At 40.7% G+C, this 72,089-nt stretch overlaps 1 protein-coding gene across 1 annotated transcript; it reads right to left on the minus strand.

The window, feature by feature from the left end:
• Positions 1-12,655: 12,655 nt before the first annotated feature.
• On the minus strand, positions 12,656-47,021 carry Rab18 (RAB18, member RAS oncogene family). Its single transcript, XM_028873058.2, has 7 exons — positions 46,864-47,021; positions 40,805-40,860; positions 24,180-24,241; positions 19,966-20,038; positions 18,414-18,532; positions 17,713-17,779; positions 12,656-14,358 (listed from the first exon to the last, which is right to left on the minus strand). Exons 1-7 carry the CDS (start codon positions 46,929-46,931, stop codon positions 14,183-14,185), a joined length of 621 nt encoding a protein of 206 aa, XP_028728891.1. The 5' UTR covers positions 46,932-47,021; the 3' UTR covers positions 12,656-14,182.
• Between the last annotated feature and the right edge of the window lie 25,068 nt (positions 47,022-72,089).

The following is a 72,089-nucleotide window of genomic DNA, read 5'->3' on the forward strand; positions in this document are numbered from 1 at the left end:
TATTACGGATGTTTTTCCTTTAAGTCTTTGAGTATATTCACAACAGCCACTTTTGAGGTCTTGTCTGCTAACACCAGTGTCCTCTCAGGGTAGGGTTCTCTTGACTGTAGATATATGTTCTTGAGTATTCACTTTCCTCGTATATTTTCATTGTATAAAAGAAGTGTTGGGAGGTGAGACCTTCAAAGGGTGTTTAGCTCACGTGGGCTCAGCACTAAGGAGTGACACAGGCCATCATCACAGAAGAGACATTGTTCCTACAGGCATGGGTTCCTTAGAAAATGATGATCTGGGGTGCTGCTTGAGAGTCACTTCCTCTCTGTCTCCCCCCTCCCACCCCTCACCCCCTACCCCATGTTATGATGCAACAAGAAGGTTTTGTCAGACAACTGGACCTCCCAGCCTCCAGAACCATGAGCTAATAAATTTCTATTCACTACAAATTATCCAAACTGTGGCATTCTATTATAAATTAGATATCATTACCAAGTAGAATTTATCCAAGTTGTATAGGTAGGTTCAACATAAAGGTGTATTCAAAACTAAATAAATGTAACTTAACAGGTGAGGAGGCTAAAGAAGAAAATCGCATGATCACATTAACAGTTACAGAAAAACATTTTATAAAATCCAACATTCATTCATAATGAACTTTTCTGCAACTAGGAATATAAAGAAAATACCTTAACTTAATAAAAACTATATCCAAAAATATACAACCAATATGATCCTCAATGACAAGAAAATAGCCTTCCCCAGAGACCAGGAAAAATACAAAGACATAGTTTCAAAACACTCAACATCAGACTGGAAGTCCTAGCAAACTCAGTAAGAGCAAAAAGAGACATTAGATGGTGATAGATAGATAGATAGATAGATAGATAGATAGATAGATAGATGTATATAGGTAGATGACATGGTCATCTATGTGGAAAATCTGAAAGAACTGATGAATAAAAACCAAGATACAAAATTTATATAGAAATGTCAATCACTTCCCTCCATGCCAGCAATGAAGTCATTAAAATTTAAGTTAATATGTCACCATTTATACCATGGCCCTCTAAAGAACCTTAGACATAAATCTAAAAAATATGTAATATCCATATGAGGAAAGCTACAAAGCTATGATGAAAGAAAAGAACTAAATCAAGCAAGAGATACTTCATTTTTGTGAACATAAAACCCTCTGCATCACTCAGTTCATCCCAGTTTAGAGATTCAATATCATCCTAAACCATGGCTTAGAAAATTATTTTCTCGACACTTTTCAACTGTAAAGTTGGCGTGGCATCTGGCAGCACCAGAGATGTTCTTTCACAGGTAAGCAGATACATAAAATGTGGTACAACCAAAGGTTGAGAAAGAGTCAGAGAACTTAAAGACAGGTTACCTGGCAAAAGCGGCCAATAGGAAAACACAACACTATCTCAGGATATAGTAACAATACCCGTGATTGCCAGGTGTGGAGGCAGAGAGCAGAATGGAGGATGTTCAGGACAGTGCATCTGTTCTGCATGATGTTACAGTGACAGATAGACAACATTAAACACTTCTCAAAGCCTAATGCAAACTGTGGGATTTGATGGGTAGGGATGTGTCAGTGTGGGGATAGAAACTGCTCTTGCAGCCTAATTTTTCTGTGACCAAAAAAACACAAAGTGGGGAGTGGGGGTTGTAACTAGTCATTGCTGAAGAAAAATTAAAGAAGTAGGAGTATCAGTAATACAATGTAAACTTTATCAACAAAACCAAGATTTTTTTCCTATTTTTAAAATTAATTTTTCATATGAGATATTTTAATCATATTCTTTGGCAAGTGTGATAAAGAATGCTAGTGGAGGGCCAGATGTGGTGGTGCGTGCCTTTAATCACTGCAGAGACAGGCTTATCTGTACTATCTGGATTAGCCTGCTCTAAATAGAGAGTTCCAGGCTAGCCAGAGCTATATATGAGACCCTGTCTCAATAAAAGAAAAAAGAAGGGTGGTTGTGAATGTCAGCTGACAAGACTTCTGGGCTTCCTAAACAGATTCTAACATTGAAACATGCTCACACCAAGGCTGCCTGTCACGGCCCAGGAACAGTCATTAGTAAAGGAAGGGGAAGGGGAAGGGGTATGCTGCCAAACTCTGATGAGGTGTACAAGGACAGAACTGCCTCATCGTCTGAAACATTTGGAGAAGGAAGCTTGTTAGAATGAAATATGTTCAATATACTGGAGTCAAAAATCACCCAGCAATTCACTTTAAAAATCTGCTAGAATATGAAACACGGTTTTTAAAATGCACTAAGTGTTTCCAGAAAAGTTCTCTCCTCTCACAAAAAGACGCCTGGTATAATCTCATTTTTAATCTTTAAAAAATGGATTTCATGGACAAGTGAAATAATTTCAACTCCTAAAGTGATTCAGTTTTACAAAACACGGATGGAGCCCTCCTTTACCTGGGGACGCCTCTATCGAGTCCTCCAAAACTCTCTAAGTTGCCCATGCTTCTGTAAGCAATCCTAAATAAACTCAGTGGTTCACCAAACCCGAACCCCAAGCACTCCACAGACAGACAGACCGACACTAATCACACACCACAGAGAGCCAGCCATCCCCTCCTCCAAAATGCAAGGTTAACCGTGCTTCCTTTAAGTTAAGTCCCTCTCTTGAGACGCCTGTCACTGACTTCAGCATCAACAAGCCGCTGCGGAACAGAGAGGCCTGGCGCTAACAACAAGGTGATTCATAGACGGGCTTCACCAAGAAGAAAAACAACAGAGCCACAGAAGAGATCTGGCAACAACAAGCACGCACTTGTAAAAATTCTCAGTTGGACAGTGTCTTGGGCTGCTTTGAACTTGGCCTTCACCCGGGGCTCACCCGGGTTATGAACAGCTGCCGCCACCTCCTGGACGGCGGGAAGATCTTTAGAAAGCGTTCTGCCTCATGTTTGCCCTTCCTCTTTTTCCTTCTTTGAGCATATGTGGGTGCGCGGTGGTACTTGTTCCTGAACACGTGTGTACATGTGGAGGCCAGAGGTCAACCACCCCTGCTTTTGAGACAGGGTCTCTCACCAGCACAGAACCTGGCAATGAGGCTGGCCAGCTGGCCAGTGAGCTGCAGGACTGTGAGCACGAGCCACCATGCCCAGCTTTTTTCATGTGGGCTCTGGGTCCCAAAGTCAGGAGGTCTTCATGCTTCTACGGAAAGCCCTTTACCTACTGAGTGGCATCCCCCACCCCTGCTCTTTCTCTTTTATTGGGAAAATAAAGAGTTCATGACCATGGTATGGATTTCTTTAGAAAAGGCCAACTCTTCCTGGATTTCCCTTTGAAGCAACAAAGTCAAGCTTTGCATGCCACTTCATCAATAGCAGTAATCCAGTTTCTTCGTATAGCTACATAAGTTTAAATATTCATTCTACTCTCACGGCCACATGCACAGGAAAGGAATAAAACAGTTTCTTCTTGTGTAACTGATCATTACAGGGATTTAGACATAGCATCAGCCAAATCCTGCTCCTGACTGTACAGAAAAATATCCTGACGGGACATGCTGAAGTTTGCCCTTAACATATACTTTACAAAGCTCATAGGTAAACTTCACTGTGGAGAACAGCAAACTAAAATTGACTCTGAGACTTCCTGACCATCTTCTCTGCAACATCTCGACAGCAAAAATACTGTCTTTCTCTGCAGAAGCGCCACAGTGTAGGGTGGGATCCAGAGCAACATCAATGGTTAAGATGTGCTTTTCACCAAGGACATTGTTAGTGGAGATTCCAGTTGAGTTTTAAACAGCTGTTCTATGTCTTCTCTTTGAATACTGCAACCAGTCTACTCCCTTGTCAAGTCCATTATAAATTTGAGTTGTAATTTTCTTTCCTGCCTTTACTTCTACTTAACACAAGAAACTCAGTAGAGCTTGAAAGCAAATCTAAATGCCTGGATTCATATTTTGCTTCTCCTCCAAAAATGTCTCAAAAGGTGGGAGAGAAAAATCAACATTTATTTTAAATTTTATTATCAGGACTAATTTATACAGAAATTTAAGAAGCCTTCAATAGGGAGTCATGCCATACACATGTGTATTACACCTTCAATAGGGAGTCATGCCATACACATGTGTATTAAACCTTCAATGGGGAGTCATGCCATACACATGTGTATTACACCTTCAATGGGGAGTCATGCCATACACATGTGTATTACACCTTCAATGGGGAGTCATGCCATACACATGTGTATTACACCTTCAATGGGGAGTCATGCCATACACATGTGTATTATACCTTCAATAGGGAGTCATGCCATACACATGTGTATTACACATGTGCACAAGTCCACTCTCCAAGTAGGACTTCAACAGTTGGTCTTCATATTGCACTTTATATTTATACTAGTTACACATTTTACAAGATGAAAATTATACTAAAAAGGTAATAAAACAGCAGAACAGTTTCGGTATTACCACTAGATTACACACGTAGAAGCCCTGAGTAACTAAACTAGACAATGATAAACGACAGAAACAATGAAGACTAGATCTGGTATATTTTTCCATTCCTTTAGTAACACAAAGCTATCAATCAGCTATAAGCTGAAATAAACTCTTTCCTAAGTTGCTTTTGGTCATGGTCTCTTATCACAGCAACAGAAACCATAATTAAGACACATATACACAAGCAAGGGGGATGAACTGCTCTTGACCTTGGCTGCTCTATGCAAAATAATGACAAAAAATTAGCCAAAACAGAAACCAAATCAAATTCCTAGCCAAGAAATCCTTAATAGTTACCAAAAAGTATCAAGGTTTCATGTTTCATATTCTATAACTATAACAATTATAAACTAAATTTACAGTATGAAAAACAACTCTAGGGGAAGTAAGTTTATACAACATGAAATTAGATTGACTCTTGAAAACAGTTCCCACTCATAATTAAAGCTGATATTATGATTAAAAAACTACTAGACACTAAAATGTCTAGAACTGGGTGCAGAGAGGTGTGCCTGTAACCCCAGCTCCTTGGGGGACTTAAGCACAAGAGTTCAAGTACAGTCTGGACCATTACAAGAGCTGTCTCATAGGTAAACTATACACTAAGGAAAATATTGTTTAAACACTTCTACTATTTAAAAGGTATGTTAAAATGAGTTATATATGCAACTGAAGAACTTGAAATAAATACGATGTCAAAAGGAAGTCATGGAGAATCCAGGTGATGGCTCAAAAACCACACTTATTATACAAAAATGCTCACAGTAGATTTATTTCTACTAACAAGTCACTGACCAGAAACAAACATGTCTTACAATAAATGAATGACCGAACCTAACTCTGGTACTGCACTACCATAAAATACTGCTTCTGGGCAGTGACACAATACTGCTGATACACACATCTTGGCTGGTTCTCAAGGGCTTGTGCTAAGTGATAAGGACTTATCTTAAAATGCCAGTGTTCGTTACCTTTCTTGTCACTGCAACAAAGTACCATGAGAGAAGCAATGTAAAGGAAGCAGGATGAACTTTGACCAGTGGTGGAGGGTAGAGAACATACCTCAGGGAAAGTGTGGTGACAGGAACAACCCTGTGGATGAGTGGATGACAGCAGGTTTCCACCTCTTGAAGAACAGGTCCCAGAGAACCAGATTGAAGCTGTGCTGGCCTGTAACCCAGCTTCACCAGGCAGGCCCTACCTAACCCAAGAGGATTCCATAACCTGCACCAACTGCTAAGGACCAACCACGTATGCAAATACATGAGCTTGTGGGAGGCATTTCATATCAGGCCTCAACAACCATATGCCCTGTGATTCCATGTATCCAATCTTTCAGTACTGGTGACTGAACCTAGTTCTTAGCACAGGCTACCTGCTGTAGCACTCAGCAATATCTTCAGCCTGCTAAAGATTTAGAAAGCTTTCTAAAGATTTATTCATTACAGGCCCTCAGCACTGCAGCCAGCAGCCAGCAATCTTTGCTTCTACACACCTGTCTTCTCAGCTTTTTTCACTCTACCAGATGCTTCTCATCAACACACATTCTGTAATACTAGCCATCTTAATTATCTTTCTAGACACAATTACCCTTCCATCTACAGCTCCCAAACTGTCTTCCACTAATGCTTCAATATTCCCAAATCCAAACCCACATTTTCTGTTCTTGTGTCTCCCTCTCAGCAGCCAGGGACAAGAAGGCTCTGGAGCCACAATGCTGGCTGTGAGTCACCTGTGAAGACATGGGTGAGTTACTGACTTCTTGGTGCCAGGGTTTCTACTTTTTTTTTTTTTTTAACAAGGAGGATAAGAACACTATTGTGATGGAACGAGAAAGGGTTCTGATAGGATTCCATGGGTTCTTGTGGGCAGCACTTTGGAAGTATCCGCAAAGAGTCAAGGCTCCTCTACTGTTAGTCACTGTCATTGCTGGTTGCCCTTCAAGCGTTCTCTTCTACTGGCCTGCAGGAACAACTCCTCAGTCACCCCGGAGAAATGTTCAGGTCTTTGTCTCTACTCTGTGTCCACACATAGGTCAGGTAGTTTTTGAAACAAGTACCAGCTCACATTCTTTCTATGACACATTTGGTTAACAATCTTCCCAGCCACCTATTCTTACCGAACATCTTTATATTCAGTGTGTGTGTGTGTGTGTGTGTGTGTGTGTGTGTGTGTGTGTGTAAACACATCACGCCCATAGAGAAGTCAGGACAACTTGTAGGAGTCAATTCTTTCTTTCTACCATGTGAGTCCTAGACACTGAACTCAGGTCACCAGGCCTGGCAGCAAGTGACTTTCTTTACCCACTGAGCTACCTCATTGGTCTCTTACAGAACTTGTATGTCACTGGAGAAAGCAATGTGCCCAACCTAGAGTTCCTAGCTTCCTTTATAATTAGGTGTGGCTAGGTGGCTACCTTCCAAGGAGTGATATGCATGGGAAGTTTCATTTCTCTAAAAGGAGTGAGTCCTGTAAGGCAGTATGCTGGCCTCCTCTTCCTGCAGGATATTTCTCATATCCTGCAGAATACAAATATGAGAAATAGAGCTCCGTTTTCCTGCAGCGATATGAGACACGGAGTCTTCTTGAGGATGAAAACCTAAGGATGAAGATGGCCGATGGGCATCACCAAATCACCATTTTGGCCTTCTCTTATAGGATAAACTTTCACATGTTCAATTGATCATCTTTAATTTTGTTATACAAAAGAACCAAGTGACAAAACCCTTCTGTATAAAAACCAAACTCTACCTGGTTTACAAAGTCCGTGTGGTCTAATTCCTACTCACTCCCATGCTCCAAAAACATAGTGTCAGGCTGGGTCTGCCTTGACCTTATCTTAATTCAGTCCCTCTTCCTGAATGCTCTTCTCCCAGATTTATGCATAGTAGGCCTTTCCTCTGCCATCATAGTCTCAGTTGAAATGCCATTTCCTCAGAGAAGACTTGCTTGAGACTATCCATGTGGTATTTTCTCCTACCTATCACTGTTGTTTCCAGATAATACAATTTGTTTACCCTAAGCCAGGCAAACAGGAAGAATGAAATAAGCCTTTGCTGAGCAAGTCAATGCATTATGGCATTTGAAGATAATATATTTTGTGGCATGCTTTGTTATCAGCTTGGAAGAAAACAAAAACAACACAAATTCTAGGTTCGTTACATACCTTGAAATACCCACAAAAACCAGTAAACAACTATGAAACAATAGGAGCAAATTTGTATGTATTTGTATACTCTTGGGATGAGATTGCCCTTTTAAAAATTTATTTATGTGTGGGTATTTAAGCATGTGCATGCCATAGTGCTTGTACAGAGGTCAGAGGGTAAGCTGGGGGAGTTGGTTCTCTCCCGCTATGTAGGACCTAGGAATTGAACTCAGGTTGCATGCTTAGGGGCAGGCACCTTTATTCGCTGAGCCATCTCTCCAGGACAGAGTTACCTTAAGAGAAATCCAGAAACTGTAAGATGTACACACACACACACAAAGGAATTTAAGAAGAAAATTATTGCTCTATAATAGAAGGCATAGCCAAGTTCAAGATGGCTCTTAGACCTTCCCAAGTACATGTCAAACATATATTAAAGGGTACTGCACTAATTCTTCAGTTGGTAAAATACTTTGCAAGCATGAGGACTGAGTTCATTTCTCCAGAACCCATGCAAAAAGCTGGGCACACTTGTAATCTCAATGCTGTGGAGACAGAATCTACTTGTCAGAGTTCTACGTCAATGAAACTCTGTCTCAAACAAAGAGGAGGAAGGCACCTGAAGACTGACAGTGAAGGCTGTCCTCTGAATTCCACAAGCACATGCACACATGAGCAACACATACACGAACAGGCATGTGTAGCTGGAGTTTTCTCTCAGGGTCCCGCCAAGCCCCGGCACTCTCTTAACCACTTATAAAATAAACATACATAGCCGGGCGGTGGTGGCGCACGCCTTTAATCCCAGCACTCAGGAGGCAGAGCCAGGCGGATCTCTGTGAGTTCGAGGCCAGCCTGGGCTACCAAGTGAGTTCCAGGAAAGGCGCAAAGCTACACAGAGAAACCCTGTCTCGAAAAACCAAAAAAAAAAAAAAATAAAATAAAAAAATAAAAAAATAAACATACAGACACTTACATTATTTAAACTGCTTGGCCATTAGCTCAGGCCTATCATTGTCTAGCTCTTACTCTAATATTTAGCCCATTTCTGTAAATCTATACTTTGCCACGTGGCTCGTGGCTTACTGGTACCTTACATCTTCCTTGTCCTGGCAGTGGCTCCAGGCAGTCTCTCTCTCTGCCTTCCTATTTCCTTAATTCTCCTGTTAGTCCTGCCTATACTACCTGTCTGGCTACTGGCCAATCAGTGTTTTATTTATATAGAGCGATATCCACAGCAGGCGTGCACATGCACCAAAAAAAAAAAAAAAAAAAAAAAGTCAAAGAACAAATTATACTAGTGAAGCCCATGAAGAACATAAATGGAAAAAAGAAATGAAAGAGAAGAAAAAGGAAGCTGAAAATACATAGGTGAAAAATGCAGAAAGTGGCTGGGTAAAGTGGAACATTGCTGAAATCTCAGCACACTGAAGACTTGAGGCAGGAGGATCACTGTCTCAAAAAAAAAAACAAAAAAAAAACACCACACCACAGCTCCATAAAGACAAACCCAAAAAGCTCTGGTCACATCAGGTATAGTGAAGGCAGGAGGAAAGAGAAACCAAATGTACAAGCAATGTTTGATACTAGGAATGTCATATACCTTGATTTTGAGAACACTCAGAAGTACACATCATGTGTTGAAACACATCCAAGTGTCTTTAAAATGTATCTCAATAGTTTTTTTTTTAATTACCTTAGAAACTTATCCGCTGCAGACACAAAATACTCTCCACCTCTTTATTTACCACTGAAAATAGTGGTAATATTCATGGTTAAGTAGCTCGATAAACTAGACACTTCGCAATTTTATGTGGAATCCAGAGTTTGTACAACACACACACACACACACACACACACACACACACACACACACACACACACACTCACTCACTCACTCACTCACAGAATGCAGAACTCGCTTGATGATGGTTTTTCTCAGGAATGGGAAGATGGCTCCACTGGTAAAGTGCCGGCCATCCAAGTATGAGAACCTGAGTGCAGTTCCAGAGGTAAAATGCCAAGACAGTTCACAATCATCTATAACACAAGTGTTTAGGGGAGAGGTGTCAGAGAGAGGCAGACACTTGCAGCTCTTTAGCCAGCCAGCCTAACTGAATTAATGACCGTGAGGTTCAATGAGAGATGCTGCCTCAAAAAATAAGGTGGAAAGCAATTGAGAAAGACGTCTGTTTTCAACCTCTGGTCTCTATACGCACACGCATGCACATATGAACACACATATATACACACACACACACACATCATAAACAAAAATAAAGTCCCCTCATCAGTATGGGAGTACAAATTCCAATTTGAATTCATCTTTAGAAATGTATTAAAATTACCACATTTTTGGCTTAAAATTTTTATGCAGTATTCAGTAGGGGGTGGTACATACCTTTAACCCTTGCACTAGGGAGGTGGAGGCAGACATAGGTACATTTTTGATTTTCAGGTCAACCTGGTCTACATATCTCCTCCTCCTCGGCAGTCTTAGAGGGTTGAAATCCATCCCATGTTATTTACTACTGAAGACAATGTTTAAGAGTAACAGGGCCAATACAGATGGCCAAGGGTATAGGGATGCCTCCCAAACACAGGCATGACTATTTGCAAGGTGAGCCACAGAAAAGGTAGGTGGTGGTAGTGTGCATTGGAAAAAGAAATATGCTGATTAGTAACCACAACGAACATGAATAAGAGCTTAAAAAGAAGTACCCAACTAGAGCATATTCAATCTCCCTTGTAATCAAAGAAATACATATAAAATGCCATCATTCATCAAGCTGAGTAAGAAAGAAAAAAAAAAAAAACGGTGGTGGTCTGAATGAGAATGGCCTCCATAGGCTCATTAATGCTTAGTCCCTAGATGTGGAACCGTCTTTGGGAAGGATTAAGTGTGGCCTTCTTGGAGGAGATGTGTCACTTGGGGTGAGCTTTGAGGTTTCAAAAGCCCACACCAAGCCAAGTGTCACTTTCTCTGCCTGCTGCCTGTAAATCAGGATGTAAAGCTCTCAGCTACTGCTCCAGAGCCATGCCTGACTGCTTTCTGCCATGATAATTGCAGACTAACTCTCTAAAACTGTACGCAACAATTAAATGCTCTCTTTTGTTAAGAGCTGCCCTGGTCATGGAACCTCATCACGGCAATGGAACAGCAGGGCAATAGGAGAACTGGGTGGACAACAAACAATAAAAAACTTGCTAAGTATTTCTAGTAGACTCAAGAAATAATAATAGAAGCCTAATGCCTGAATACTAAGAAGACTTCTAAACCATAATACCTACTTTTTCTTATGACCCTTAGAAAATACTCAGAAAAAAACATGCACCCAAACCATACTCCAAACATATTGTGGATCTGAATGAGTCTGTGCTAGCAACAGATAGACAACAGACACTGGTGCACAGAACACTTCAGTCCCACACTGAGGAGACAACTACTACTCCTGAGTATGCAGTCCACAATCATGTTTAACTCGGCTGCATTTAACTAGAATGAATCTTTGCACAGCAACTCAATTCTTGAAATATCCTCACCCACCCCAGTTTTGGTTTTAAGCAAAAGACCATTTCCAAACTGAATTTATGCCCAATAACAAATAGAGAGCGCTGGTGCCATAAGCCTTTATATCTTTCCTAAGTCTTGGACCTTTATTTCACCTGCTTTGCTGCCTGGACCTTTAGATCAATGACTCCAGGGAGAGCTTTCTATCTATGGGATTCATTCTACAAATAACAAGTCTGAGATACTTCTACTATATGCAGCAATGGAATGTGAAGAAAAATGGGCAAACTCAGCTCAGGTATGTTAAGCTGCTATAACTAACCAGTGAGGAGATCAAAAGTTCAGGTGCAATAGTGAAACCTCCTTGACAGGAACCCAGCTGCATCACTGAGCATCATGGGACCTTAGAAAACTGCATCACATACCTGTTTGATCACCTTCCTCATTAAAATGGCCATGGCCTGACATGGTAGACACACACAATCCAAACCTTTAAAGGATGCGGCAACGGGACTGAGAGTTTGAGGCCTGTCTGGGACACACAGTGAGACGATCTCAAAAAAAAAAAAAAAAAAAAAAAAAAAAAAAAACCAAAAAACCCTACAACAAAACAAACTTAAAAAAAAAAAAAAGATAGAATGGGCACAATAGACAAATACCATGAAGTTAGACAAGGCCTTAAAGACAGTTCAGTTTGTAGTACAGGAAGCTTCAATAAATGCTTACTATTACTCACTAACTAAAAGACAATTCAGTAGTTTAAGTCTATGCTGGTTCTCCTAAAACTCAAAATACCATGGCCTAATAGCATCTGCAAAGAGCTCAAGATTACTTAAGTGTCTGATTTTAGGTATTAAAGTGGTCACTTACAAAACCTTCACTATGAAACACTAATCTTTCAACCACACAGTGAAATGAAAGCCACATTAATGTATTTGAGTCCTATATTCACATGTCCTCTTGCTGAGGATAGTAAAGGGAAATGTAGTTCCTGTACAAGTCCATCTAGAGATAGCAAACAATACAAGGTTATACAATAAACCTATCAACATTAATTTATTTGAGTGTATGGGCTTGTACATGTGTACCCACATGTATATAGAGACCTGAGATTGATGCTGAGGCTTCCTCAATTGCTCTCCACTTTATTCTTTGAAGCAAAGTCTCTCTCAATTGAACCCAAAGCTTGCCCACATGAGTACTCTAGCTCACCAGTTTGATTCTGGAGGCTCTGTCTCCGGCTTCTGAGTGTTGGAGCTATAGTTGCTGCTATTCACCTGGCATTTTAGGTGAGTTCTGGGGATGCAAACAACAGTCCTCAAGCTTGTGCAGCAAGTACTTTGTCCAATGAACCACCTCTCCATACACCACAATTAATTTTTAAAAGTTACATTCAAGTGACTCATATTTAAGTTCTGATCAAATCAAAACGACAATCTAATGGTAATAAAGATGACGTAACTCATGGAACAAGAATAAGCAGAAGCCTTGTCAAGACAGACTCAAAATGTACATAAATCTAAAATTTAATGCAACATGACCAAATTATAAGTGTATTGTGAGCTACCTTCCTCTAACATTATAGAAGCAAAAGTCTTATATTTAATAAAAATATACAGAATGTATAAAAGCTCTAATCACATGTAAACTACCAAGTATAAATGAAGTAAAATGTAAGGTTTCCATACATGAAGACACCCTGTTCAGAAAAAAGCCAAGCTGAAGTAAACCCACTAACACACATATTGCAAAGGTACACAAAAATGTTTATCATTTACCATTGTACATAGAGATAACTGCAAAAATTAATATTAGAATCTTAATGAGGGGTAATACAGTGACTAGCCTAAGTACATATTACTTATGGAGCATAAATAGCATAGGTCAATGTAAATTAAATAATGGATGAGTGAAAAAACATACAATGTATTATAACAAGGAGTTAGAAAACTGAATACTGTGGAAAAGGTTTATTATTCTGTACAGGTTGGTTTTTAATAAACTATTGGCTACTTGTTACAGTAAATTATCAACAATCTCATTGTAATAGCATTTCCCCACCATTCAGAATCTGGAAGCAATACGCCCTTCTCAAATTATCATTTAGTGTTTTCTCCCCCACCTTCAAAACACAGAAAGAGGTTTTTGAATGGCAATTAGCCATTTATGGAAGCCATAAGCTACAGATAGTCATTACACAAGCCACAGTGAGGCATCTGACAAACACGACCAACACTTGTGAAAAAAGATGTTGGGTTTTAAAAGTGGAAGTATTTGAAGGAGTTATACTGTTCATGTCCTTCTGAATCCCAAATGAGGGAAAGTCTTACTGCCATCCTGCCAGATGCCATGTAACTAAAACATTGCACCAAGGATCAAGAACCCAATGTGTGCAATGGATTAAAGTTCCAGGTAACTGAGCTAATCACTGGAGTAAATTAAAATACCAAACTGCTTTAACTTATCAATACTATTTTGGAAGCATCATCAGAACAAATAGAGATTTAATTATGAATTAGCCTGGGCTACATTCTGAACTGAGAATTTTACTTAGTACTAAGACTCTCAAACATCCTAGAAAAGCTGTGAATCATGCTTTGTTATTCCTCAAGGGAAACTGGATAGGCTTGATGATACCTGCATACCTTCCCATGGTTCTAGTTCTACATACCAAGTAATTCAGTAATTGATCAGAGTATTTAAGCAAAAAGGAGAACAAAAGCAGACTTGCAGCAACATATACTAGACAGATGATATTTTTAAAAAATGACATGATAAATGTAAATCATAAAATCAAATGTACTCATGAAGGTACACCTATTTTACGTTACATAAAAAACTATAGACTGCAAACTGTGCATGCGTACCATAACATTTCACCTGGGAAAGCCAATGAGGGGATTTCTTGCAAATACTCACTGCCATGATAGAAACGATTATGTGCAAACTGCAAGGTCCCTAAGAGCAGTTAAGAGTTTATATACAGAAAGATGTCACTATCTGATCAACTATGCAAGAGATGGACTCCCCAGAGTTTATAGCACAGAACAGTAACCACCACAGGCTCCTCCTCCATGGCTCTCTTCCCTGTGTGACAGCTTGACTCCTTTGTTCTGGTTCTCACTTTCCCACAGTCCAGGTGTCTGAATGATCTTTTCAACAAGCTCCTCAAAGGCACACTGAACACCATCGCAGGTTTTTGCACTTGCCTCTAAAATTCAAGGAAAAGGAACACAGTATAATTTTTGTTGGACATATTCTCATGTGTTTTTGGAGAATTATTATGGCATAGATAGAAGCTTACAAGATATTGATAATCAAATCAGCATTTCTTGACACAGGTTTAGAATTAGTAAATTTATTCCACTCCACACACACCGCTACTTTAAGTCTACCCACTAGTGTATTAGGTTAGCCCTAAGATTTGTAAAGCAACTGCAACTTGTAAGGCACTACCCAAAACAGCGGTCTAAGTTTTTCTTAAGTTTTCAGTTAATTCTTCAAATGAGCCCCCAAAGCAGATAGCATTCCTAGTTTAAAATAAGGAAACCCAGGCTCCAATGTAAACAACTAACTTGAATTTTCTGAATGTGGAGCTATGTATGACACACAGCTAGATGACACACAGCCACCGGTGCATTCTGTGTGTGCTCTCAGGGCCCTGTAAGCTGAGTGCTTATCTGTCTTTCTCACTATCCAAAGATCCCTTGCATTCCTTCTTTACTATCACAGATGATGCTCTAGAGTCTTTCAGTTTTTAATACTGAGGACTGAATCTATGGCTTTGTGCATGATAGGTATGTGTGTTCTACCACTGAGCTAAACCTCCAGTTGCTGATCTAGGGTGGAAAAAGATGTTTGGGAGTGGGGCAACAGAAACAATTTGGCAAAGATTCTCTGGTCATCCCACTATGAAGTTTACAAGCTTCCTGCCTGTCCTGTTACTCTGTGGAAAGGTGAGCTGCCCATACCACCCCTTCTCCAGCTCCCGGGACCCCACCCCTTCTCATTTACCAAAGGCTCATGCACTCTTTTCTAACAGTATCATTCAATCTAAATGTCTGCTAATATTTTCCATCTTACGAACAAGACAGACTTGTTCTAGAGTCCACATACCTACCACGGAGCCACCCAGTGTCTCTATTCTTCATGGAAACCATCCTAGAATGTTGTTTGTATATGCTGCTTTCACCAACTCACCAATCCCATCCAAGGGGCACATGTACCAGGGAACTCCCACGTCTACCTACATGTGCCTATGCATACATGCCTATGATAAACTTTAACTTTTAAGTTAGGCACAGTAATAAATTATCAACAATAACTAATAACAAAATTAAGTAATTATTATAATATGCTATAATAAAATCTCGTTCTTCATATTTGCAGAACAAGACTGACCATGGTAACTGAAACTCTGAGAGGGTGTGCTGCGTGTAGGGGCAGGCACAGTCTACCCTGGCTTTTGTTCCCACGAATCCATTAAGGGCATTCCTTTCACGGCCATCAGCACTGGTTCCACTGGTCACCTCACCTGACATCCTTGGCATTTGGTATTACTAATCACTTCCCTCTGTAAATACTCTCACTCCTGTGACTCCCAGCACAGTCAGTATGCCTTGGAATCCTCCTGTCTCAATGGCATGTCACTCATGGCCTTTCTGCTGGCCCCTCATTGGAATATCCTAGAGGTCAATCTCCAGCTCTTTTGAATCCACATTCTTGGAAAATTTTCACTAATTACAGCATTTTAAATGCCACTTAAACAACTAGCATGTCTACTGGATATCTGAACACTGTCTCATTCTGTGTCTAAGTAAAATTCTTGATTCTCACTTCCCCACATCAAATCTGCTTTACCTCAGTCTTCCACACCCAGGTAACAGAAATACAACCCACCTACCACTTGGTCAAGCTAAACATCTGTAGTTGTCTTTAACTGTTCTCTTTCCTTGGTCTCATCCAATTTTCCCACATATACTGTTAGTTTTAACATTCTGAGTATCTCCCAGAGCTGTCAATTTTCCAAGACCTGCTGGTTGCAAGTGCACCAGCTTTATTCCTCTGGACCACAGAAAGAGAAGAATCAGCTTCCTGCTTTCACTCCATAGACCATACTCTACATGTAAGGTACTCTAGAAGAGTACCAACTATTGCATGGCTTTCTGCTGCACACATGTAGTATGTATTTCATCTTGTTACCATACTCTAATCTCATGTCCTACCAGCTTCTTTCTCCCAAATGCATGTTAAGCTCCAGTCCACAAGCTTCCTTTCTGTTTCTAAACACACTATGCTGTCCCCTGCCTCTAGGAAACTTGCTACTGTCTCAGCATCTAGATGCGCACACTGGCATTCTGCTCAGCTACGTCAATAGCTTTCCCTGTGTGGTCACCATGCCTGCACTCTGTCCTCCTTTCTTTCCTTCACAGCACTGCTTACTTGTTAAACCTGCTTTTTTACACTAGAATGCAAGCCCCAGGAGGGCAGAGCATTTGTTTGTCTGTTCAATGTTATATCCTCCATGTCATGAAAAATGGGGAAAGCTAATATATGGAGATGTGGGACATGCAGCAATTCAATAGTAAAGGTGGCATTCAATTCTCTTCAGAACAGCAGCTAACCACCCACTTACACCATCCTGCTTCAAGTCCATCTGCAGGTTCCTAGTATTTGAATAACACAGGATAACTAGATCACTAATTCCAAAAGTTGCTGCCACATCAGAATCAGTGTGGGTAATTTTTTTAAAACAAGAGAGAGAAAGAGAGAGAGAGAGAGAGAGAGAGAGAGAGAGAGAGAGAGAGAGAGAGTGAGTTCACACATGCAAACTCATGAGCTGGTGCCTACAGAAGCCAAAGGATCTCCCCGGATTTGTGAGTTATGTACACAAGTGCTGGGAATCAAATGTGGGTCCTCTGAAGAGTAGTAAGCACTCCTAACTGCTAAGGCATCTCTCCAGCCTCTACTTTTAAGATACTTTTAGTTCCATGAGAGGAGAGAGAAAAGTTCACAGATGATTCAGATACAGTCAGATCACTCTTCTAGAGAAGAGGTTGAGAAACTTCTGCAAACAGCCAGAGACTAAGTATTTTTGGCTTTGTGAGCCATATAACTTGATGGGAACTACAAACATTCACGTAGCATAAAAGCAGCCAAAGGCAGTAAGTAAATTTAAGCATCCCTGTATTTAGTATAATGGGGGAGTGGTCCATGTTTTAGCTTGCCAACCTTGAGCCTCAAACACTAGTATGCCTAGAAACCATACAAAGACATCACTAAAATTCAGATTCCAACTGAAAAACTGGGTCAGGGCCGGGGTTGATGCATTTCTATTAGTACCAAATTCTCAGATGATGCTGATACCCTGTGTACCAGTGGGTAAAATTCAACTATACTCTATGATTTCAACCAAAAGAAGAGGAATTTCATTCTACAGTTAGATTATGTATCATTTGACAACAATGAACTGCATATATTTTATGGTTCTTTAAGGAAATAATTCAACAAAACCACAATTTAAAGTTTTTTCCTTAAGATTGGAAAGATTCACTTACTCACTTACCTATGAACAACATAGAATGCTTGCGTGCAAATTTCAGGCCTTCATTTCTATCAACTTCACGATTTTCCTAAAAGATAAAAGCAGCAAATTTTAAAAGCTGCCAGCCATTTGTAGAGGTGGTGAGGCATGACTGTATTTTCAACTGCTTAGAACCATCTGAATGGTGGGGTGTGTCTGTATTCCCAACTACTTAGAAGGCTGTGGTGGTCTGAATAGGGATGACACCCATAGATTCATGTGTTTGAATGCTTAACCCATAGGGAGTGGCACTATTAGGTGTGGCCCTGTTGGAGGAAGTGTGTCGATGTGGGGGCAGGCTTAGAGCTCATACACTCAAGCTATGCCTAGTGTGATAGACAGTTCACTTCCTGTTGCCTACAGATCAAGATGTAGAACTCTCAACTACCTTTCTATCACCATGTCTGCCTGCATACTGCCACACTTCCTGCCATGATGATAACACTTGCTATGGACATGGTGTCTCTCAACAACAATAGCAACTCAAACTAAGACAAAGGCTGAAAGGATTTTAATTCTGGGACCAGCCTAGGTAAGCTAGCATTAAAATTAAAAAGGGTTGGGATACAGCTCCATGGTAGAACATGTGTCTAGCATGCAGGAAGTGCTGTGTTTAAATCTCATTTTTCCTCCTCTCCCCTCCCCAAAAAGAGCTACCCAAATGTCAAGTGTCTGCTTTTTACCTTATCAATTTTATTTCCAACTAGCATGTTTACTATGTCATTTCTTGTACAGTATGTTTCCAATTCATTTAACCAATTATCCAGTTTAACAAAGGTGTCTCTTCTTGTGACATCATAAACTGAAATGAAAGCAAAGCCACTAATTTAAAAATCACACAAAATAAGAGCAATGACTTATTTTTGATACTCGCTAAAAGCTAACAATAGTGTATAAGCAAGTCTGTTTTTGTGAATCCTTCACTGCTTACTAGTGAATACTTAAAACAAATTTAAATCATTAACACACATAGTAACATTATATCCTATGTGGCAACTGACAATAAGTTAAACAAAACTGCAGCTCGATAATGTTGAGGTCTACCTGAGCACAATATCTTAATCTAAATCTTAACAGGATATCAAAATATTACATGACTTTAAACATCTATGAACCTCTTATTTTTTTTAACAAGGATCAGAATTTGTAACTTTAAAAAAAGTCAGTGTCATTATTATGCTGGCTAGTTTTATATCAACTGGATACAAGCTGCAATTATCTGAAAGGAGGAAACCTCAATTAAGAAAATGGCTTCATAAGATCCAGGTGTAGGGCATTTTCTTAACTAGTGATTGATGGAGGAGGGCTCTATCCATTCTGGATAGTGCCAAACCTGGACTGATGGTCCTGGGTTCTATAAGAAAGCAGGCTGGAAAGCCACGAGGAGCAAGCTGGCAAGCACGACTCCTCCAAAGCCCTGTATTAGCTCCTGCCTCCAGGTTCCTGCCCTGTTTGTGTTCCTGTCCTGACTTCCTTCAATGATGAGCTATGATGTGGAAGTATAAGTCAAAAAAACCTTTCCTCTCCAACTTGCTTTTGGTCATGGTGTTTCATCACATCAAAAGAAACGCTAATTACGACAAAAACCAAGTGAAACTCATCCTGGTGGCTTCCTCTGTTGTTACTTTTGTCTTGTATCATCTTGCATCACAAAAAGCTCAGTTTCCAAACTGTTTGCCACTCTTAAAAAATAACATCAAATGGAAGATGACTATGACCTTCTCAGCATATTATCTGAAAACCAAATATTCTGGTTTTAAATTTTGATTGATTATGAACCCTAACTGGTGTTTTGTGCTACTTTTGATAAAACAGATTCTACTTAATAACAAATACTCTGTTTACAGACTGAAGCAAGTGTTAATTTACTGATAAATGAAGACTAGTTTCAGTAATGCTCTGGACAGATGTGGACTAATTTTCAATTTATGTCCTCATCAACATGTTTTTTAAAACCAAAGATAATGGTCTTCTCTTTTTTAAATTTCCACAGAGTTGAAAAAAGTTAGGTTTAATGTTCAATAATATCAAATAAAGTCTCTATAACTTACAAGTACATATATATGAACACATACACCCAAAAAAGTACCCCTAAAGAAAATTAAAATATGAATCTTTCTAGATTAGAAATTTCAATGGATAGTATTTTAAACGATGGACAGTATTTAACAATGGATGGTATTTATCAATGGATAGTATTTATCAATGGATAGCATATTAAGGTTAAATCCTTACCTAATATAACTCCCTGTGCACCTCTGTAATAGCTGGGAGTTAATGTTCTGAACCTCTCTTGACCAGCCGTATCCTGGAAATGACAATCAATTACTACTAAGTAAAGCCAGGTATAAATATCATATCTTCAATGTTATTGAGCATATTTAAGCAAATCAAAAAATTATTAAAAACATTTAGAACTTAAATACAATGTACATTTACTAGTAAGTGTTACACATATAAAATCAATTAACACTGGGTCATCTCTAGAAAAACACAAGTGAAGGTTTTCTGCCATGACAGTCTTAAGATTTTTATCACACATGAAACCCAGTTCTTTGACAGCATGATTCTAAACTTCAGATACACAATCAAATTATCTGGGAACATTTATGTCTAATCTCTGAAGATTCTGACAGAATCCATCTAGGAAATCTAGGTTGGGGAAGGAAAACCCAATCTTCCTAGGTTGTTATGATGAAGTGAAGCTGAGGACCACCGATTTAGAGAAATACAGGAGTAGTTTATTTCAGGGAAGGGATTTTAAAGATCTGCTTCAAAAAAGAGGCTACATTTTCTTTTAGGAAAATACAAAAAATGAAATGTATTACAGCAAGAGGAGAGAGGGAGCAGGGAAGGAGAGAGAGAAAGAAAGGAGGAGGAGGAAGAGGCGGGAGGGACTAATTTCATCTTCTTCCAGGCCTCCTTCCTGGTCTTTCCAGCACCCCTGGATTGTGTTTCAAGGTATCGAGGATCTTACAGAGCTCCATCTGGCAAACTGCTGCTTCAACCTATTATAATGAAAGGTTTACTAAATAAAGTCTTAGTAACAGCCAGGCCCATTAATATCAGTATATGGTCCAGTTTAAGGTTTAAATATTTACTATCTAGCCTGGCCTGCTGATATAAGGTAACCCAAATGAAAGTAAAGACACACATCAAACCTCATCTTAGCGGCCAGGATCACTGTGCAAAAGCAAGGTTTGCTATGGACCAAGCACAAGCTCCTGCAGACATAAAAAGTGTCCATAACCTCTGAGACGTTTGTTAAGATTGGAGAAGAATTTTCAAACAGCAACAAGAGGTGCCAGCAATATGGAGTGTCTTTGTCTGGCCAAAGAAGAGAATGCTGTAAAACAACAGAGAGTATCTGAGGAAATTCAGAGTCTCACAAGAGACACTTAAGAAGAGGTTTGAAATACGCCATCCTTGCTCCCAAATTCATAGCAGCAGAGGATGATACCCCTAGCTCTGCTACATTTCAGATAAAGACATAACACAGTTAAACTTTCTGATCAGAAAATTGTAGTGAAAAACCAATTTCTCTTTTCAAATTCTCAGGCTTCAAAGTTTCTTGCAAAACCTCCCTCTCACTTACAATCACTCAATTTGCATACATACTTAAGTTTAAAAAACAATTTTATAAACTAAAGCTTCATCAAGCAGACATACTATCTAAAGCAGATTATAACTGATAATGATAGAGGTAAATATTTTAATCATCATGACATGGCTATCATTGAGTGATCAAGACTCAAGTTTGTAAAAGAAGTCAACTGGGAACCATGATACAACTTTCAAGTGATAGAAAAATTAAGTGTATAATTCTGCCACAATAGAACGCAACTTTTTTCAATACACCCATACAGAATGCAACTAAATAAAGGTTTTCTGCCATGTTGGACTTAAGACTTTTAATCACACATGAAATCTACTTCATTGAAAGCTAGAAAAATATATATTACCAACGGTCAGAGACTTAAATCTGCATCTATTTGAGACAATCCAATTCAGGAAAATGAAACACTGGCTGGAGAGATGGCTCAGCAGTTAAGGGCCCTTACTGCTCTTGCAGAGGACCAGGGTTTTGTTCCTAGTATCCATCTAGTCAAACACAATAGTCTGTAACTCCAGTTCCAGGGGAACCCAAGGCCCTTTTATGGTCCCTGGGGACAACAAATATGCACCCGGTACACAGAAATACATGCAGGCAAACACTCATACACATAAAATAAAAACTATACTGTAAAAAGACAAGTTATTGTCAGAAACATATTTTAGCAATTACATACAAAGAAGCAACAACATTCAACTACAATACTGGAATTCTCAGAATTCCATCATGAGAAGCATTTAAATACTCCAGGTTTGTTTGTTTAATTTTTATTGTTGTCTTTGTCTTTGTTTTCAAAAAGAGAAAGGGAACAGAAGAAAAGCTATCAATAGCAAAACTGTTTCACAATTCAAAAACTGTTTCACAAGATCAGTGGTGAAACAGAAAATTCCAATAATTAATTTCTAGACCAAGCACAGGGCAATCTAGTATGAACTCTGAGAACAACTTCAAAACTGCCTGGGGCTGAGATGGCTAAGGAGGTCAGAGCTGCCTGTGTTTGACCCTGGAATCCCGTGGTGGAAGGAGATAACAGATTCTGAAAAGTTATTTCCTCACCTACAAGTACTGTGTGTCCTCACTCATTCATAGCCCCCCCACACACACACACACCACGTAATTTTGATCATTTTGTATGTGAAAGTAATTTTGACAATTTGTATGTGAAAACTTAACTAAGACCAGATGTTAAACCCTTGGCACTTTTTGATTCATTTATACAAATGTGTTAGTATAATTTCTTGCACCACGGCATTAAACGAGATTTTATAATAACTGTGAACTTCATAGTCAGACATCAAACTTTTGCTTGTGTTTGTCTTAAAACCAGAAATAAATATTAAGTATATTGCCATCTTTGTTGAGATGAAAGAGGCCAATCCTTTTGTATGCTGTGGTTTTATTTTCTAATGGGGAAAGGCAAGGAAATTAAAGCTTACTAAAGACAAATATGGATTAAACCCAAGGGCTGAGAAAGCCTGAGGAAGGCGAAATAACCGAATTCAGAGCGTCCAAGTGAGGCAAGGGTGTAGAAAAGAAGAGAAAACAAGCTCCCAGAGGCCATGTGTATCATGGTGAGTGTGCACTTTGGAAGTAGTGGGGGCAGGGCTATGAAGCTAACAAGGAGAGGAACTCACAAGGAGAGGAACTCACTCACTGTATTCTATAAACAAAACAACAGAAATTAGGGTAAATTATGGACTCAAACATTCCTAATATTGTCCGGAAGCCCTTCTCCCCAAATATGACATGACACTCAGATGTTATAAAGAAAACAAATAACCGAATCAAATAAATACCAGAAAGCTTTGATAAGGCAAAAGTATCCCCTAAGTTTCCTTCCCATTCCACATTATCTTCACCAAGCTTTGAGTGGTGTGACAAACTACAAAAACCCTACAGGGTAAGAGAGTCAGGGCTATAAACACTCGTAAGACATAAGCACATATTTACCTTAAGCAATTTTAAAGATAAATGACAGAGCAGAAAACATAGCAAGCAAAGAGTGAACATTTTTATTATGTAAAGATTTTATTTTTCCAGAAATAGTCCTTTATTACAGTTAAGTGAGAATTCAGTTGAAAGTAAACTGAACAGACAGATAATAAATTGTTTAAGCACCAAAAAAATCTACGAGTCATAAAATCTCTTTATTATGCCTGGGAAACTTTAGAATTTATTTACTATCTGATGTGACTGCTTACATTATGAAGATAAAGAATCAGCATGGAAGTATCTACCAGTCCTTATATGTCAGAAGATGGTTACAATAACATAACTCTTTATAATAAAGACTTTAAATCATGGAAAAAACAAATGTTAATATAAAGTGGACTATGAACAGAAGTAAATTGTTTGCAAATATGACCACTATCAGAAAAACTCGGAAATACAATGTAAGTAAAAAGTTATTAGAGAGACATAAATGAGAAAGGATAGCAATGCGTCCAGAAATGAAGGTGCTGGAGGAGAGCATGTGACAATCCGATCAGTGGGAGTGAAGACAATGGCAGATCTGCACACCCTTTCAGCCACCATTGCCGCTGCTAGCCTTACAGCCCCAACAACTAGATAGATAAGCACACACACATGCACAAAGTGGGATGTTCGCCAGCCCCAGTGAAATGTTTTCCTTTATAAGAGTTGCCGTGGTCATGGCCTCTCTCACAGTAAGAAAACTCTAACTAAAACACAGCTCTTCTAGAGGATCTGAATTGGGCTGCCAACATCCATAGCTGGCGACTCAAAACCTCCTATAACTCCTGCACAACAAGGCATATAGACATATAATAAATAAAATAAAAATACATTTTAAAAAGTACATTTTAAAAATTCTTACCCATATTGCAAGTTTAGCCTTATTTCCATCCACTGAAATCGTTTTCACCTTAAAGTCAACACCTTGAAGAAATGAAAATTTTGGTAAGTCATCCAGTAAAATATGATTTTTAAGTTTATTATAAAGAAAACCAGAAAAAAGGAAAAAATACTTTATCAATGCCTATCTTCTGAAAACTCTAGACCTGAAAGATGAAGGTATTAATAAGGACAGCTCAGGATTAACAGTGTAGATGGGAAGAAGGCTTTAGGACTCAGAAAAGGAAAGCTCAAATTCAAGTGCGATGATCACTGTGCAGACTGAAAATCAGCAGCTACAATTAAAGTGTGAATCCAAAAATGAGTGGGTTTTTTTCTGATTGCAGATCATGGCTGTTTTCAAGGACTCTATATATCTTTGTTCAGAGTACTGTGTAACCCATGACAAGGGCACTACACCCATGAACTGCCAGCAATATGGCTGTCTGCACAAGACAACATAGGTTAACACACCAACATGGAGTGGGGAAAATTTTGTAAGGACCTATCCCTAAAGAAGACTGCAGGTAATCAGTCAGTGGCTGCTAAGAGAGAGAATCAGTTTACTTCAGAGATGAGCCCTCTGATAGGTTCCCAATCCTACATGGTCAGCCCTAAACACAAGTGCATACAGGTGTCACTAACTAGACTCAGTAGGCTGTGTGTGTGTGTGTGTGTGTGTGTGTGTGTGTGTGTATGTGTGTGTGTGTGTTGTGTGTGTAGTGTGTGTGTGTGTGTGTGTGTGTATGTGTGTAAAACAGTAATAAGAATAGAAGTCATGAATTCAGGAGAGGATATGGGAAGGGTATGGGATGAGTTGGAGAGGAAAAGGAAGAATGATGTAATTACAATGTGCTCATGCATGAAATTCTCAAAAACTTAAAAATTAATAAAAAAGGGTGCTGTTTACCAAATCAACCACTAACACAAATCTTAGCTATAAGTGGCTGGGGAACTAGTAAACATGTAAAAGGATCACCTTCTCCTTGTCTTATGAACTCAACTTTTTTTCCTATGAAAAAAGAAGTTTTATATAACTTATTCAATGATCACATGCAACTGTATTTTTTTTAAATGTGTATAAAAACACTCAGGCCAATCCCTCTACCAGTCTTCCTAAGTAAAAAGAACTTTGGCCCAAAGTTCTCTAAAAAGCTGCTATGAATATTAAGGAGGGCGTCATAAGATATCAAATAAGGCCACACACAATAATTTCTCTCCTTTCCAGGAAAAGGAGCTGATACAGGCCATCTGGACCAAATGAACAGTAACTGTTCACATGTCTTTAAAATATCATCAGTGCAGGCTACTCTTCTGGCCAGAGGGAAACATTAGCTCAAAACAAGATCCTACGAGCTTGTCACAATTAATTCACAACAGAGCCAACTAAGATGAGCAACACCCTCACATGCTAGCTTGTTTTCCAAGACAGGGTTTCTCTGTGTAGTCCTGGCTGTCCTAGAACTCACTCTGTAGACCAAGCTGGCCTCAAATTCAAATCTGCCTTCCTCTGCTTCCCAAGTATTGGGATTAAGGGTATGAGCCACCACAACTAGCATACTAATTTTTTTTTTTTTTTTTTTTTGAGACAGGGTTTATCTGTGTAATAGCCCTGAATGTCCTGGAACTCACTTTGTAGACTAGACTGGCCTCGAACTCACAGAGATCTACTTACCTCTGCCTCCCAAATGCTGGGATTAAAGGCATGTGTCACCACTGCCTAGCTTACTAAATGTTTTCTAAAATGTAAGCTTTACATTTATTTTTAAAAATATGTCACAATACACTAGTATATCAGAATCTTTGGAGGTCTTCTGGTAATCCATTACATATAAAACTTAAGTAAAAATATGCATTATATCTAGTCTTCTATATGACAAAGATACAAAGACATATATGCACATAAACACACACACACACAAATTTGTATGTTGAGCTCTAGTAATAAAGAAATTAATCAAGCTCTTAGAACAACAAGCAATAATTAATGAAAGGACAGTGGACTAAAAAGTCCAAGAAAAACCAAAGTATAAAATTTCTTCTAATCTGTGCAGGCATATCCAGGGCCACCCCCACTGGGGAACTACAGGCAGCAATTGATGGAGGAGGGAGAATCACTCTTCTTGGAGGATGTGGCCACTGGTAGCATTCCCATGCTCTAGTATAAGCCCCACAGTCATAAGGGCTAAGCATGGCAAACAAAATAAAACCCCTCAACAGGAGGAAAACCATGCTTCATACTGGAAACCTAGCCAGCTTCCCTGGCCTAGAGAGGTAATGGGCTTTACAAAAGAATATAGCACCTCCATTTTGCTAGGTCAGCACAATTCCTTATTGTTAGGTCTCAAACCAAGGACAAATCTCACTCAGTACCTGTGACTCCTTCCAGCACTTCACACCCCACCCCTACCTGAAACCTCTTCCTGCCAGGGGCTAGGCTTCTGCTTCCCTTCCCCCAGCTTGATCCCTATATAACTTAGCCATTTCGGCTACCTAGTTCTCTTGGCTAGACCACCTCTCTTGGTCAGCAGCTCCTCTCTTGCTCTCCCTCCCCATTTCTCCTCTCATGGTCCAGTTTAGTCTGCCAGCCATGTTCTTCCCGGACTCTTCCTTCTGCCTGCTTTCTATCTACAATAAAAAAAAAAAAAATCTGCATACTTTAGAAGTAGTCATGTCTTCCTCCTTTTATTTCATTTTTTTTCATTCACTTACTGTTATGCCCATATCAACACAGGGACCCCCAAAAGACCATCATGGAGACCAAATCCCATATGTAAAAGCAAAGAGCCTTTATTTCAAGCTCAAGCTTGGACTCTCAGTCTGTCCAATGCACCAGTGAGAGCAGAGAGCCCTGAGCCCAGGCAGGGTAGTGTTTTAACATAGCAGAGGTTGGGGTGAGGGGATTTCCAGAGTTCGGAACCCTAATTAGCTGACATTTGTCTAGGGGTATCTTGGTAAAAAGGAAATAGGTATGTGCTAGGCTCAGAAGCATCTGGTGACCTTATCTAACAATATCTAACTGTTGGAATGTTTGGGATGTCAGATTCTTCCCCTTAAATGCTGGCCCTCCCTTGGTGAGGTCAGCTTATGGCTTTTCCTGGATCAGGGTGTTACCTGTCCATAAGCCTGTCATGGCAGCTGTGTAGTCAAGCTGTTTTGGGCCCTCCACACTTAGCACATTCTAAATCTTATATACTCACAGATAAGTGTAGATATCATCCATCATCAATGAAACCTCTCTTTACAGCAAATGGAGACTATCACAAAAAGCCCCAACTGAACAGAATGCCTAAATCAACAGATCACAAGTCCAGCCCCAGATGATACATCTAAACCATAGCGCCTGCATTTATTGACTTGGAGAAAATGGTGAAAGAGGGAGCAGAAAGATTTTAAGAGCCAGAACACCAGGAAGTCTACTATGATGCAGTCTCTCCTAGAAATGGCCATATAAACAAGACCAGAATAATGGCAATATCAATGAACAAGTTAATATGGAAGGGGGAAGTTTGGGGGGAATCCCACACCTAGGGATGTAAGGATTGTGTCCTTAATTACATCACCAGCCTGCAATGGCGTCCCAGCCTAAAAAGCGGGCGTGTTCTGTCTGTCCCCTCTCTTTCCTTATTCTCTCTCTCCCTCCCTCCCTCCCTCCCTCCCTCCCTCCCTCCCTCCCTCTCTCTCTCTCTCTCTCTCCCCTCCCTCCCTCCCTTCCTCCCTCCCCCGCCTCTCTCTCTCCCCCCTCTTCTCTTTTAATAAAGCTCAGAAAGGTAACCATGGCTCATGATTCTTCTGTCACCAGCACTCTCCTCTGTCGGCATGGCCACCGCATAACCAATAAGGGACAAAAAACTAACTATAGGCAGGTGATGACTGCTGAGAGAAGGAAATTTTGCTTCTCCCAGAGAGGAGTCCTTACTTAGGGGTTCATCACCTTTAAGCCCAGCCTTGGAGACCAAAGGTAAAAAAATGAAAAAGAGCCCAATGGACAGCTGCATGTGAGCCCATAAAGAGATTCTAATGGACTTTGACTTGGACAATTAGAAAATGCCCTCAATTCTGGCTTCTCCTGACTCCTGGCTGAGGACCTGGGATGCTAATCACTTTTGCCTTTATTTTCCCCTTGCATCTCTTTTCAGTCATCAGCCAAAAATTTCCTTTACTCCCTACAACTGGCAGCTATATAAATAAAACAAGTGGTGAACTTTTGGGATCTTTCGGATGGGACCACTGGAGATGTGTCTCAACTACCACCCCATGCAGCTCTCAGAAAGCTGACTGGTCATTACCCCAGTTGCCTGACAGCAGTTAGGGTTAGCCATTCAGAGGGAATGATGACAGCAGCAGGTAGAAAGTGGCTAAGCAGTTTAGGGTAAAAAGACCCCAAAGAAAAGTGGCTAGTTTCTTTCTTGACTAAAAGCTAAAAATGTCTTTGGTCCTGTCCTGACCAGAGACCAGAAAAGCCAGACATGTTCTGGACCTTTGAGCACTGATCTGGTTCCTAAATAATTTTAGGGATACCTCTTAAAAGGGGGAAATGTTAGATTGGCAATAAAGGTCCATTTAGGGAAAACACCTTACAGTCAAGACAATGGAATCTCTGGCCTGGGTCAAGACCTAATTTTAGCTGGGCATGTCAATCTCCTGACCAAAAGACCACTCCTAGGAAGCCTAAGCCATGCTAAAGAGATAAACAGAGTAATTATCCCTTTAACAAGACAAGGTGCTTCTCCCTCCTGAAACGATGGCCCAGTACAACTTTCAGGGTCAAAGCAGCACAGCTCTGTAACTGCCCATCTTTGGAATTATCCAGGACAGAGGAACTTTTCTTCCTTCTATCTTTTTAAACAAACATGGCCTTCGCTAACACTCTGGGCCCGACTTTCTCTACAGTGTCCCTCCCTGCCATGTGGCTGACCTTCACACCTGTTAATTCATAAGGCAGGCCTGACTACTCTCCTCCATGAAGATGCTGAGCTTTATGACTTAAAAAGGAAAAGATCAACAAGGCTATAAACCAGACTAACAAAGAGAAAACTCAAATAAAAAAAAAAAAATCTAATATGAACATTCTGAGTGCCGAGCAGTGAGGAGGATGAGGCATGAGGATCTCTTGAGTTCAAGGTCAGCCTGGTCTACAGACCAAGTTCTAGGGCAGCCAGGACTACACAGAGAAACCCTACTTCAGAAAACAAAAATAAAAGGAAGTTCTAAATATTACAGGTTGCACAACCTTTATTTGAAATGAATGCTTAAGATTCTGGGATTCCTGGACTTGGGGACATCTGTATAACAACCCCACCATCAAGTTGGTACTAAGTTTCTGCTGCTAATTTTACAGAAGGAAAAGATGATTAAATAAAAACTGGAAAACAAGTTGGATAATCTAGATGAATGAACAAATTCCTAGAAACACGGTTTCCCAAAATTGACTCAAAGAAAGAGTAAATCTTCAAACTCAAAAACTATTAGAGACTTAAATAGTCAATCAAGGTTACTCACAGAATGCAAGGATGACTGAATATAAATAATACATTAGCAAAATGAAGGGAGGAAAGAACATGATCATTTTAATTGACACAGAAAAGGCATTGGGCAAAATTCAATACACTTTCATGATAATAAAAAAAAAAAAAAAAAAAAAAAAAAAAACTCAACAAACTAGAAATAGAAGGAAATTTCCTCAAAATGATAAAGGTCTTTCTGTTAGTCAGATTTCTGCTGCTGTGCTAACATCCCTGGCATAAGAACTTAAAATGACAAAATATTTCATTTGGCTCACAATTCTGGTGGTTCAAAAGTTACTTAGCCTCACAGATATTAGCCACTCAAGAGGCAGGACATCATGCCAGGGGCCACATGATGGAACAAAGTTCTTCAGCTCAAGACAATCAGGGAGCAAAGAGGGAGAGAGGCAAAGGAGCCAAACACTAGATACACTCTGGTGGCCTGCCTCCCTACCTTCCCAAGTTCCCATCACCTCCCACACATCATCCAAGTGTGACTCTATCCGTACATATAGATCTACTGATTGTTGGTTTTAAATAATAATAAGCCAAGCCGTGCTGGTTACCCTGCAAGGAAAGGTCAGAGACCTGACAAAACCCAGTATCAGAGCTTTACTGAGGGCGGGTGTAGAAAAGAGTAACCAGGCCTGGGAAGAGGCACATGCAGAGGAGAGAGGGGGGAGGAGGAGAAAGCAGAAGAGAGACGGGAGGAGTCTGTGTCCGGCTTTTAAGGATTCCTCTGCACATGCGCAGGTGGAGCTTACAGAGCTATGCCAAGATGTAAAAGACAATCCTCACAATAGGGGAAAACATTTGCAAATCATGTGTCTGACAAAAGATGAAAATCCAGCACATGTCTAATAACCTCTACAACAAAACAAAAACCTAATCACCACAATATTTCATTAGACATTTCTGCAAAGAACATAAATAGCCAATAAGCATATTAAAAATATGCTCAACTTCCCCTGGATATTAGTGGCATGCTTATTAAAAACCACAATGAGCTAGAATTTCATAACTATTTCCATGGCTATTTCATATATATTTTTTTTAAAAAAAAAAAGGAAAGTAATAAGTATAGACAAATATGTAGAGCGGTGGTTCTCAACCCTCCTAATACTGTGACCCTTTAATACAGTTCCTCGTGTTTTGGTTACCCCCAATCATAAAATTATTTTTGTTGTTACTTCGTAACTGTAATTTTGCTGTTGTTAGGGACTGTAATGTAAAATATCTGCTATGCAGGATGGTCTTAGGAGAGGTCACCACCCACAGGTTGAGAACTGCTGATAGAGAGGAGAACTGTGCCCAGCTGCTGTTGTGAAACACAGATCGGCATCCCCCCAATATGAAAAGTACAACTACTGTATGGATAAAGGCGGCAGGACCACACCTCTAAGTAGAGACCCAAAAGAAGTGACAGCAGGGACTCAAGCATATCTGTGGACAACACAATCATAGTGGTCATCTACAACCGCCAAATGTGGAAACAACTCAAGTCTGCAGCAGTGGATCAGTGAATCAACAAAAACGGTGCACACAGTCAAGGAAACATTATTTGAACTTAAGAATGGAATTGGGTCCTGGCACATGCCACAATATGGATTGGCCTTGAAAATATTTTGCTAAGTGAAATAAGCCAAATACAGTAAGACAAATGCTGCACAAGTCCACTTGTACAACGTACCTAGAATAGGCAAACTTCACAGACAGAAAGTAGAATAAAGGTCACCAAGAACTGCAGAGAAGATGTAGTAAAGAATTATTTAAAGTTCTAGAAATGAATAGTGTTATAACAGTGAATGATAGTGAGATATAGAAGTAAAAATGGTTAAGATGGTATGGTTCATACTCTGCATGTTTCATCATAACATAACTATAAACACTGACCTCCACAACCACAAAACAGCTAAATAAATGTATGACCTAGAGAACTGTGCATATTAAAGAAACTCAATCTGTAGTTAAAAGTCTACCCATAAAAAAGAAATCTCTAAAGGCCCTGTGAGTTCAACTAAATTGATTCTTTCTACACAAAATCTTATAGAAACTGAAGTGGACTCTTCCTTAATTCTTTAATTCTTTTATAAGTCCTATAATTGTACTGACACCAGAACCAGAGAAAGGTATGAGTTAAAGGAAACTATGACTATTATCTTTCACAAACACAAATGGGAATCCTAAATAAAACCTTACTTAATGAATGTAAAAGTAGGTCAAGAACAACAAAGATGACAACTACCTGGGCCCATCTTAGAAACGGAAAATAAAGCAATGTACACTTTAGTATGCTCAACTAAAGACAATCTGCTCATCAAAGGGCACAAAAATAAAATACATTTCTGAGGAACCTTCCCCATAAGCTTGTGATAGAAGAGCATTTCTTCACCTGATAAAGGGAATCTACAAAACACATCCAATGAACATCACACAGAAGTCAGAAATGTTCTCCCTTACTGCCAGTTATGAAATAAGGACAACGCTCACCACCTCTACTCAGCACTGTACAGTACCTCACATCTTCAGCCAGGACAGTAAGAGAAAGAAAGGACACAGATTATAAAGGAAGAATGTCAGCCGGACGGTGGTGGCACACACCTTTAATCCCAGCACTCGGGAGGCAGAGCCAGGCGGATCTCTGTGAGTTCGAGGCCAGCCTGGGCTACCAAGTGAGTTCCAGGAAAGGCGCAAAGCTACACAGAGAAACCCTGTCTCGAAAAACCAAAAAAAAAAAAAAAAAAAAAAAAAAAAACCCATAAAGGAAGAATGTCAAAATCTAAAAGAACAAGAACAAAAACTAAAAACCTCCTAGAATTTCCAAGTGTCACCATGTGTCGTAGTTAGGGTTACACTGCTGTGATGAAATACAATGACCAAAGGCAAAGGCAAGTTGGGGAGGAAAGGCTTTATTTCATTCAGTTCCAGATAACAGTTATCATCAAAAGCAGTGCAGGCAGGAACTCAAGCAGGACAGAACTGGAGGGAGGGCAGGAGCTATCACAGAAGCCAAGGAGGGGTGCTGCCTACTGGCTTGCTCCACATGGCTTGCTCAGCCCACTTTCTAATAGATCCTAGGACCACTAGCCCAGGGGTGGCCACATCCACAATGGCCTGGGCCCTCCCACATATAGGCCTACTGGCTTACTTATAGCAGATCTATGGAGGCATTTTCTCAATTGAGGCTTCCTTTTCTCCAATAACTCTAGCTTGTGTCAAGATGATATAAAACTAACCAGCACAGTGTCTTTAAAAAATGACATAACAGGTTGGAAGATATAAAATTAATATTTGAAATAGGTTTTTTGTTTGTTTGTTTGTTTTTTCGAGACAGGGTTTCTCTGTGTAGCTTTGCGCCTTTCCTGGAACTCACTTTGTAGACTCAGGCTGGCCTGAGTATTTTTTTATATCTGTATCCTGCCTCAGCCTAGAGTGTCCTAAAACTTGCAGCAATTCTTTTATCTTAGCCTCTCACATGCTAGGATTACAGGTGTGACTACAACCTGCTAAGAGTACTTCTATATGTTAATAATAAAGGGAAAACAAAAATAAACTCCTACTGTTTAGAATGAAAGTCCATGGAACACCTAGGCTTAGATCTGACAAAACCCGTGAAAGATCTTGTGATGTGAATAAGAAATGTCACCCATAGCCTCATTTATTTAAACACTTGGCCCCCAGTCGGTGGTACTGTCTGGGAGGTTATGGAACCTTTAGGAGGTAGAGCCCTGCTGGAGGAAGTTTATCTATCACTGGTGGGTAGGCTTTGAGAGCATGTAACCTCACTACTTCCTGTTCTCTCTTTCTCTTCCTGTGTGCTGATGAAATGTGATCAATTAATTGATATCTCTCTCTCTCTCTCTCTCTCTCTCTCTCTCTCTCCTTCCTGTTCCTATGGCCATGCCTTCCCCACCATTATGGACTCTATCCCTATGGAGTCATAAGCCAAAATACATTTGTTTTCCCCTAAGAGATTTTTGTCAGGGTATTTTATCACAGCAAAAGATAATGATGATAATAATAATAATAATTAATATAGGTATATACATCCAAAATCACAAAACATTAAATCTTTTTTTCTTTAAGATAGTAATACGAGGTAACCCAGCCTGGCATTACAATCATTGTGTATTCTAGGATACAGATCCTTTTGCCTCAACCTCCAGAGTGCTGTGAGGAGAGTTCTGTGTCACCACTTAATGCTTATAAATATTTTTAAAAAATCAATTCTTCTCAAAATGACCTGCAGACACAACACAACCCCTATCACAATCCCAGCAGGTTTCTATTTAAAATCAACTAACCAATTCTAAAGTTCAATGAGAACCAAAGTAGCTCAAACACTTTCAGAAGAAAAAAAAAAATTGAGAAGACTACCAGGGCTGATTCACAGATTGATCACAAAACTACAGAAAGGAAGACAGTGAAATACTAACATAAAGACAGGTGTAGACAGCCCAGAAACACACTGAGACACCTAAAGACAACTGATATTTTTATAAGGGCAGGAAAGCTGTTCAGTGTGGATTCTTTTCAGTCAGGTTTTGGAACAACTAGATATCCATATGCAAAATAACAAAAAAGAAAATCATGTGGCCTTCTGCTAGGCGAAAAACAGTACTGAAATCATAATACATAAATGGAAAAGTTAATACATGGAATTTCATTGCAATAAATTTGTGTACTTAGAAATGTACTATTAGAAAAATTATGGCAAAAGAGTGGGTCTAAAATATCTACAAAGAAAATAACACCTACAAAAAAATATATGCTGAATATAAAAAGCTCTCAAATCTCAACATTAAGAAAACAATACAAGGGCTGGAGAGATGGCTACATGGTGTTGCTCTTTAAGAAGATCTGGATTCGTTCCAATACTCTCCTATCAATCAACAACTCAGTTCCAGAGGACTGAAGGTTCTCTTCTGGCCTCTGCCAGCACTACATACAAGTGGTGCATGGACAAAACACAAATACACATAAAATAAAAATAAATTAAAAAAAGAAAAAAAAACAACAAGTAAAACATTAAAATTGAGACTCAGATACTTTACACGTACATGGACATGGCAACAAATTAGAACTTAATATGATAAACATCAGCAGTTATCAGAGAAATCCAAATTAAACAACAACCAGACACCACACACCTACACAAATGGTTACAATCTGAAAGACAGTTAAGTGTATCACTTCTCAACAGCCACTGGAGTTATAAGTGAAATCGTCTCCTTCACTGATAGAAGACAATATTTTCTGCAGACATGGCTTGCTTGTGTGACTCTTCAGCTTCATCACTCCAACAACACAATGTTTTTATAAACCAGAGTTTAGACTTTAAACCTTGCAGACCCTCAACGTGGAAGTCTTTCACACTGGCTCTGAATTCTTCAGTGTGGCATCCTCTCTACAGTTTCCCATGTGTAGTAGCTTGATACTCCACTGCTTTATGTCGTGGAAAAAATCTTCTTGTACACTGTGAAGATGTGTCACTTGGATTGGTTCAATAAAAAGCTGAATGGCCAAGAGCTAGGCAGGATTTTCGGGTGAGAGAGGATGCTGTGAAGATGGTGGAGATGCCAAGAGACACAAAGCAAGTAGGACAGGCAATATAAAGATGAGGTAATAAAACGAGGCAGAAAGTAAATTAATATGGATATTTGTCATTGTTTAGTGGGATTGGTTACAAATTATTATTGGTAATGGTCAGGAAAAAAAGCTGGACAAAGGATTTTAGATTTAGGGATCTTCTGAAAAAAAATGGGAGATATAGAAATGATAGGATAAAAGGGTAGATGACTGAATCTACTTTTAAACTAAAAAAAGCAACTACTAGTCTTAAATATTTTACATTGGTATGGGTTGTTGTATATTGACATAAGTTTAGGGGTATTTTTGTTATATTGTATATATGTTTCTACTCTTGTTTAAGGTATTTTTGTATATTGATACAAATTTAAAGTTATTTTTGTTAGAACACACTATAAATACATTTCTACTTGTTTAAGGTATTGTACCTATGCAGCTCATTTAACAATGTAATGTAAATTTCTATTCCTTGAAAGTTATTATTACAAACTATTTAGGATAATAAAGAAATGTAGGTTAGTAGTTAGTCACCTATAACAATCAAACTTGTAGTTAAGTATGTTTCCAAGGTCAAACAGAGATACAGTTTAGATATACAGGTGGTCTTGAAACACTTCAGAGATCTACAGAATATGTCATTTAAGAGATTTTTAATAACATAAGGCTTTTCATGACAATGAGACACATCTGCTCCTGGCAGCACCAATCTACTTCAGAGAAGATGATGGTCATTGAAGAACCTCTATATGGAGTTTGCTTTCTTTGTGGCAAAAGTTAACCACTAGGCAAGAAACTGTCCTTGCCTCAACTGCGGACAGTATGCTGTCCAAATGGGATAATCAGGACACAAAAAAAAGTGACTGCTGAACTTTGCTAAGACAAGGTAAAACAATCCTTCAAACTTCCAGTTTTACAGAAAAGTCTGTCAGGTAATTTAGGCCCACAGTCCAAAGATGGATGCCCTAGCGTTACAGAGGAACCTTGGGGTGACTGTCCAGGCAGCCAGATATCTCTGTGATTTCTTAGTTTTGGAAGTTACTTGCTCAGCACTTCCCATTTACTCAAGTAATATTTTATCCTTTTTTAGTCTCTGATGAAGACTGAAGACTGAATAATTAGTTTTACAGTTTTCTTTGTTACCAAACTCAAAAAAGAAATTTTCATAAGAGATGTAGAGTTTATAAGATTGAGAGACATAAAAGTTTAAAGTGTTTATCTAAAAAAATGTTTTGAGGTCTAAAAAGTTTTAAGGTGGTAATACAAATTATAATAGAAAATGGTTTAGGCACAAAACTTTAATTCATCAAGATAAGATGATAAGAACGTATTTTCTCTGAATATGCCAAATACAAATGGACTGCACATTGTGAATGTAATTCTTTTTGATAATTCTCCTTATTGTATATAGTTTCATTTGTTAAAGTTAATACCTTTCCTTTCTATTTAGACAATACCTGATGATTGTTCTTACTTTATATAGTTTTACTATGTTAGAGTTAAAACCTTTCCTTTTTATTTAGACAAAAGTGGGAGGGTGGTATTGTGGAATAATCTTTTTGTATACTATGTGTCACTTGGATTGGTTTAACAAAAAGCTGAATGGTCAATAGCTAGGCTGGATTCTGGGGGCAGAGAGGACACTAGGAAGAAAACGGAGACACCAAGAGACTCAGAGCAAGAAGGATGGACAATATGAAGATGAGTTAATAAATCTATGAGGCAGAAAGTAAAATTAAAGAAATGGTTAATTTAAGTTATAAGAGCTAGTTAGAAACAAGTCTAAGCTATCGGCCAGGCTATCATAATTAATAAGTCTTTGTATAGTTATTTGGGAGCTGGCTGGCGGGACAGAGGAAGACTCACTACAGCTTTAGGTATTGAGTCCACCTGCCTTGTGGCTTGAAGGTTTTTAGCTGTCTTCTACATTAGTGGGATATTAAGATTGTGCTTTAGTATTTCCCTCTCTGTTATATTAGTTAATTATCGCTGAATAAACAAAAAGCAAATATAACTCACAGTACCACTGTGAAACACTATATGAAACAATTATCTTAAAAGTTTCTTTATACATGATAGACATTTTAATCTCTAACTATACTACTGAAATACAAAGATATATGTTCATAGCTGGTCTACTGTGAGGTGAAATACTGATTTTGTATAAAACACTAATTTTCACAACTGAAAAAAGATAAACAACTGAACCAATTGTTTTTGTCTTTTAGACCTATGGGTGTGGTGGCTGTAACTGAAATCAGAAAGTAATCTCATGCCCAAATGTAAAGATTTTTAAACTCAAGTAGTTCCTCAGGGCCAACTTGGGGAACAAATTACAATATTTCATTGTATTTTAGTATTTGTTTTGGTAAAAGATACAGCTTTTTTAGTAATATATACAGCCCATGATGGCTACCATTCTGTGAGTCCTCATGTCATTTCAGTTTCAAGTGACTTTTCTATTAGGCATGATTCATTTCTTCAGTAGAAATTCCATTTCAGTCATTTGCCCCCATCAGCTGTCACTCACCTACACCTCTATGTATTACAGCACAAAACAACCCATGCTCTGAACAGGCAAACTTTATTACATAGTTTAAAATGAGCAAATATGTGAAAACCAGAACAAAATGGAGTTTGACTTGCTAGTATCTTCAATGGTTCCCTTTCTTATGGCATACACAGAAATAAATCTGTAATATCTATGCCACACAGATGCTAAGTAATGAAGTAATGCCTAAGAAAATTTATTAAAAATTTAGAGGCATTTTGAGTCTGTATTGACAGAAACAAATAAAGATGAATGCTTCCTCACAGAAATCCAAGTACTAAATGTAGATACGAGGAGAGCATTTGAAAGGTCATTTGACATCCACAGCTAGGGTAACAGAACCACATGTTACCTTTCCTTTCTGTTGCAGGGTAAAACAAGAGCACAAAACCATGACAAGAAACAGGACATATATACAACCTCAAAAGTGTCTTTCCACAGGAAAGCTACAAAGAGAAAAATAAAAACATTACAATGAAGAAACTGGGCACCTTGTGTGACTAAAAGCCCCCAACAGCACCAGATCAATACACACCATGCACCTCTTGCTATAACATCCTAAAAAGATTTTTGTGGAATTCCTAAAAAAAAAAAAAAAATCACACTGGGCAAGTGAAATGAGGGGCAGTCTACAGAGCAACTGCCCTGTACTCTTCAAAACTGTCAGACACAGACAGACGACCAAAGACCAGTGAACCGTGAAAACTAAAAGAGACTGAAGAGATGTGGGCATGGTGGCGCAAGCTTATAATCCCAACAGCTGGGAGGTGGCTGGGCTGGAGGCCTATCACCAGTCTGAAGCCCTCCCACACTGTAGAGTGAGTTCCAGGCCAATCTGAGCTAGTGTAAGAACCTGCAGAAAGCAGGGTGAGGGGTCAGGAACTGGAAATGACTAACATTGCTTGACCCAAAACATAATTTAGGTCTAATTTTACTTTTGCTATATAGGGTATTGATAGGCAGTTGATGAAATCTGTCAGTGGACAAAATTTTATCTTTGTTCACTTAGGAAACATACATTAAAATGCTTAGATATTAAAGACAAAAGTCTGCAACATATTAAGCAATTCATTTAAGAATAACCCTGTATGTGATGCAGTATAAGAATGATAAGGCAAGGTAGAGGGAGATAGATGGCTAAGTCAGTAAAGATCTTGCTCTGCAAACATAAGGACCTGAGTTCCATCCCAATACCCAGATAAGAAAAGCCAGGCATGTTAGCATACACCTGTCATCCTAGTACCTGGGAGGTTATGCAGGCTAGTTTTATGTCAACTTGACACAGGTTATAGTCATTTGGGAAGTGGGAACCTCGAATACCCTGCCAGAATGACCTGTGGCAAGTCTGTAATTTTCTTGATTAACAACTGATGTTAATCACTGTGAGCTGTGCCATCCCTGGGTAGGGGATACTAAGGTATTTAGGAAAGCACGCTGAACAAGCCATGAGCAACAAGCCTGTAAGCAGCCCTCCTCCATGGCCTCAGCAGCAGCTCCGACTCCAAGTTCCTGCTCTGTTTGCCTTCCTGCACCAACTTCCCTGGATCATGACTGTGATGTGAAAGTTTAAAGCAAAATAAACCCTTTCCTTCCCAAGTTACCTGTGGTCATGGTGTTTTATCACAGTAACAGAAACCCTGATTAAGACAGAGGTGCTTGCTGGCCGGCCAGCCAGCCTAGGCTCCTTGGTGAGTTCCTGGCCGGGGAGAAACCATGTTTCAAAAAAGTAAAGTGCCTGAGGAATGATGATTGTACTCTGACCTTGACAAGCACATATGTATACATATACATGTGTACATGCTCATACACAAAGAATAAAGCAAAAGTGATAAATACCAGCATTTATAGAATGTGAGTGAAATATATAGAATTCCCCATTTTCCCTCTAAACCTGAAATTATCCCACAATAAATAAAAATAAAGCCAGTTAAAAGGAACTTTCGCAGGGCAGTGGTGGTGCACGCCTTTAATCCCAGCACTCGGGAGGCAGAGGCAGGCGCATCTCTGAGTTCGAGGACAGCCTGGTTTACAAAGTGAGATCCAGGAAAGGCATAAAGCTAGCTACACAGAGAAACCCTGTCTTGAAAATAAAAAAAAAAAAAAAAAAAAAAAAAAGGAACTTTCTACTTTCACTAGCAATTACAGTAAGATTTTTTTAGTAGTCTAGATGACAAGCCACTTTCAAGCACTCTAAATTTTATTTCTAAAATGCTTTGGGGGCTCTGGGAAAATGATTCACTCAGTGAAGTGCTTGCCACATAAACATGAGGACGTGGGTCCACATCTCCAGCACCCACGCAATAGCTGGGCACAGTGGCTTGTGTCCGTTATCTCAGCTTTGGGGAGGCAGAGACAAGAGGATCCTAGGACTTGCCGACTAGTCAGTCTAGCCGATCGGAGAGCTCCAGGTTCAGCGAGAAGCCCTAACTCAAAGATTAAGGAGGAGGGTGACAGAGGACAAAACCCAATGTCAACCTCTGGCCTCTGTGCACGCACACGTGAACAAACACACAGTTGACTTTGGTATCATTGCTCCTAATAGTTAATAACTGTTATCAAGGATATAAATGAAAAATACACAATAAATACTGTAGCAAACATTAAAAGTATAAAATTAACAGACTTTGCTGCTCGGTCCATGGCAACAAAGAGCAAGTTTATAGTATTCATCACTGTGAGAACAGTGGCTGGCATGCAGTAAATATCTAAATCACCACTATCTACTGCAGAATAAAAAATAATTCCGTATGGGAATGAAATGTGTATGCAAACCATCATTATCAGTAGTGCTGAGGAAATGGCACAAGATAAGAGACAAGGCTTTACGGACACCAAAACTAAGTCTCACAGACCAGATTTGCAGAGAGAGTGCAGGTGCTGAGAAGAGGGGAAGGAATGAAGACAAACAGAGCCAAGGGCATAACCATATGTGGCAGTTCTGCTGGACTTTTAAACTTAGCTCACCTATTGTTGCTGCAAGTTCTGGATCAAAGGTGTCATCTGTGAACCTCAGGAGCAGGCTAAAAGAGAGTTAAAGACAGGTTAGGACCTTAACTGGTTATTTCTCTTTTTTGTTTGTTTGGGTTTTTGTTGTTGTTTTTTCGAGACAGGGTTTCTCTGTGTAGTTTTGGTGCCTGTCCTGGATCTCACTCTGTAGACCAGGCTGGCCTTGAACTCACAGAGATCCGCCTGGCTCTGTCTCCCAGTGCTGGGATTAAAGGCGTGGGCCACCACCGCCCTATTTTAATCATAGATCTCTATGCTGCGATTGTTACATTGTATCACCCCGATTACTTAGATACAGAGAGAAGAGCAGGAGAACTAGGGCACTGAAAAGACAATAACTGAACTGTAAATTCCCAAGATTCCCAAGACCAAAGGAATCCACTAACAAACAAACATATGCACTATGCTCTTCTACACCACTTCTGAGGAGTCGACAGTCTGCTTTTTGTTGAAATCTGTATTGGTACATACTTCTGAGAAAAAGACACAGCAACACCTCATGCTAATAGGGATGGCAGGGAAACAACAGTCTCTTGGAATCAAAAGAGCTCACTATTTCACTCTGCATTAAATAAAGACAGAAAGATGGAAAAGCACAGCAAACCGTAACAAGTAATAAAACATAAAGGTGTAGTCAAACAGCAGGGAGAAAGATGACAGGCAGGCAAATGCTGGGTAGGGCACAGTTCCAGCCAGGCACTGGAACTGCGAACGGCTTTTAAGGACAGTATCACAGGGAGTGGTCTACAGTTGAAAAGTTAACTCCACCAAAATGGAAATTAAAGAGTAAGGGGAGAAGGGCTACCCTCGGAAATAATGGTCAAGAAAGTAGCAAAGGATTAAAAGGAACAATGGCCAACTAGAAGGTCCACTGTGGCTCGTAGGTCCCAACACTGTTTTATTCACTGTTGAGTGTCCCCTACTAAAGGCTCTTTGAGAATAAACTCTGTAAGGTTTTCATTAAAGCCCCACATTTACAAAGCTAATCGCCTCCTGCACACTACCTCCTAAGTACACCATTCCACCAACCCGGGTCTAAGTGAGAGCCTTCAGGAACATTCTACAGGCTGTGATTACTGCTACTAGTGATGTGTCCACAGACCACAACAGCTTCCTGCTAGTCTCCAACACAGCACCATCAATTATAGTAAAAAAACAAAAACAAACAAACTTAACTCTCTTTTTCCTGGTTCTGCTATGTTTTATTTCCTACAAAACAGACACAATATAGTCAAAGTAACAAAGAACAGTCAAAATCCAGAGATTTCTACTTAATATCTGGACATAGACTTCACTTCCACTGTAAGTTAAGTGAGACTGCGTATACAAACCACACTTAAGGCCAAGCCCCATGCCCAGCAGTGTACAGTCAAAAAAAAAAAAAAAAAAAAAAAAAAAAAATGAACTCACTGACACTCTGGGGAGATTTTCCTGTCCCACATTGCTTCATTTGCTTATTTTTTTTTATTTTATTGATCTTTTGCTTATATATTAGGGTTTCAGATTTTGTGTTTTTATGGTGTGTGTGTGTATATACATTTTTTTAAAACTCTGATTTGTTTATTGGCCTGTCTGTTTGTTTTCTAAAGAGAGAAAGTAGGTACTGAGTTGGATGGGTGAGGGGAAGGAAAGACAAGGGAGGAGAAACCAAGAGGAGAATATGTTTAAAAAAATATTTTCAATAAAAAATACTGTGAGGCACGGTGGCACATGCCTTTAATCCCAGCACTTGAAGATAGAGGCAGGTGGGTCTCTGAGTTCAAAGCCTGCCTGGTCTACAGAGCTAGTTCCAGGGCAGTCTGGACTTCACAGAGAAACCCTATCCAAAAAACAAAAAACAAAAAGTAAGTAACAAACTTATGACTCTTAATATCTACTTGTACAAAATGTCCCATCCCGATGCACCCAGCTAGAATTTAAGAATAGAAAAGACATACCCCTATAATTCAGTCCTCACAGAAAACATGGCCACAAAAATGCAGGCTAGCCAGCTATCATGGTGCACACCTTTAGTTCCAGCACTCTGGAGACAGAGGCAGGCAAACATATGCAGGCCAGCCTGATCCACACAGTGGAGTTCTAGGACACCAGGACTACATAGAAAAACCCTCTCTAAAAAAAAGAAAAGCAGGCTAACATTACCTTGTACAATAGTAGTCATGGCAATACCATAAAAATGCAGACAATCAGAATGGCATTGAGGATTTTAACTGAACGTACAACAATAGGCAGACACTCAGCCAGAAATGTTTCCTCTGCACTCACTAGGCCTTACAAGAGGTACTTTGTTGGCACAGACAGGGAACTGGCACCATGTGAAACAAAACCCTTTACTACAAACCCTGAGTATAGCCAGGGGTACACCAGCAGCCCCAAATGTATCCTGAATTCTATGTAGGCACAGTCTATTTCTCTATTAGATTAAGAAAGGAGTCCATAAGCCCCAACAAATGGTTAAGAATTCAGTTCTTACATAGTATACTTTCAAAGTTAAAAGAGGAAAATATTTTGCATGTAGAACTACAGATGGTAGAGTATGCTGTGTAGATAATACTAAATTTATATTAGTGTGAAGAAGCCAGGGTTTTGGGGTTTCTTTTGGGGGGAGCCACAGGGTGCATGCCTGAAATGTCAGAATTTGGAAGGCTGAAGCTTAAAAAAAAGGGGGGGACGGACTGCTCCAAGTTTAAGGCTAGCCTGGGTTACACAGTGAGTTCCAGGTCAGCCTGGGCTAAGAGTGTCTATCTAAAACATTAAAAAATGAAAGAGGGAGCAGGAGGACTGGGGAGGTAGTTCAGCAGTTATGAGCACTTGCTCTTCTTAGCACCATTCCATTCCCAGCACCCATATCCAATAGTTCACCCTCCTGTAACTCCAGCTCCAGGGGAGCAGATATCCTCTTCTGGCCTCTGAAGGGACCTACACTCACAAACACATCAAATAAATAAGCAAACAAACAAACAAATAAATATTTTAAACACAATAAAATACTGTGATTATAGCTCATCTATATTTTTTACTATAAAAATAAAATCCACGCTGGGCGGTGGTGGCGCACACCTTTAATCCCAGCACTCTGGAGGCAGAGGCAGGTGGATCTTTGTGAGTTCCAGGCCAGCCTGGTCTACAGAGCGAGCTCCAGGACAGGCGCAAAACTACACAGAGAAACCCTGCTTCAAACCGACCCCCAAAAAAATTAAATAAATAAATAAAATAAAATAAATTCCACTTAGAAAATGAGAGGGAAAGGAGTGTAGAAGGGATAGCAATTTGCATAATAGATTTCTATATTTCATTCCAGCACTTGATACACTTCGTTACATTTTTTACTTCACAAGCTGAGCCACAGAATCATAGCCTTGAACTGTACATTTAAGTATTTTAAGGGTTTCTGGTCCAGCTTGGTTCTCTAATAGAGTACTACATAGTTCAAGTATCATACACAAGGCTACAAACCAATCCTCACCTCATGTCTACTGCAGCTTTCTAACAGCCTGAAATCAACTAGGAAAAAATCCACTTGTTCAGATTAAAGTTATCCTCTGCTGTACAATAATTTCTCAACAACCCACTGCCACCTCACTTGGTCTAGCTCCATAAGAAAACATAAATAACTGCTGGTTAGAACTACCCTTCAAGATCATGTCTATGACAAATGTTTCTGTACTAATCTGCCTTAAAAGGCAGAGACTTCTACTAGAATAGAGTCATTTATTCTTGTCATATCCACCAAGATAAGTGGTCAAGGCTGTTTTCCACAATATATCACAGACCAATATTCTAGTTCCCTAAATCTAACACTGGCTTGTTGTTATTGTTGTTGTTGTTGTTTTGGATTTTAAAAAAAGAGTTTCTCTGCATAACCCTGGTTGTCCTGGAACTCGCTCTATAGACCAGGGTGGACTTGAACTCAGCGATCTGCCTGCCTTTACCTCCCAAATGCTAGCATTAAAGGCATGCACCACCATGCTGGCCCAATACTGTTTTAAATGGGCTAAAATGTTAAAAACAATTTCAGTGAGCAATTCATAATACATCATTAAGTACTTAAAAAAAAGTTTAAAGTACATTTGACCCAAATAAGATTATCTAGGGGAATGAATAAGGAGAGAAATCCACTCAACACACTTTAAAAGTGTACTCAGAACCAGGCCTAGTACAGCATGCCTATAATCTTAGCACTTGAGGGACTGAGGTAGAAAGATTGTAAATACCAGGCCAACTGTTGTTTACAGACATAGCAAGTCCCAGGCCAGACAGTCTATGTAACCAGAATCAGTTTCAAGAAACTAAATAAAAGAAAAGCAATAATACAAGGGAACCTCCAGTTAACCTTCTAGAAAAGTCTAACATACTCAGTTTCACCCATTCAATACACTGTCTCAGCCAACCACATACTGGGTTGAGATGACAACCTGTTATTCTTGATTTCAAAAACAAGCTCTAAGCAGGCATGGTGATACATGCCTGTAATCTGTGCTCTGGAGGCCAGAGGAGGATTCCCAGTATGAGGCCAGCTAGGTGACATAAAAATTTCCAGGCCAGCCTCGATCACACAGGGAGACTACTTCAAAAGACAAAAAACAAGACAAACTTGATGTGGGTTCTTTCTCAATTAAAAATGGAGAAAACAAAGATCGTGAAGGTGTGTGATTTCTAGTAAAACTATGTCCAGTACATACACTTTTAACATTCATGTACAAAAAAGAGTAATCAGAGCCCAGTGGTGGTGACGCACACGTTTAATCTCAGTACTTGGGAGGCAGAGACAGGCGGTTCTTTGTGAGTTCAAGGCCAGCCTGGGCTACAGAGTGAGTTCCAGGAAAGGCGCAAAGCTACACAGAGAAACCCTGTCTCAGGGGGGAGAAAAAAAGAGTAATCATAAAGATTTTATTCGTTACTTTAGCACACACCTATTTCTATTGTTATAGAAAGTTCCTTTAATTTGTTCCCTGGTGTTCAGAAGCATGTCACTATAGGACACTAAAAGTACGCATTAAAGGTGAACAAACTATGAAAATAGATTGTCAAGCTTTCTTTATGGAATGCTTTCAAGTTATCTGACAGATCTCACAAGGTAAAATCAAATATGAAATTGTTAACAGCTCTCTGGGACTTAAATGCTGTTTAAAGATCAAGAGAAGCTGAAATAACATTTATTCATAATCAGAGGGTAAGGATGACTTCACCTGGAGAACTTTGTCCAGACCTGGATGAAATCATAACCCTCTGGCAACACCCACCTAGGTCCACCTCTGACCTAATACACAACTCTCTGTCAATAGACTCCTTCCCAAGGAATGAGTCAAAGCAAAAAAGACAATACAATATTTTCCCTTTCATTTCTATATAATGTGACAAGCCAAGAATAATCTCACTTAAAGGTGGCTCACTGCTTAAGTACCCTGTGCCTTAAAAGACATTTTTCAAGCAGGTACCCCGCCCCCCGCAAAAAAAAAAGAAAGAAAGAAAAAAGATGCAACGAAAGATTGTGCTAAAATGAGCCAGGAATGTGACCTAAGACGTCACCAAAGTTTCTGTGTAGAACATTAAGTACTTGAAGGACAGTTCTATCGAAATCGCAAAGTGATAAAGTAACTATTGATCTCAGCTCCGGGGGTGACGACTGTCTAAACTCTCGGGGTGACAGGCCGGCTGGACTCGAGGGGTGACGATGACAGGTCGGCCGGACTCTATGGTTAAAGGCCGGCTGGATTCTAGGAGTGACAGGCCGGCTGGACTCTAGGGGTGACGGGCTGACCAGACTCTAGGGGTGACAAGCAGAGGGGTTCGGGGAGTGACAGGCCGGCTAGCCTCGAGAGGACTAACAGGCCAGAAGGGTCCGGATCGCCTCGGAGGGATCAGGCCCAAGCCCGGGCGCCGAGCTGGGAGGAACCCGGCCTGCGAGGCCTGAGCCGGGCGCGCCGGCCCGGGGCGGAGCCAAGAGGGCCGCAGCGACCGTTCCGGGACAGCAGCCCGCAGCCCGGAGGCAGAGGGCCGGCCGAGCACCGCCTCACCTGGACTTGCCCACCCCACTCTCGCCGATGATGAGGATCTTCAGAGTGGTCAGCACGTCCTCGTCCATCCTGCGCCCGCTCGACTCGGACCCAGCCCCCGGCCCCGTCTGCGTTCCCCCGGGTCGGCGAAGACGGCCTGCGCATGCGCACCTCCAGGGCCTCCCTCTCCCACAGGATGTTTGGGCAAGCGGAGGCCACAGATCGTCCGGTTCCGCCCAGAGGCGGCTCTGCGTCTGCGCACTCCCCGGAGCGCAGGCGTTCTTCCGGGTAGCTCCTGAGTGGTGCAGGGGCCGATGGACTGGGATGCGTGTGAATCCGCCTACCTCTTTCCGGGCGCTGGCTCCGCCCCAGCCCTAACTCCTCCCGCTTCCGGTTTTATACTTGGAGGACTGGGTGTTACGTCAGCGTCCTCAAGACAGCTGTTGCAGTGTGCACAAGTTGGCCCTTGGAGGTAAACTGTCTCAGATGTAGACACAGCAGTACCATGTAACTGCCTTGTCGCATTGCTGAACTCAAGGAGAAGTATCTAAGCCAGAAATGTAACTGTCTCCACATCGGGGACAAAATTTTTAAAGTAACAGCTCTTAGAATTGTTGGGGAGACTGAGTCCAGGAAAGTGCTCAAGGGTAGTTGTGAACAGGCAGTAACTTCCTGGCTTCCTTCTGTTAGGTTTAAGAATGTTCTTACATCTGCTAAAGGTAGATCCAGTACATGCAGAGCTTTGGTTCAACTTCAACTGCTTCTGATGATTAAACGACTTCATTACTACTGCAAGAAATACATGCATATGCCCATCTCTCCACTAAACTGTAAGCCTTGATGAAGTTACCAGAATTCTATAAATTACCTACCAAAGTGTCTGGTGGGCACTCAATATTAATTCTGTCCTGCTTCCTTGTGGTGGTGGCTGAAGTCACGTGTGACAGACATTTGGTTTTAAAAAAAACAAAAAACATACAAGAAAAATTTAGAATCAGCTAATAAATTTGGGGGGGGGGCAGGCATGGTGGCACAGACCTTTAATCCCAGCATTCAGAAGGCAGAGGCAGGTGGATCTCTGTGATTTGAGGCCAGCCTAGGTTACATATTGAGTTCCAGCCATAGGCCGTATCTCAATAATAAAACAAAAAAAAAATTGATTTGTTAAATGCTTTGTAAAGTTCTTAAGATAACTAAATAGTCTCTTTGGGTCTTTTCCCAAATGTTGCTTTTTAGTGCAGTCAAGTCCTTGTCTGTACTTCTAAAATTTACAGATATCTCCATCATTTGCTATATATCCTTTTATTATTTTTCTATATTGCACCATCTTCTGAAATACTATGTGATTAGTTACTTCATTTATTCACTAGTCTTCCACAGAGATGACTCATTAGAGCTAGGTTTCTTAATACCTAATAACAAAAGAGAGAGTGAAGAATCAGTGTAAGAATTGAGCTGTTTTCCATTTGTTCCTACCTTGTGGCCATGCCTAGTTTTTTGTGCAGTCCTGTTTATCATTTGTAGATTTCCTTGATGCTTGGCTCTTAACCTGGTTTTATCTTCTAGTTGTGTGTGTGTGTGTGCTGCCCCTTGGTGTCTCTTGGATCAGCACTGCTTCTTCAATTTACTTTGATGAGTCTTACAGTTATATTTCTGGCTTAGATACTTCTCCTTGAGTTTAGGCCAACACACACAACTCCAGCGTATCTCCTGGGTGTATGCCAAGAAAAACTGCCGTGGACCAAGGTTGACACTGAACTCATTATCTTCTCCTCAACTCCTGTTTTTATCTTGACTTCCTTCGTAATGAATAACATTAACACCCATTTAATTTCCTTTCCCTCACTCCCACATCCTCTTAGTTCTCGCAGTTCAAGCATGCCTAAAATCACTTATTACATGTTTGTCAGCATTCCCACAGTCCTCATCATCTGTGAGCTCCACACCCTGTCAGCTGCACAGCAGGAGTCCTGCCTCCAGTTTCCTCTCACCTCATCATCATACTGCAGCCAAAATGAAGTTTTTTTAAATGCTGACTTAAGACATCCTGTTGTTATCACTCCAGCTTCATCTCTTGATATTCTACGCGTTGAGTTTTCTATTCCAGTCCAACAAAACGTATGTTCAGTGATCAGGATCCTTGCACACAGGTCTTCTGCCTGGAGGAGAGCTGGTCCTGGCCCCTTCCCCCTCCACATAGTCACACACCTTTGCCAGGACAGCTCCTTCACACTCCAGCTCTTCAGTCTCTTTCCCTGGATTACTTCCTCCACCTCCCAGGCCTGTGTTACTTGTTTCTCCTAGAAGCTCTGCTAGTGTCCTGTGTTCCTGTGGTGGTGTGTATCCCATCCCATAGTATTGCAATTTGTCCTTTTCTTTATGTGTATGTGTGTAAGAGAAAGTGTGTGTGTGTGAGGAGAGAGAGGTAGGTGTGTGTGTGTGTGTGTGTGTGTGTGTGTGTGTGTTCCTGGAATCTATTAGAATAGATTGGAATAGCTCTTAAAATGCTATCATGAGCCTGGAGGTACTTGTGTACTCAGGAAACAGATGCAGGTGGACCTCTGAGTTCAAGGCCAGCCTGGTCTACAGAGCAAGTTCCAGGACAGCCAGGGACACACAAAGAAACCCTGTCTCCAAAAACAAAACAAACTAACAAACAAAAGAACCTGCTATCCTGAACACTGCAGTTGGGAAAAGGCCCCTCGGTATCCTTTGGCACACACCCTTTGCCAGGTACTACTGGACATAAATAAACAGTTGTGCATAGATAAGTCACTTGAACCTTTGAGGAAATAATCTAAGGAAAATGCTTATACATGCCCAGCATAGATGCAATTTAAATGTGTCCTTTCAATGACTCAGTAGACGGCTCTGTTGGTAAAGAGCCTTGTGTAAACGTAAGGACCTGAACTTGACTCAGCAACATCCATGTAAAAGCCAGACATGGCAGGACTGAGTCAGGAACCTCAGCAGGAGCAGGGAGACATACAGCCAGAGCCCTGGAGCTTACTGGCCAACCAGTCTAGCCATTCAGTGAGCTCCAGGGTCAGTAGAAGCCCTGCTTCAGAAAAATAAAAAAAGAAAGAAAGAAAGAAAGAAAATGGAGCACATCAAGGAAAACATCCATGGTGATCTCTGGCCTCTGCGCATGCATAGACATGTGGAGACACACACACACTACATTTTCGATCTATATTTGAATTTGATAACCTGAAACCTGAAGAGAACAGAGGGCTGACACTTGTCTACTGAACTGTACAGCAACCACAAAGAGATTCATGAAAGAAAGAAGGGGGGAAAGTCCAGTTTATATAAGCATGATGGACAGGATCTTGTCCTGCTACTGATAGGAACACACAGTGTGAAAAGACCCACCTGTAGACAGTATGGAATCAAGAAATGGAAACGACAAGGGGGGGCTGGCTGAGAACAACCGACTCCGGATCTAAGGGGTGGGTGCTTTATGTCAGGATAGTGCTAGTATGAAAAGTTTTAGACATCAGAGGCACATGTAGAATATAATCTTTTTGATGGTAAAGGGGATGCACATACCCAATAATGATGAAATAGAGAAATAAAGGTATAGGGACCTCATGGAAGTTACCTAGAAACCCCAGGGTGTAGGATGGTGGGGGTGGGACTGCTGGAAATAAAAGAATACCTACCAAAGAAATGGGAGTGTTGTTCCATGGCCAGTGAAGGAGAGAGAAGGAAAAGGAAGACTGAGATATCAAAAGTTTTCCCAATGTTTCCCGCCTTAGTGCCACTGATAAGAAAGAAAATCTAAGAAAGAAGTCAGCAAGAACTGTGTTAGGTTTCCATCATTAAATTTTATGTGAAAGTTAACCTTGGAGGCAAATTTTTCAGGACTTTCTTAGAGCTATGTTTCTAAAATTCAGGGTAGCATTTTTTGTTTGTTTGTTTGTTTGTTTGTTTTAATAACATTGTATGTATTCTTGGAAACTTTTACACATGAATACAATGTGTTTTTTATAACCCACTGAGTCCAGTTAGTGCTGTTCATATGTGCGCAGATGTGGGGTAGTGTTCTGAATGTTATGCCCAGATCTCAGGGACCCCCCAAAAGACCACCACGGAGACTGAATCCCATATGTAAAAGCAAGGAGCCTTTATTTTCAAGCTCTGAGCATGATCCCTCTGTCCACTTGGATGAGAGCAGAGAGCCCTGAACCCAAGTGGAGTAGAGTTTTTATCATAGCAGTGGTTGGGGTGAGGGGATCTCCAGGGTTCAGGACCCTGATTGGCTGACATTTGTCTAGGAGTATCTGTAAAACAAAAATAGGTGTGTGCTAGATTCCTGGACATCTGGCCACCTTATCTAATGGTTGGAATGTTTGCGATGTCAGGTACTTCCCCTTGGATGTAGGTCCTCCCTGGGTGGGGTTAGCTTATAGATTTCATGGGTCTAATTGTTGCCTGCCAGTAAGCCTGTCACAGAAGCTGTGTCTGGGCCTCTAAGCCTGTCATAGCAGCTGTGTGGTCAAGCTGTTTTGGGGCTCCTCTATACTGAACTGAGCTCCTGCACTAGGCCCCAATGGACCAACTAAAAATCAAGATGGAGTCACTGATGGGTTCACAACATGCCCCCACAGTTGGGCATGTTTGTACATGCCCGACGGACCTAGACACTTCCGCCTAGCCAGTTCCATGTCAAAATAGCCATTTCCGGGTCAAGGCGTCTTGCGTGACCAGGATCCGTGACTTTGCATGGTTGCGTGAGAGCGCACAATGCAACCATGTGATCTGCGCAGGTGTGGAGTAGTTACGTCAACCTGTGTACGCATGTATGCCACCCAGCCTTTATAAGCCAACGCCATATTCCCGGCTTTTTCCCTTCTTCTTCTTCTTCTTCTTCTTCTTCTTCTTCTTCTTCTTCTTCTTCTTCTTCTTCTTCTTCTTCTTCTTCTTCTTCCTCTTCTTCCTCTTCCTCTTCCTCTTCCTCTTCTTCTTCTCTACACACGTGTCTTTCCCATAGGCCTGGGCACTCGTCTGTCCCTTTCATCTTAGTAAAACTCTTGTTAGTGGATTCTGTCGTGTTTCATGACATTTCCTCGCAGGGTAGGAGTGCCGCAAAATAACTAACAGTCACTCCTGCAGAAATTGCATGCCCTAAACAGAATTCAACAGTGTAAGGAGTCCAGATCAGAGGACAGCCAGCTTCTCAGCAGGCCAGCTTGATTCAGCATGATTAGGAAGTTCCCTTGCCCTAATCCTTACATAAAAACTTAGCCCAAAGTGGTCCAGGGTCTGCTGTTTTTCCATTTATCTCCTCTCTCTCTCTCACTCTCTCTCTCTCCCTCCCTCCCTCTCTCCCTCCCTCCCTCCCTCCCTCCCCCCCCTCTCTCTCTCTTTGGTTTTTTGAGACAGGTTTCTCTGTGTAGCTTTGAGCCTTTTCCTAGAACTCACTTGGTAGCCCAGGCTGGCCTCGAACTCACAGAGATTCACCTGGCTCTGCCTCCTGAGTGCTGGGATTAAAGGCATGGGCCACCACCGCCCGTCCCCCATTATCTCCTCTCTGTTCCCACTTCATGGGTCAGATAACTCTGAAGTCAGTAGTTCCCTCTTGTTCTTTGCAGCCCAAACATACCCTTCAGCTTAGCCCATCCACATACTTACTCAGCAGAAGTGAAAGTTACCTATTCTAACACTGAAAATAAGCCCAGTTGAAAGTTTAAACAAAGTTGGGATTTTTGTTCTTTCATGCAGGGAGCAAGACAACAAAAACAAAAACAAACAAAAAACCTGAGGGACGATATGTCATTGATGGTTTCCTTCTCTATGACACTCCATTGTCTTTGAATAACTAGAAAAGAGTCGGTCAGATTCATTTGCATCCTTTGGACATGATTGACTGATCTGTACCCTAGCATTAATGTTTCCCACTACTTTCCAAAGCTATTATCTGCTAACAATGTGATATCTCCACCAGCATTCCTTTCCTCCCTTTCCCATTCCCTTGCTCTTTCTCCTCTCCTCTTTTCTCTTTCTTCCCTTCCTGCTCCTCCTATTGGAATGAGACTCAAACCCAGAACCTCATGGACACTAGCCAAGCATGTAACAATAACAATTCTTCTTCATGTCATATGATTCTAACTGTAATGTATGACATTCTACAGAAGACAAACTCTTAAGACAGCAGAAAAGATTGGGAGGGCTGGAAAGTTGGCTCAGCAGTTAATGACTGCTGCTCAACCATGAGGACCAGAGTTTGGATTCCAGACCCATATCCAGTGGCTCAAAACTTCCTGTAACTGGAGCTCCACGTGATCCAACACCCTCATCTGGCCTCTGTGGGCATACACATTCTCATTCTCTCCTCTCTCTCTCTCTCTCTCTCTCTCTCTCTCTCTCTCTCTCTCTCTCTGAAAGCACAGATTTCAAAGATTAGGAGTTGTGAGGAGGGAGGGAATCAAGTATAGTACAGAGGATTTTAGGGCAGTGAAACTATTTTGCATGTTACTAAAACAGTAGCACATACCTCCTAATCTCTCCAAACCCATAGAATGCACATGAATGAACCCTAACGTAAACTATGGACTTTGAGTGATAATGATGTGCTTATGTAGGATTATCAATTATAACAAATACACCATCTGGACAAGAGATATTGATAATAGAGAATCTATTTGGGGGGGAGGTAATGGAAAATTTCTGTACCTTTCAACTTTTCTGTGCACCAAAAAATAACATGTATTTTCTTATTTATTTATTTATTTATTTATTTATTTATTTATTTATTTATTATGTACACAGAAGAGGGTGCCAGATCTCATTACAGATGGTTGTGAGCTACCATGTGGGTGCTGGGAATTGAACTCAGGACCTCTGGAAGAGTAGTCGGTGCTCTTAACCTCTGAGCCATCTCTCCAGCCCCCTAACATATATTTTTCTAATGGTCAGCAACACACTCTATTAAGGAAGGACATGAAATGACAGTGGAGAACACTTGAGAAAGGACACAAATTCTGCTAATCCACAGATAGGGACTAGAGAACATGAAGATTGGGGTACTAATTTATATTTTTTAGGTTACATTTTGAACAATTACAGAGAACCAGGTATATTACCAACCCTTCTTGTGGACAAACAGTGGTGCTCTCAATGCAGACAAAGTTTTTTAGATTATGGGATGGAAGCTTCAGTCCCAGATAATTTATAGAGATAAATACTTTTCAACTTTTTTGTTGTCTGTTGTGATTATTCCATATTTTAGTCTCTGGAACATTAATTAAAAAGTACTTTGTAGACAGCAGAACAGGAAAAGTGCACAGCTTAACTTTTAAGAGAGATTTGTACTTCTCTTAAATTCTTGAAGTACTTGGATATTTTTATAACACTCAGCATAAATCCAGAGTGCAGGATTTATATTTTTACACTAAAGTCTAATATGATAATATAATGGTAGAATGCTTTCATCCCCTGAATTTCCATTATCAATTCTCTTATCTTTTAAATGTATTTATCGTGTGTGTGTGTGTGTCTGTGTGTCTGTGTGTCTGTGTCTGTGTGTGTCTGTGTGTGTCTGTGCATGTGCCTGTGCAAGCACGTGGAGGTCAAAGGGAAACATTAAAATTGGTTCTCTCCAACCACCATGTGGATTCTGGTGATGAAAATTAGTCCGTAGTCTTGATGGCTGCTTCTCAAATTCTGTCTCTACAAGGACTTTGCTATTTCCTTAGTAAAAATCCAATTTTATATTTTATTTATACACTGAAATCTGAAGGTACTCCAAAACTGTTCATATCTATAAATTGTGCATTGAGCACTGTGTTTGATAAGCTTCAACTTGTAATTTATAGGATAGCTACAGAACTTAAAGACAGACAAATATACAAATAAACATCGCACACCTAGTTCATTGTCATACAGGATATGTTTCAATATTTGACAATACATGATTGAAGGGTATTCGTTTTAGATGTTTTTGATAAAACTTAGGATGTTTCTACATTTTCCAAGTAACTTTTCACTTTGAATGGCTGTTATACTTGTCAAATGCTGCTTCTGCTTCAGTTAGTATGACATGTTATTGCTAATATAGTGGATGACATGGGCTGATTTTCCCCAGTGGTCCGCTTACATTCGTACATAAGGCACAGTTAGTGTTGAGTTACTATTCTTTTATTCATTTGTTTGTTTGTTTATTCTTAGTAAGTTCAATTTAATAATATTTTCTTGACGATTTCATATACATTTTTAATGAATATCGGTTCTAACTTTCTTTCTCTGTATTTTTTTTTTTTTTTTTAGTTTTAGTATCAGGGTAATGATGACTTAATAAACCAAATTATAGAGTGTCTTTCTTCTATTTTCTGAAAGGTTCTCTAGAAAAATAGCCTACACAGATTATTCTTAATTCTTTCCTAACTATTCATAAAATTTACCAGTAGATCTATAAATTTAGGTGATGTTGTTACTCATGTTGTTCTTTAGAAATTTAGTGGAATTGGAATTATTCCTTCCTGGTAGGCTTCATAAAACTTTTCAGTAAAACTAGTTTGGCCTCGAAATTTCTAAAAATTTCTTATTGAGAATTCCATAAATATATCCAATGTGTTTTGAAAATGAACCCTTGTTTCTTCCCCAACTTTTCCCCATTCCCCCTTTACCTACCAATTTAGTCCACTTAGTGCTTATATGTGCATGAGTGTGGGACTACCTAGTGGGACATGGGTAGCCAACCATTCAGGAGTTGCATCCCTGAAGAAAACTTATTCTCCTCCACCCAGCAGCCATCAATTGCCAATATCTTCTTAGCTGGGGTGGACTTTATGAGCCCATCCCCGGTACATGCTGAGATTTTTTTTTTCTGGCTTCATCTTGTGCAGGTCTTATGGATGCTGTCCCAAACACTATCAGTTCATATGTGTAATGGCGCCGTCATGTCCAGTCCATTACCCCTGGCTCCTACAATCTTTCTGCCCTTTCTGTGATGACCTTTGAGCTTTGGGGGAAGGGTGTGATATAAATGTCTTATTTAAAGCTGAGCACTCCTGAAAAGATGTACTTCAGGTTGCCAACGTTTTTATATCAGTGGGTTATTTAATATTGTCATGTGACTGTCTGGGTTATGTACTTCAACTTAAGTCAGTTTTGTATTTGCTTTATTTAGAATTAGTCCAGTTCATGTAAACTGTCATGTTTATGTAAACAGAGTAGTTCGGTAGCATCTCATTGTGCGAAACATATAGTGGTTTCTTCTGTATCTTTCCTGATATAGTAAATTGTAAATTTAACCCTTTTTCTCTTAGATCTAGAACTTATAGTCTTCCTGCCTCAGCTTCTTGAGTACTGGGATTGAAGATCTCCCTCCCTCCCTCCTCCCCATTCCCTCATGCAGGTCCTTCTCCTTTCTCTCTCCCTCCCTCCATCCCTCTTTTTGTCCCTCTGTCTCTCTCTCCCTCTCTTTTTATTTGCTACAGGTTTATCAAATTTATTGGTCTTTTCAAAAAATCATCTTTAATGTTATTGGTTTTCTTAATTTTCAGTTACATTTATACCTCTTATCTTTTATTATTTCCTGGCTTCTGTTTGCTTTGAGATTGTTTTATTCCTGTTTTTATAGTTTCATATGAGGAAATTGTTGGTGCTGGTTTGGCAGCTTTCTTTTAATACAAGCACTGAAGGCCAGAAAAATTCTCACTCCCCTCTAATGCAGCTACACCCCAGGAAGTCAAAGTGGGATATTTTCATTGTGCTTGCTTTCAAAACCTTTTCTTTCTTCTCCTAGGACTTCATTTTACCCTGTGATTTGTATTACATAAAAACACTTTCATTCCCAAGCATTGGTGGATTTTTTCCTCTTTTGTTGCTGGTTTCTACTTTGACTCCTCTTCTATGATTGTATCTACTTTAAACATTGGGCTCTCTCCTGTGGGTTAGTGTGTCACCAGTGTTGACAAGCACTCCACATGCGCTTGGAAGCAGTGGATACCCTGGTTTCTATAAACATCCATCTGATCCAGTTGGTGGATGCTCTTATAAGTGGTATGTATTGTGCTGCTGTGTTTTAAATGGGCTTCTGGTAGGTCGCACTAACCACTGAACCATCTCTCCAGCCTCTATTCATATCCTTTGATACCCATGAAAGACAGTGTCAGGATGGGCCCATGCTGGTCTCAACCCAGTTACATTGTCGAATGAATTAGCTGCTCCCAAACAGGCTGCTTGCCCTTTCTGTCCACAAACCAATACCATAGCAAATGTCTTGCCCCACCGCTCTCTACGGAGTGTTACAGCAAGCACATGTAACCCCGTGTACCAGGAAGCACATGGAAATAGAGCTGGGGCCGTGCCAACCCCTCTTCCACTCAGATTCCCCAGCTTCCCTCATCTGTGTGCTGAGCTGGCTGGAACCTGCTTCCAGGTCTGTTCTTGCCAGCCTTGTTGTCCTGGGGCTGTGTCCTGTCCTTCCTTGTTCTGAGATGATTCTTAGAAAGACCTGTCCGTGTATCGACTGCTCACACTTCCCTGTGTTCTTGTACCTTAGATCAGGTTCTCTTTGTCCATAAACTGGACTGAATCTGGTTGTGTGTTTTGTTGGTAGAACAATTGTCTCATGTTTCATATTTGTATATATCTGCTCTCTCCCTTAGCTGAAGTATTATTTGGGAACAATATGTTAGATAATGGTGATGATAATAATAAATCATTTTTTCTTTTTTTTTGTGATTGATATCAGTTGTTTCTTATTACCCAAAGTATGTCTTCTCTCCTGCAACTAGAACACCCTGTTTTTCTTGCAGAATCTCTCCCCTAATGTCACCTGAGGTAAGCTTATCTGCTATTTCACCAATCTGAGAATGGCATACTGACATATCACCAAGGCCTAGCTGATTACTCAACCCCCTAGTAAATAATGGCTTAATCTAAGGAAGGGCATACAACTCATTTCCATGGAATGAAACTCTCAAACTCTTAATGAAGCTTTTTTTTTTTTTTAAAGAAAATTTATTTTACAAGGCATGCTGGTGAGGTAAGACAGGCCTAGAGGTATGAGACACCTTTGTGTTATCACTAGAAAGGACCTAAGTCAGTAAAGACGCCAGAGGGAAGAAAGGAGAGCTAAGAGCTGAAGGTAGCAAGCACCTAGCAGTCTTCGGGATGAAGCTAGACCCAGTCAAATACAGATCCTTCTAGGAGAGGAGTCAGTATGTTATTCCCTTTTAAAAGTAATTCATGAAGTATTTAAAAATATACAACTGAGAAGCACGTAATGAACACGATGAACACCCAGTTTTATCAATCAATTAAGCTTCTTATGTTAGATGTTTTACTATAAGTCTTTTAACACTGAAGACAGGCTGGAAACACTTGGTGATCATCCCTGACTCTACCTGTCACCCAGATGGGATTGCTGTTATATTCAGTGTTTGTTATATTCATACACTATGATATGTTTTGTTTCCTACTTATGTATCTTTACACTTGTCCTACAGAATTTTACCTTCATCGTGTTGTCTTTCTGCAGTTTTCCCTTTTCATCCAAGGGTGGATTTTGGGGCTTGAACAAAGTTGAGAGATTTAGCTCTTTGTTCATTTACAGGGCTATATTTTGTGTTCCATAAATCCACATGTTCATCTGGCCTTTTCTTTGGTATTTTTATAGGCGATCACAATATTCTATCCTAAGATATGGTGCTCAGACATGAGGATTAGTTTGATCTGAAAGCATTTGAAATCAGCAGAGGCAGAGGACTCCTTCCCAGAGCTTCTCTTCTATGACCAGAAGCAGAAACTTTAGAGAAATGAATACTGATATAAATCTCCTTTCCTGGAGACGCCTTATGGCCAGGAAGAAAGTGGATAGTCAGTTGGAGATGGAGCTGCAGTAACCAACCAAACAACTACATGACAACAACAGAATCCATCTGTCTTCCCTACACCTTTACCTTCTGATAATTTCATCCTCAAAAACCTGAAGATCTCTCTTTAGCCTGTCTCCTCTCTACAAATTGAGTGTTCTTTGTCAGGATGTTATAAAGACAACTTCTAACCACCCCTGAGAGCTACTGAGATGTGTTTTCATGTGTGTATGCCCACTACAGGTGTTAATAAATTGTTTCCCTCTTAGTAATCCCTTTGATCAGTCTAGTACACAGGTCCTCAACCTAGGGGAAAAAAAGGAAGAAAGGTTTCATCACCTCTCTATTTCTAATGCTTTGCTAATTATACTGGAGGTGTGTTACACCTGGGTTCCCCTTACTCCTCAACTAAAGATTCTTGCTCAATCCATCCAGAAAGTCTTTAAAAATTCCCCAGGTATCGTCGTTAGGATCCTGTGCATGCGCAGCTCGGGGTCTTGCGTCTTACATCATCAGCGGACGCTGGTGACTACATACCCGCCTTTAAAAAGCCAGAAGCAGACCCCCACCCTCTCTGTTCCTGCTCTGCTCCCACCACCTTTCTCTCCAGGCCTGGCTCTCCTCCCTCTTATCCCCTCCTTCTTTCTAATAAAGTTCCTTGTAACTCTGGTAGTCATGGCCGTGGCCCTTGACTTTTCCGCCATAACTAGAGACACCACCAGCGCCGTTTATCATAACTATCAATCGCTTCCTTCAAGCTGCATAAAACCCCAGCATCAGTCATTTGACTCGGGAATGGTCTCTGGAAGGCTCTCATAAAGTGCCTGTTACCCAGGAAGAACCGAAGATAAATTCCTCAATCTGCACAGAGCACAGCATTATTGTTGTTACTTTCAGTGTCTATCTCCTAGAAGAAGGTGGGGCCCTAGGAGGAGAACAGTAAGTGTCTTCATGTGGATGCTGAGGGGAAGAAGCAAACTTCAGCTGGCATATGATTAGAGGAGATGTTGGCAATCCAAGGCTGGCATAAAAGCACCAGCCCCCTGAGAAGGTTTAGCAGCTTTGCCTTGATACAAAACATGAAATGACAACTTAGTAGAGGCAGTAGTCAGACAGACCAGACTTCAAAACTCCATTCACTCGCTGTGTGATCAGAGGCAAGCCATTGAGGTTTCTGAGCCTCGATTTATTCATTTATGACGTGGATTGAGTTATAGCTACCTCAGCATGGTTGATGGGTAGTGAGAAGACATAAGGAGCATGCACAGTAGACAGTCCTCCAGAGATGGTGGCTGTTGTTACTAGAGTAGTCATTCCCACCAGTCATGATTGCCAACAATCTCAGACATGCTCCATGGTTTTTGTTTGTTTGGTTTTGGTTTTTTGAATCAGGGTTTCTTTGTATAACAGCTCTGCGTGTCCTGGAACTTGTTCTGTAGACCAGGCTGGCCTCAAGTTCACAGAGATCCACCTGCCTCTGCCTCCCGAGTGCTGGGATTAAAGGCATGCACCACCACCACCCGGCTCCATGGGTTTTTCTATGGAAACTTGAGAACTGTTTGCTGCTGTGGGACGGTCTATATGTCAAATTGCTCTGATTGGTCAATAAATAAAACACTGGTTGGCCAGTGGCCAGGCAGGAAGTAGGTGGGACAAGGAGAGAGGAGAATTCTGGGAAGCAGAAGGCTGAGGCGGAGAGACACTGCAGCCGCCGCCATGACCAGCAGCATGTGAAGACGCCAGCAAGCCACCAGCCACGTGGCAAGGTATAGACTTATGGAAATGGATTAATTTAAGCTATAAGAACAGTTAGCAAGAAGCCTGCCACGGCCATACACTTTGTAAGCAATATAAGTCTCTGTGTTTACTTGGTTGGGTCTGAGTGGCTGTAGGACTGGCGGGTGACAAAGATTTGTCCTGACTGTGGGCAAGGCAGGAAAACTCTAACTACAAATGGCGCCCAACGTGTTGGCAAGAGTTTCTACCTAAAACCTGAGAAAAGATTCTAAAATGGAGCTAAAAACAGCTTCCTAATTGTCTCTCTCAAATGAGCGGCAGCCTGCCGGTTTGCGTTTCTGGCGGGTTCCTAGTGTGCGAGCTTGATCTGCAGTATGGCGGGAATGAGGCCTCTGCAAGTGGCACATTAAGCTGCGTGGTGGATTTAGCCTTTGCTAGTACAAAACAAAAAAAAAGAGGTTTCTGGGCTACACGCTGCTTGGATAAAAGCATAGACCCACGATGGCTCCCATAGCTGGCGGAAAACGTACCACCGCCATGTTGGGAAGCTGAAGTGGGAGGAGCCAGCAGCCACAGCGCCTTTTCAGGCTTAGAAGGCTGCAGTTTAAAGCAATAGGCTCAAGGTAATATAAAACATAAGCCACATAAAGATGGCTACCACACAGAGAATCTGGATTATGTTCTCTTTGATACTCGTAACTGAAGAGAAACATTTGATTGCAAAAGCTGTTGAGTTATGCCAAAATGTGTATTTTAAAGGTACTTTAACTTCAAAATTTGGATGTAAGGATATGTTGCTTTGGAAAGGAGGCTCTGCTTTTGTTTCCACAGAAAGCCAGAGGCTATGGATTTGTTCCAGATTAAGATACATCAGGTTTGACCAGCCAAGACCACCTGAAAGGTCTCCGATGACACCATGGCCCAGATGACCCAACATCCAGAATCATTTCAAGGCAACTGGCTCAGATGATACAGTCTCATGGACTACTCCATGATCCTAAAATTTTCTTTGTGTCCCCATAAGATACAGCGCCCCCCTCCAGCAGGAAGTAGTAAGAGAAGCTACGCCCAAATTCCCAAATATACCAAGCTGACTTTGGAGATGTGTAAAAGTTAAAACCTTCCTTTTAAAAAAAAGAAAGGGGAAGTGCTGTGGGACGGTCTATATGTCAAATTGCTCTGATTGGTCAATAAATAAAACACTGGTTGGCCAGTGGCCAGGCAGGAAGTAGGTGGGACAAGGAGAGAGGAGAATTCTGGGAAGCAGAAGGCTGAGGCGGAGAGACACTGCAGCCGCCGCCATGACCAGCAGCATGTGAAGACGCCGGTAAGCCACCAGCCACGTGGCAAGGTATAGACTTATGGAAATGGATTAATTTAAGCTATAAGAACAGTTAGCAAGAAGCCTGCCACGGCCATACACTTTGTAAGCAATATAAGTCTCTGTGTTTACTTGGTTGGGTCTGAGTGGCTGTAGGACTGGCGGGTGACAAAGATTTGTCCTGACTGTGGGCAAGGCAGGAAAACTCTAACTACAGTTTGCTCTGGGATTATTTTGAAGCTGGACTTAAATGGGAGAGTTTTTTACCAGGGATTATGCTTTTTCTAGCAAATATATTTCTTGAAAGTCTGGAGCAGGAGTAAATCACCAAATGTAATAGCCATTCTGTTCTCAACACAGACAAATATGGAGTTAAAATGAACTTGAAGACCAACTAAAATAGAAGAAAATTTTTTTAAAGAAGCCTGAAGAGAAGGGGACAGGAAAAAAATGGTAGAATTTACAGACACTCTCCTTGATGCTTTGCATTGCTGTCATGAAATACCCACTACAAGTTACGATTTAGCTCCCAGGGTTTTTTGTGGGGGTTGGTGCTCAAAGTCTAAGCATCAGAACAAAGTTTGATTACCAAGCCTTCCCCTTGGCAGCATGATCTCGAGGTGTAGATGGCAACAGTGGGACTGTGGGCACAAACAAGTATATCTGGGACTGACAGAGACCACGGCAGGGGCGGGGGTGACTCCTTTTATAACAACCCTCTTACAAGAGCTAGCAAAGGTTAGCATGGGAAATGGACGGACAAGGGACAATTTCAAATGAACTCTTAGAAGCCAGATGATGTTAGATGACACCTCTGAAACCGTAAGCCAAAATAACCCTTCCCTCCCTCCTGGGGTGACCTGGGGTATTTTGTCACATGATGGACTGCTGACCAACAGAAGCAGAAAACAATGAGAGGTTCTTTAGTGACTGGGAAAGAACCCCACCTAAAACTGACAGGGGATGGTGGGGATGGACGGACTCTAAGAAACCCCAGAACAAAAGTGGCTCTCTTTCCCTCTCAAACATCTAATCAACAACATTAATACAGCAGCTTTATTTTCAATGACCTGAGTATAGACTAATACGAGCAATTGTGCTTCGTGTATAATAAGCTTTTTATTTTGACATGGGGTCTCACTACATAGCCCAGGGTGGGCTGGAGCTTGAGACTAGATGCAACAGTTGTAAAACCGTATTACTCAACACAAAGCTCTTCATTAAAAATATTACACGGACTGGTAAAGGGACAAAGGCTTCTGGCACACTCGTAAGATTCTATTTCTCATTCTGGATGCTGGTCACACGGGTATATCCAGTTAATATAAGTTAATAGCCATGCACGCTTGTGAATTTCTGCTTTTCAGTGTGTATTTAGTTTTTCAGTATTTGAAAAATTAAAAGCTTTATTTTGCTTTGCAATTTCTAAGATGTATGTGAAAGTTGGTTTTGGAATCTTGTCAGTGAAAAACAACTCTCTATACAGAATTCTAGTTACAGAGCCTTGGAAGAGTCATGAAGACGGGGGGGGGGGGGGGGGGGGGGGGGGGGGGGGGGGGAATTCTGAGTCTTTGGCAGTTCTTCAGAGCTACAAGAGTGGGAGCAGATAGCTTCCTATCTGGCAGAGTGGTTGAACCAGCCTTCAAATGTGCCAATGTAGATCCAACATGGAGAGAGCGTGGCAAGCTACTCCCCAATCCTCTAAGTCCTGAAGGGGAAAGGGCCCAGGAATCAGGGAAGAAGACGAGTTGCCAAGAGAGGGGGTGAATAAAACTAATGGTGCTGGATTTGAGCTCAGGAGCAAGATGCTCAGAACTGAGAACACATTCTGAAGATGCCCTGGCCACAGGACTTTTAAGAAGATGAGTGTCTGCGGTGGAATTGTATGCATCTGTAAAGAAAGATGAAATCTTGCCATTCATCAGCCCCCAAGTCTGTTCATTTATCATAACCTCCTTCCAGAAGTTAACTGGGGTTCCACGAGAACTAAATCAGATTCTTTGTAGTGCCATGTCTGCAATGACAAACAGTGATGCACACTAGATCCACCTCTCAAAGTCAGACACCAGAAACCAGTGCAGCCACACTGAGGACCTAGCGCCACATGAACCTTCAGGAGGTACTCACACAACAAGAGCATATGCTGCAACTTGGTAATTTATGGATGGGCTCTTAAACAGTAAAACAGAAAAGTACAATAGAGCCAGGCTGTGGTGGCGCACACCTTTAATCCCAGCCCTCGGGAGGCAAAGCCAGGCAGATCTCTGTAAGTTCAAGGCTAGCCTGGTCTACAGAGTGAGACCCAGGACAGGCACCAAAACTACATAGAGAAACTCTTGTCTCGAAAAAAAAAATAAAATAAAAAAATTTAAAAATTAAAAAAAAGAAAAGTACAATTGTGCCATAAAAAAATGACTTGGGGCCTTACAATGTGCCTACTTCTGACACATAGGTAGTTGACTGCTGTTCCCACCTCTTGGGGTGTGGGGTGAAGAACAGTAAATCTCCAAGTCAGATGAGCACAGCTAACCCCCTGGGGAAGCTATTGAATGTCTCTAGACCTGCTGCTTCCTCACAAAGCAGGGCCAGTGACTCCAGGGACAGATCTGCGGGGGCAAAGTGAGAATGTACTTGAAGTAAGTCTTTTGGCAGATAATAAGTAGTAAATACCCAATAATTTTCTTCTTGTCTTCTTTCTCCTTCACAGGATTGAATACAGAAATACTTTATAAGTTATCAAGTGTCATCAAATATGACTGCTATTTCAAACTGCTAGCTGATTATACGGCGAACCACATTCCTTCATAGCCATGCCCTTTAAGGAGCAGGTGAAACACTTTGGGACAGTAAATTAAATAAATGAGTGGCTTCGTGCAGTGCTTTTTAATCCAGAGCAGCATTGTCTTTCGAGGATTGTTCAGCAAAGTCTGCAGACAGTTTGTGTTATCACTGCTTGAGGAACAATTCTGGCATCTGGGAGTAGGGGCCAGGATTCTGCTGAGCATCCTACAAGGAGCAGGATGGTTTCCCATACCAAAGACATATCCCAACTCAAATGTTCCCTTGGAACCCTTCGGTGGTAAGACAAGTTAGTCTGGTCACCCTTGGTTGCAGTTCTGCGAAGTGCCTACGCACATATTAAAGGTCCTTAGCTTCAAAGACTCCCCTCCTTAGCCTAGAAAGTCTCAAAAAGGGAAATGAAAAAATTCTCTTCAACTGTGGCCTTGTGCTTCCTTTTTCTTTTTTTTTTTTTTTTTTTTTTTTTTTTTTTTTTTTTTTTTTTTGGTTTTTTGAGACAGGGTTTCTCTGTGTAGCTTTGCGCCTTTCCTGGAACTCACTTGGTAGCCCAGGCTGGCCTTGAACTCACAGAGATCCGCCTGGCTCTACCTCCCAAGTGCTGGGATTAAAGGCATGCGCCACCACCGCCCAGCTTGTGCTTCCTTTTTCACGTGTCAGATCAGGAGCTTTTTACATCACTGAAAGATGTGTTTTCTGCCCTGGAAAGGTCTAGAGACTCTCTCCAGGCAGTCATATCCATACTCGATTCAAAGACATATTATGTTTTGCAAAATACTACCATCTTGAAGACCTATTCAGTCCTGCTGGTCTCTAGAAATACTAAGTAAACCAACTGCACAGGACTCAACTCACCCAGGACTCAATACACAAATAGGTACTATACTGTAAAGAGGGTGGTTGCTTCAGAGTAGGAGTCCTCCTTCATACTAGCCCCGTATCTTAATGTTAAAAGCCACAATGTGAGAACTCAGAGCTAATGGAAAGGCTGCTTAGGAACATTTCTGTTCCCACACAATGATGTTGAGAACATGTTCCCAGTTATGAGTCTAGCGGAGGGTGTGGTAACCAACTGTGTGAACCAAGCCACTCGTATTTTCCTGTTCAGCTTCTTCATCTCCCACTGTGCCTCCTACCACTGCTGATTACAGGGCCACATGATCCAACAACAAGGTTAGAACTGTGTCCACAACAAAGGATGCCGGGAGAACAGGGTGCAGTCAACAGCAGACTCATGGTTTGTCTGTGATTTACTGTGTATTTTCACAACTCATTACTTATTTGATCTTTCCCACAACCCACAGGCAAGATATATTTCACTAGCCCTCGTCTCCAGATGAAAAAGAAAACTCCCCAGATCCATAAAATGTGAGGGTCTCCTTCTGTGTTGTGCAACAAAGTGTTACAGATCCAGGACTTCCACCTTTTAAGAGCGCTCTTTGCTAGAGTACAGAAAAATCAAGCACAAGGTGGGCTACTTTCCTCCTGTTATCTGAGTTTGATTCGCTTGGCTCCATCTCAGGAATATTAAGAGATCTGGAACTACTGACCTGGCATGGCCTGACCACACACCACAGAGAAGGCACAGCATCCCTCCCCAGAGCTGTCCTGGTAGCTGTCCCTCCCCATCTCAGTCCTGGCAGTTTCCTACACCAGCAGCAATCTGCTTTCTGCTGAACTACAGGCTCCGGGTAGATTCTGGGGCAGTCGCTGTCTTCAGTTGTATACCCACTGAGGAGCTGGTCAGGCTCCTGTGGGCAGTACCAAGCTCACGGTCACACAGGTGATCTTGGTTTAACACAGTGAGCCTCAAACAACAGTAACAACAAGAAAAATGTCATAAATGTGGGAAGAAGACTGAGGGAGGAGGGGATAGCAGAGGCAGGAGGAAGCTTAGACAGGGTGTTGTTCTCAGAGGTGTTCAGAGCAATCAGAATGAACATTACGCATTTATGAAATTGCCAAAGAACACACTTAACAAAAGTTAAAAATGCCTTTATGGAATTACTCATTTCCTAAAGTATTGTTTTATCACATAATTAATCATCTCGGGTAGATTTTGTTCACAGTCTGTATTTCTTCTTGCCTAATTTCACCTGTTACTCATGTTTAAACCCAACGGCTGCAATCTAATATCTTTGTCTCCTGGATGATTAGACGATTGTTCCAAATTAGCCATGTCATGACCAGAAGGCATGTGCTTACTCCATTTATGGACTCGGCTACAGATTCTTCCCGGGAAGGCTCCTCAGGCTCCTCAGGTTCCTTACCTTCCTTTCACTCGACTATTCACTGTCATTGCGCTCCCAGAACACACAGATCTTTTTGTCTGACCCGGACTGTCGAGCTGTGTTTGTCCCTGTTAAAGGAAAGAGTTTAGCAATCTCTCTCTCTCTCTCTCTCTCTCTCTCTCTCTCTCTCTCTCTCTCTCTGTGTGTGTGTGTGTGTGTGTGTGTGTGTGTGCATTTTCTCAGCAGTACTTATAAAAAAAAATTATTTTTGCTTGTCTTTGGAGGAGTTTCATAGTTCCTCAAATAACTCTGTACTATTTACAGTTAGATTATATATAGCTGTAAAATTACAGCTTGTCTTATAACTGGCAGGACAAAGCCAAGATAGTATGCCTGCAGCAGTGTAGAGCAAATGCATATCTCTAACATCTACAAACATAAACCAAAGTTAGACGACCATACCCCCTTTTACTTTTATACTTTTAACTTTAAAGACATAGAAAAATGCCAAGTGAGGAGATAAGAGTCATTCTCTTCTCTGTATACAGGAAGATTCAGCTAGAAGAAAAATTCCAGAAATTCTTTGTTCTGGAATCTTCTGCTTCTCAGAGAAAACAGGGAGGTTGTTATTTCAGGAGTCACTATGGACCCACAAGGGTTCAGCAAGAATGCCGCAGAACAAGGCAGTTACTGGGTGAAGATGATTCAGCTTAATCATACTGTAGCACTGAAACCCTTGTCTAGGTTTGAACTATATAGTAAAGGCTTCTCTTCTTGTAATTGAGTGCATATTTTCTCATCTCCAACCAATTTTTCTAAGCAAATCCTTGCACTGGTGAATAAGTTTATTGGTACCAAATGAATTCAGCTGACGATCAATCTCTGTCTCTGTCTCTCACAGTCACATAAATACACATTTTCATTGCAAATGTTTTCCATGCATAAAATGCATGTGCATGCTTAGCCAATAGCTAAAAATGTACACCCATGTATCATGCAGGTGAAAAGATAGAAGCTTGCTCACACTGTAGCATCCCTCCTGACCAGTGGTCCTAATCCACCCCACCTTTTCATTAAAGGTCACTGCAGCATTCCGCGCCCCCTCCAGCAGTGTTCCTAACCCATCCCACCTCTCCATTAGAATTCACTGTTGTTCCAATGTCTGTGATAATAATTTCTGGCTTTTCTTTATAGTTTTACTATTTATAGTATTTTCTTTCTTTTTGTTTCTGGTTTGGTTTTTCCTAGACAGGATTTCTCTGTGTAGTCCTGGCTGTCCTGGGACTCACCGTATAGACCAGGCTGGCCTTGAACTCAGAGATCTGCTTGCGCCTGCCTCCCAAGTGCTGAGATTAAAGGTGGGCACCACTACCACCCAGGTATTTTCTTAATTTGTCCATGAAATGCAGACAGGTTGCAGGTGACTTTTATTCATCCCATTTCATTTCTGTGTGAAACTCAACTTTCTTATTCCTTTTCTTCTTCTTCTTCTTCTTCTTCTTCTTCTTCTTCTTCTTCTTCTTCTTCTTCTTCTTCTTCTTCTTCTTCTTCTTCCTCTTCTTCTTCACCATTGTCATCATTGTCATCCTTCTTTTGTGTGTGTGTGTGTGTGTGTGTGTGTGTGTGTGTGTGTGTGTGTCTAGTTTTGGTCAGTCTCATCAGTAAATTTGCTGAGAGGATTCCAGTGTGCAGTCTAGTGTGCGCCAAAGAGTGAAACTTTTGACTCATGGGGTAAGCCTATCTTGAACATTACCTCAGCGTTCAGACAGCTCCCAAAGTCATCACACCAGTTTAATTTCATACCATACACACGCTGGTTCTTGCAAGTCTGCTTCTTTGCCAGTTCTTGGCATGGTGAGACCTTAAATTATTCTGTTAATCATTGTGGTAGCTAGTTTTTAGTCGATGTGGCAAACTCCAGAGAGAAACTAAAGAAGGAAGGTTCTATCCCTTCTCCTTTTCCTTCTTCTTCCTTGGAGATGGGATCTCACTATGTAGCCCTGGCTATCCTATAACTCCATATATAGACTAGGCTAGCTTCAAAGTCACAGAGATCTGCACGCCTCTGCTTCCTAAGCGCTGGATCAAAGGCTTGTACCACCATGCCAGGCTCTCTTTTGCCAGTTTTTAACATTAGGTATTTTTTTTCTCAGAAATTCTAAACATTCTGAACACTAGCTGCCTGTCAGTTCTATAGTTGAAAAACACCCACTCTTACTTAGCATATATTTTCTCTTCCCTTTCTTTCAGAGAGGGTTGACCTCTGTTGCCATATAAAATGCAGTCGTCCTGATCTTCCTATTTCTCCCTGTATCTGACTAGATTTCATTCCTGTGCATGAAGTGAAATTAGACCATCAGTTTCGCCTGACTCACTCTGGGCATCCACTAACTCCCACACTCTGAGTGAGAAGCTTCTCTTTCCTGCCGTCCTGTCACGTGTTATACAATAAGATCCATGTGTAGAAGTGGATGTTTATGAGATTTCTGCTCTAACTCACTTACTATCCACTATTTGCTCTGCTAATGCCTTGCCACCCTTATGCCATAGCTTAGAGAAGTACCTTCTCATCCACTCGGAGGAATGTGCCCATCCTAGAATTCTTTCAGAATAGCTTGGCTAACCATAGCTTTTACATTTTGCATACACATGTTAAATTTAGAGTTTGTCTTTTTGCACAAATTTTGGGAACCAATTTCTGTGGTCCACAGTACATCTATTAGATTTGTTCTTGAGATTTCACTGAATGTGTGTTTTTGAGATTGCTTGTTTTTGAGAAAATAAAAGTTTTTGAGAAAATTAATCTTTGCATATTGAGTCTTTTGATCTATGAATAGTGGCAATTCATTTCAGTTTCTTTTTGGTCCTCAATTAAGTTTTGCAATATTCCCCATAAAGATTCCAGATGCCTTTAGTAGGATTTATTCATAGATAATCAACTTTGATGCTGTGGTGGATTGCACTTTTTAAAGTTTTATTTTCTAGCTCTTTCCTGATTTCCAGACACACAGGTGAACTTCATCCATTGATTGACTGGTGTCGTCTTGCTAAACTCTCTTAACTCTGATTTATGATCAGGATATCACTTTATCTGCAAGCACAGCCAAATCCTTCGAGAACCCCGGAAGCTCCCTGAAGCTCCCCGAAGCTCCCCTTCTGTCTTTGCCATCTTCCACACTGTGCCTTTCTTGTATTGCTCTGCCTGGGATCACTAGTGTGACCTGGAGTGTGTGTGTGTGTGTGTGTGGGGGGGGGATCATGCTGCACTATGAGCATTCCTTGAACCTGGGAGAAATCTACAATGATTGCCAGCTTTTGGAAGATAGTTTTGGAAAGCTAGAAACATCTTTTTTTCTTACATTCTACAATTGCTGAGCATTTTCCACTGTAAGTGGTAGCAAAATTGATGAATTCCATCTTCTGAATCTTTCCAAAGTTTTAATTAATTAGCAACTTATATCTTTTGTCAATAGATTTTTTCTAACTAATTTGTCCATGTCCGAATTGTGTTTTTCATCCCAGCCCTCAGAAATGACAGGTTATCCTATTTACATAGTACTTGATTTGGTTGGTTTGTGATTTTCCCTTCCTGTGTCATCCTTGTCTAGTTTCTTTAAGGAAGTTACGGAGACTGTGGGCGGGGCACAAGCCTTATTATTCTTAGTCCTATCGTCTGGGATAGTTGGTGCTAGATAGATCCTTGCAACCCTGGCTTGTCCCTCTGCTTTCCAAGCCCTCTGCTTCCTTTCTGGGTCAGGTCCAAGTTCTTTTACTCTTCAGTGATCTCCCCTACTCAGTGGGCCTCATGTGATCTGTGAAGTATGCTCAGGCTTTGGAGGTAGCTGCCTCCTCCTGCTATGCCCAGGAGAGTGACCTTTTCTGTAGGGCAGTGAGGGGAGTCAAGGCCTCTTTTGCACAGGTCATTGCTTCGACTCATGTTTAGAATTCAGCGTGCACACAGATCTTCACCCGCACCAGAACTGTGGGCTTGGTGTTAACTGTGCAGTCTCCTACACCTTTGGTTTCTGGTATTGGTTTTGGGTTTTGTCTGTGTATCTTCTTTGGTAGTTTAACAAGGTTTAGTTGAAGGGGTCATATCAGGCATGTCTACCCTACATTCTGTAGTTTTTTTGTCCAATATTTTATTATTTATATTTTCATTCAGACAGGGAAATCCAAATAATTTTGGAGGCAACATCTACCCATATACTCACCATCTAGATTCTCTCAAAATGTTGATTTTATTAATGCTAAATTTTAATTTTTAATTACTCATTACAATATATTTCAGCTTAGTTCAAGTAAACTGTTAAGGAAATCCTTATGGCTTATATGCACTATATGTGTTCTAAAATAGTAATGATAAGAATAACCAGAGAAATAAAAACAAGAATATATGTGTTATTTTTTTACAGTTTGTTACAGTCAGTTGAATAGTTTTTCCAAATTACTCCATTTTATAGACAAAATTGGTCATATGAAATAAAAAGAGAGAAAGTGAACTGGGTGTTAACTAGACCTATATTGAATTCTATGAAATGGTAATTAATCTTAGAATTCAAAGGACCACCTTTTACCTACTTTAAAAGTATTATATTATTGTGAATGACTATATGATGTGTGAGTATGGTGCCATCGCACACACGTGGAGATAAAGGACGAACTTTGAGAGTCATTTCTCTCTTTCCCCTTTTCTGTATCTGCTGCACTGAGTACCCGAGGCTGGCTGGCTGGCTGGCAAACTTCCAGGCAATTCTTCGCTCTCAGGTTCCCACCTAGTCACTGCAGTGTTTGGGTTACAGCTGCCTCCAGAACATCAGGCTCTCTGTGTGAGCGCCAGCATCGAACTCAGATTACCAGGCTTGTACTGCAAGTGTTGTGACCTGCTGGGCCATCTCACCAACCCCGTGCCAGGGATCAACTCCAGGCCCACACGCATCCTACGGAAAATCCCTACGACTGAGCTGAGCACCCAGTGCTCTTGTAGATAGGTTTTAAAGAAATGGCGTAACCTGTCATCTCATGCCAGATGACGGAAACTGCCAAGACCCCACTGTGTCTTCCGCGGCGTCATTTTCAGTGTTTTTATGACCTGGGGGGAGGTCCCGATGGCTGAAGCGGTAACTCCAAGTGCATCTGCTTCTCGGGAGCATGATTCCCAAGGCCTTTAAAAGGAGCGCTTCCATTCTGTCTCAACAAGCATGTGTTTCATATGAAGACCGTGTTAGTCCTGTCCCTCCGCTTTACCTTTCCCCTTGTAATAGAGCATTGAGACATCCCAGTGGAGGGACCTCAGAGCAGTCTGACTCTTACACAATTCCCTGCATAGGATTATTT

The sequence above is a fragment of the Peromyscus leucopus genome, chromosome 5, assembly GCF_004664715.2.
Source record: "Peromyscus leucopus breed LL Stock chromosome 5, UCI_PerLeu_2.1, whole genome shotgun sequence".
Classification (NCBI taxonomy): Eukaryota; Metazoa; Chordata; class Mammalia; order Rodentia; family Cricetidae; genus Peromyscus; species Peromyscus leucopus.

Coding starts and splice junctions, on each gene's coding strand:
- Rab18 (XM_028873058.2), bottom strand. CDS start 46,931: ATGGACGAGGACGTGCTGACCACTCTGAAGATCCTCATCATCGGCGAG. Junction 40,861..46,863: donor AGTGGGGTGGGCAAGTCCAG/GTGAGGCGGTGC, acceptor ACTCTCTTTTAG/CCTGCTCCTGAGGTTCACAG. Junction 20,039..24,179: donor AGGCTAAACTTGCAATATGG/GTAAGAATTTTT, acceptor TGTCATTTCCAG/GATACGGCTGGTCAAGAGAG.